This window comes from Schistocerca serialis, unplaced genomic scaffold (genome assembly GCF_023864345.2).
Source record: "Schistocerca serialis cubense isolate TAMUIC-IGC-003099 unplaced genomic scaffold, iqSchSeri2.2 HiC_scaffold_1451, whole genome shotgun sequence".
In the NCBI taxonomy this organism is placed as follows: Eukaryota; Metazoa; Arthropoda; class Insecta; order Orthoptera; family Acrididae; genus Schistocerca; species Schistocerca serialis.
Window position 1 is genome coordinate 1,910,400 of NW_026047682.1, and position 71,542 is coordinate 1,981,941.

At 55.0% G+C, this 71,542-nt stretch overlaps 2 protein-coding genes across 2 annotated transcripts; both read left to right on the plus strand.

Moving 5' to 3' along the window:
• Window positions 1–484: 484 nt before the first annotated feature.
• Window positions 485–11,590, plus strand: LOC126443325 (seminal vesicle major clotting proteins-like). Its single transcript, XM_050090918.1, has 3 exons — window positions 485–837; window positions 8,857–9,091; window positions 11,468–11,590. The coding sequence occupies exons 1-3, from the start codon at window positions 485–487 to the stop codon at window positions 11,588–11,590; spliced, it is 711 nt and encodes a 236-aa protein (XP_049946875.1).
• Window positions 11,591–40,719: 29,129 nt separating this feature from the next.
• Window positions 40,720–49,521, plus strand: LOC126443326 (seminal vesicle major clotting proteins-like). The gene is made up of 3 exons (XM_050090919.1): window positions 40,720–41,072; window positions 45,493–45,727; window positions 49,399–49,521. Exons 1-3 carry the CDS (start codon window positions 40,720–40,722, stop codon window positions 49,519–49,521), a joined length of 711 nt encoding a protein of 236 aa, XP_049946876.1.
• Window positions 49,522–71,542: the final 22,021 nt, after the last annotated feature.

A 71,542-nucleotide genomic window follows, 5' to 3' on the forward strand; every position in this document is an offset into this window, starting at 1 on the left:
GCGAGGACAGCACAGCTTGCGAGGACAGCACCGCTAGCAAGGGCAGCACAGCTTGCGAGGACAGCAATGCTTGCGAGGACAGCACGGCCTGCGAGGACAGCACGGCCTGCGAGGACAGCATGGCTTGCAGGGACAGCACAGCTTGCGAGGACAGCACAGCTTGCGAGGACAGCACAGCTAGCGAGGACAGCACAGCTTGCGAGGACAGCAAGCCTTGCGAGGACAGCACTGCCTGCGAGGACAGCACGGCTTGCAAGGACAGCACAGCTTGCGAGGACAGCACAGCTTGCGAGGACAGCACAGCTTGCGAGGACAGCACAGCTTGCGAGGACAGCACAACTTGCGAGGACAGCACAGCTTGCGAGAACAGCACACCTTGCGAGGACAGCTCAACTTGAGAGGACAGCTCAACTTGAGAGGACAGCTAAACTTGAGAGGACAGCTCAACTTGAGAGTACACCTCAACTTGAGAGGAGAGCTCAACATGAGAGGAGAGCTCAACGTGAGAGGACAGCTCAACTTGAGAGGACAGTTCAACTTGAGAGGACAGCTCAACTTGAGAGGACAGCTCAACTTGACAGAACAGCTCAACTTGAGAGGAGAGCTCAACATGAGAGGAGAGCTCAACTTGAGAGGACAGCTCAACTTGAGAGGACAGCTCAACTTGAGAGGACAGCTAAACTTGAGAGGACAGCTCAACTTGAGAGTACACCTCAACTTGAGAGGAGAGCTCAACATGAGAGGAGAGCTCAACTTGAGAGGACAGCTCAACTTGAGAGGACAGTTCAACTTGAGAGGACAGCTCAACTTGAGAGGACAGCTCAACTTGACAGAACAGCTCAACTTGAGAGGACAGCTCAACTTGAGAGGACATTTCAACTTGAGAGGACAGCTCAACTTGAGAGGACAGCACAACTCGAGATGACAGCACAACTTGAGATGACAGCACAACTTGGGTGGACAGCACAGCTTGCGAGGACAGCACAGCTTGCGAGGACAGCACAGCTTGCGAGGACAGCACAGCTTGCGAGGACAGCACAGCTTGCGAGGACAGCACAGCTTGCGAGGACAGCACAGCTTTTGAGGACAGCACAGCTTGCGAGGACAGCACAGCTTGCGAGGACAGCACAGCTAGCGAGGACAGCACAGCTTGCGAGGACAGCACGGCTTGCGAGCACAGCACAGCTTGCGAGAACAGCTCAACTTGAGAGGACAGCTCAACTTGAGAGGACAGCTCAACTTGAGAGGACAGCTCAAGTTGAGAGGACAACTCAACTTGAGAGGACAGCTCAACTTGAGAGGCCAGCACAACTTGTGAGGACAGCAATGCTTGCGAGGACAGCATGGCTTCCGAGGACAGTATGGCTTGCAAGGACATCATGGCTTGCGAGGACAGCACAGCTAGCGAGGACAGCATGGTTTGCGAGGACAGCACAGCTTGCGAGGACAGCACAGCTTGCGAGGACAGCACAGCTTGCGAGGACAGCACGGCTTGCAAGCACAGCACAGCTTGCGAGAACAGCTCAACTTGAGAGGACAGCTCAACTTGAGAGGACAGCTCAACTTGAGAGGACAGCTCAACTTGAGAGGACAACTCAACTTGAGAGGACAGCTCAACTTGAGAGGCCAGCACAACTTGTGAGGACAGCAAAGCTTGCGAGGACAGCATGGCTTCCGAGGACAGTATGGCTTGCAAGGACATCATGGCTTGCGAGGACAGCACAGCTAGCGAGGACAGCATGGTTTGCGAGGACAGCACGGCTTGCGAGGACAGCACAGCTTGCGAGGACAGCACAGCTTGCGAGGACAGCACAGCTTGCGAGGACAGCACAGCTTGCGAGGACAGCAAAGCTTGCGAGGACAGCACAGCTTGTGAGGACAGCTCAACTTGAGAGGACAGCTCAACTTGAGAGGGCAGCTGAACTTGAGAGGACAGCTCAACTTGAGAGGGCAGCTCAACTTGAGAGGACAGCTCAACTTGAGAGGACAGCTCAGCTTGAGAGGACAGCTCAAATTGAGAGGACAGCTCAACTTGAGACGACAGCTCAACTTGAGAGGACAGCTCAACTTGAGAGGACAGCTCAACTTGAGAGGACTGCTCAACTTGAGAGGACAGCTCAACTTGAGAGGACAGCTCAACTTGAGAGGACAGCTGAACTAGAGAGTACAGCTCAACTTGAGAGGGCAGCTCAACTTGAGATTACAGCTCAACTTGAGAGGACAGCTCAACTTGAGGGACAGCTCAAATTGAGAGGACAGTTCAACTTGAGAGGACAGCACAACTTGAGTGGACAGCACAGCTTGCGAGGACAGCACAGCTTGCGAGGACAGCACAGCTTGCGAGGACAGCACGGCTTGCGAGGACAGATCCGCTTGCGAGGACAGCACAGCTTGCGAGGACAGCACAGCTTGCGAGGACAGCACAGCTTGCGAGGACAGCACAGCTTGCGAGGACAGCACAGCTTGTGAGGACAGCACAGCTTGCGAGGACGGCACGGCTTGCGAGGACAGATCCGCTTGCGAGGACAGCACAGCTTGCGAGGACAGCACAGCTTGCGAGGACAGCACAGCTTGCGAGCACAGCACAGCTTGCGAGAACAGCTCAACTTGAGAGGACAGCTCAACTTGAGAGGACAGCTCAACTTGAGAGGACAGCTCAACTTGAGAGGACAGCTCAACTTGAGAGGACAACTCAACTTGAGAGGACAGCTCAACTTGAGAGGCCAGCACAACTTGTGAGGACAGCAAAGCTTGCGAGGACAGCATGGCTTCCGAGGACAGTATGGCTTGCAAGGACATCATGGCTTGCGAGGACAGCACAGCTAGCGAGGACAGCATGGTTTGCGAGGACAGCACGGCTTGCGAGGACAGCACAGCTTGCGAGGACAGCACAGCTTGCGAGGACAGCACAGCTTGCGAGGACAGCACAGCTTGCGAGGACAGCAAAGCTTGCGAGGACAGCACAGCTTGTGAGGACAGCTCAACTTGAGAGGACAGCTCAACTTGAGAGGGCAGCTGAACTTGAGAGGACAGCTCAACTTGAGAGGGCAGCTCAACTTGAGAGGACAGCTCAACTTGAGAGGACAGCTCAGCTTGAGAGGACAGCTCAAATTGAGAGGACAGCTCAACTTGAGACGACAGCTCAACTTGAGAGGACAGCTCAACTTGAGAGGACAGCTCAACTTGAGAGGACAGCTCAACTTGAGAGGACTGCTCAACTTGAGAGGACAGCTCAACTTGAGAGGACAGCTCAACTTGAGAGGACAGCTGAACTAGAGAGTACAGCTCAACTTGAGAGGGCAGCTCAACTTGAGATTACAGCTCAACTTGAGAGGACAGCTCAACTTGAGGGACAGCTCAAATTGAGAGGACAGTTCAACTTGAGAGGACAGCACAACTTGAGTGGACAGCACAGCTTGCGAGGACAGCACAGCTTGCGAGGACAGCACAGCTTGCGAGGACAGCACGGCTTGCGAGGACAGATCCGCTTGCGAGGACAGCACAGCTTGCGAGGACAGCACAGCTTGCGAGGACAGCACAGCTTGCGAGGACAGCACAGCTTGCGAGGACAGCACAGCTTGTGAGGACAGCACAGCTTGCGAGGACGGCACAATTTGCAAGGACAACACAGCTTGCGAGGACAGCACAGCTTGCAAGGACAACACAGCTTGTGAGGAGAGCACACCTTGCGAGGACAGCAAAGCTTGCGAAGACAGCACAGCTTGCGGAGACAGCACAGTTTGTGGAGACAGCACAGCTTGTGGGGACAGCACAGCTTGGGACGACAGCACAGCTTGGGAGGACAGCAAAGCTTGCGAGGACAGCACAGCTTGCGGAGACAGCACAGTTTGTGGAGACAGCACAGCTTGTGGGGACAGCACAGCTTGGGACGACAGCACAGCTTGGGAGGACAGCAAAGCTTGCGAGGACAGCACAGCTTGCGAGGACAGCACAGCTTGCGAGGACAGCACAACTTGCGAGGACAGCACAGCTTGCGAGGACAGCACAGCTTGCCAGGACAGCACAGCTTGTGAGGACGGCTCAACTTGAGAGGACAGCTCACCTTGAGATGACCGCTAAACTTGTGAGGAGAGCTCAACTTGAGAGGAGAGCTCAACTTGAGAGGAGAGCTCAATTTGAGTTGAAAGCTGAACTTGAGAAGACAGCTCAACGAGAGAGGACAGCTCAACTAGAGATGACAGCTCAACTAGAGAGGACAGCTCAACTAAAGAGGACAGTTCAACTAGAGAGGACAGATCAACTAGAGAGGACAGCTCAACTTGAGAGGACAGCTCAACTTAAGAGGACAGCTCAACTTGAGAGGACAGCTCAACTAGAGACGACAGCACAACTTTCGCGGACAGCACAGCTTGGGAGGACAGCACAGCTTGCGAGGACCGCTAAAATTACGAGGACAGCACGGCTTGCGAGGACAGCACGGCTTGCAAAAACAGCACAGCTTGCGAGGACAGCACGGCTTGCGAGGACAGCACGGTTTGCGAGGACAGCACAGCTTGCCAGGACAGCACGGCTTGCGAGGACAGCACGCCTTGCGAGGACAGCACGGGTTGCGAGGACAGCATGGCTTGCGAGGACAGCACAGGTTGCGAGGACAGCACGGGTTGCGAGGACAGCACAGCTTCCATGGAAAGGACAGCTTCCGAGGACAGCACAGCTTCCGAGGACAACACAGCTTCCGAGGACAGCACAGCTTGCGAGGACAGCACAGCTTGCGAGGACAGTACAGCTTGCGAGGACAGCACAGCTTGCGAGGACAGCACCGCTAGCAAGGGCAGCACAGCTTGCGAGGACAGCAATGCTTGCGAGGACAGCACGGCCTGCGAGGACAGCACGGCCTGCGAGGACAGCATGGCTTGCAGGGACAGCACAGCTTGCGAGGACAGCACAGCTTGCGAGGACAGCACAGCTAGCGAGGACAGCACAGCTTGCGAGGACAGCAAGCCTTGCGAGGACAGCACTGCCTGCGAGGACAGCACGGCTTGCAAGGACAGCACAGCTTGCGAGCACAGCACAGCTTGCGAGGACAGCACAGCTTGCGAGGACAGCACAGCTTGCGAGGACAGCACAACTTGCGAGGACAGCACAGCTTGCGAGAACAGCACACCTTGCGAGGACAGCTCAACTTGAGAGGACAGCTCAACTTGAGAGGACAGCTAAACTTGAGAGGACAGCTCAACTTGAGAGTACACCTCAACTTGAGAGGAGAGCTCAACATGAGAGGAGAGCTCAACGTGAGAGGACAGCTCAACTTGAGAGGACAGTTCAACTTGAGAGGACAGCTCAACTTGAGAGGACAGCTCAACTTGACAGAACAGCTCAACTTGAGAGGAGAGCTCAACATGAGAGGAGAGCTCAACTTGAGAGGACAGCTCAACTTGAGAGGACAGCTCAACTTGAGAGGACAGCTAAACTTGAGAGGACAGCTCAACTTGAGAGTACACCTCAACTTGAGAGGAGAGCTCAACATGAGAGGAGAGCTCAACTTGAGAGGACAGCTCAACTTGAGAGGACAGTTCAACTTGAGAGGACAGCTCAACTTGAGAGGACAGCTCAACTTGACAGAACAGCTCAACTTGAGAGGACAGCTCAACTTGAGAGGACATTTCAACTTGAGAGGACAGCTCAACTTTAGAGGACAGCACAACTCGAGATGACAGCACAACTTGAGATGACAGCACAACTTGGGTGGACAGCACAGCTTGCGAGGACAGCACAGCTTGCGAGGACAGCACAGCTTGCGAGGACAGCACAGCTTGCGAGGACAGCACAGCTTGCGAGGACAGCACAGCTTGCGAGGACAGCACAGCTTTTGAGGACAGCACAGCTTGCGAGGACAGCACAGCTTGCGAGGACAGCACAGCTAGCGAGGACAGCACAGCTTGCGAGGACAGCACGGCTTGCGAGCACAGCACAGCTTGCGAGAACAGCTCAACTTGAGAGGACAGCTCAACTTGAGAGGACAGCTAAACTTGAGAGGACAGCTCAAGTTGAGAGGACAACTCAACTTGAGAGGACAGCTCAACTTGAGAGGCCAGCACAACTTGTGAGGACAGCAAAGCTTGCGAGGACAGCATGGCTTCCGAGGACAGTATGGCTTGCAAGGACATCATGGCTTGCGAGGACAGCACAGCTAGCGAGGACAGCATGGTTTGCGAGGACAGCACAGCTTGCGAGGACAGCACAGCTTGCGAGGACAGCACAGCTTGCGAGGACAGCACGGCTTGCGAGCACAGCACAGCTTGCGAGAACAGCTCAACTTGAGAGGACAGCTCAACTTGAGAGGACAGCTCAACTTGAGAGGACAGCTCAACTTGAGAGGACAACTCAACTTGAGAGGACAGCTCAACTTGAGAGGCCAGCACAACTTGTGAGGACAGCAAAGCTTGCGAGGACAGCATGGCTTCCGAGGACAGTATGGCTTGCAAGGACATCATGGCTTGCGAGGACAGCACAGCTAGCGAGGACAGCATGGTTTGCGAGGACAGCACGGCTTGCGAGGACAGCACAGCTTGCGAGGACAGCACAGCTTGCGAGGACAGCACAGCTTGCGAGGACAGCACAGCTTGCGAGGACAGCAAAGCTTGCGAGGACAGCACAGCTTGTGAGGACAGCTCAACTTGAGAGGACAGCTCAACTTGAGAGGGCAGCTGAACTTGAGAGGACAGCTCAACTTGAGAGGGCAGCTCAACTTGAGAGGACAGCTCAACTTGAGAGGACAGCTCAGCTTGAGAGGACAGCTCAAATTGAGAGGACAGCTCAACTTGAGACGACAGCTCAACTTGAGAGGACAGCTCAACTTGAGAGGACAGCTCAACTTGAGAGGACAGCTCAACTTGAGAGGACTGCTCAACTTGAGAGGACAGCTCAACTTGAGAGGACAGCTCAACTTGAGAGGACAGCTGAACTAGAGAGTACAGCTCAACTTGGGAGGGCAGCTCAACTTGAGATTACAGCTCAACTTGAGAGGACAGCTCAACTTGAGGGACAGCTCAAATTGAGAGGACAGTTCAACTTGAGAGGACAGCACAACTTGAGTGGACAGCACAGCTTGCGAGGACAGCACAGCTTGCGAGGACAGCACAGCTTGCGAGGACAGCACGGCTTGCGAGGACAGATCCGCTTGCGAGGACAGCACAGCTTGCGAGGACAGCACAGCTTGCGAGGACAGCACAGCTTGCGAGGACAGCACAGCTTGCGAGGACAGCACAGCTTGTGAGGACAGCACAGCTTGCGAGGACGGCACAATTTGCAAGGACAACACAGCTTGCGAGGACAGCACAGCTTGCAAGGACAACACAGCTTGTGAGGAGAGCACACCTTGCGAGGACAGCAAAGCTTGCGAAGACAGCACAGCTTGCGGAGACAGCACAGTTTGTGGAGACAGCACAGCTTGTGGGGACAGCACAGCTTGGGACGACAGCACAGCTTGGGAGGACAGCAAAGCTTGCGAGGACAGCACAGCTTGCGGAGACAGCACAGTTTGTGGAGACAGCACAGCTTGTGGGGACAGCACAGCTTGGGACGACAGCACAGCTTGGGAGGACAGCAAAGCTTGCGAGGACAGCACAGCTTGCGAGGACAGCACAGCTTGCGAGGACAGCACAACTTGCGAGGACAGCACAGCTTGCGAGGACAGCACAGCTTGCCAGGACAGCACAGCTTGTGAGGACGGCTCAACTTGAGAGGACAGCTCACCTTGAGATGACCGCTAAACTTGTGAGGAGAGCTCAACTTGAGAGGAGAGCTCAACTTGAGAGGAGAGCTCAATTTGAGTTGAAAGCTGAACTTGAGAGGACAGCTCAACTAGAGAGGACAGCTCAACTAGAGATGACAGCTCAACTAGAGAGGACAGCTCAACTAAAGAGGACAGTTCAACTAGAGAGGACAGATCAACTAGAGAGGACAGCTCAACTTGAGAGGACAGCTCAACTTAAGAGGACAGCTCAACTTGAGAGGACAGCTCAACTAGAGACGACAGCACAACTTTCGCGGACAGCACAGCTTGGGAGGACAGCACAGCTTGCGAGGACCGCTAAAATTACGAGGACAGCACGGCTTGCGAGGACAGCACGGCTTGCAAAAACAGCACAGCTTGCGAGGACAGCACGGCTTGCGAGGACAGCACGGTTTGCGAGGACAGCACAGCTTGCCAGGACAGCACGGCTTGCGAGGACAGCACGCCTTGCGAGGACAGCACGGGTTGCGAGGACAGCATGGCTTGCGAGGACAGCACAGGTTGCGAGGACAGCACGGGTTGCGAGGACAGCACAGCTTCCGTGGAAAGGACAGCTTCCGAGGACAGCACAGCTTCCGAGGACAACACAGCTTCCGAGGACAGCACAGCTTGCGAGGACAGCACAGCTTGCGAGGACAGCACAGCTTGCGAGGACAGCACCGCTAGCAAGGGCAGCACAGCTTGCGAGGACAGCAATGCTTGCGAGGACAGCACGGCCTGCGAGGACAGCACGGCCTGCGAGGACAGCATGGCTTGCAGGGACAGCACAGCTTGCGAGGACAGCACAGCTTGCGAGGACAGCACAGCTAGCGAGGACAGCACAGCTTGCGAGGACAGCAAGCCTTGCGAGGACAGCACTGCCTGCGAGGACAGCACGGCTTGCAAGGACAGCACAGCTTGCGAGGACAGCACAGCTTGCGAGGACAGCACAGCTTGCGAGGACAGCACAGCTTGCGAGGACAGCACAACTTGCGAGGACAGCACAGCTTGCGAGAACAGCACACCTTGCGAGGACAGCTCAACTTGAGAGGACAGCTCAACTTGAGAGGACAGCTAAACTTGAGAGGACAGCTCAACTTGAGAGTACACCTCAACTTGAGAGGAGAGCTCAACATGAGAGGAGAGCTCAACGTGAGAGGACAGCTCAACTTGAGAGGACAGTTCAACTTGAGAGGACAGCTCAACTTGAGAGGACAGCTCAACTTGACAGAACAGCTCAACTTGAGAGGAGAGCTCAACATGAGAGGAGAGCTCAACTTGAGAGGACAGCTCAACTTGAGAGGACAGCTCAACTTGAGAGGACAGCTAAACTTGAGAGGACAGCTCAACTTGAGAGTACACCTCAACTTGAGAGGAGAGCTCAACATGAGAGGAGAGCTCAACTTGAGAGGACAGCTCAACTTGAGAGGACAGTTCAACTTGAGAGGACAGCTCAACTTGAGAGGACAGCTCAACTTGACAGAACAGCTCAACTTGAGAGGACAGCTCAACTTGAGAGGACATTTCAACTTGAGAGGACAGCTCAACTTTAGAGGACAGCACAACTCGAGATGACAGCACAACTTGAGATGACAGCACAACTTGGGTGGACAGCACAGCTTGCGAGGACAGCACAGCTTGCGAGGACAGCACAGCTTGCGAGGACAGCACAGCTTGCGAGGACAGCACAGCTTGCGAGGACAGCACAGCTTTTGAGGACAGCACAGCTTGCGAGGACAGCACAGCTTGCGAGGACAGCACAGCTAGCGAGGACAGCACAGCTTGCGAGGACAGCACGGCTTGCGAGCACAGCACAGCTTGCGAGAACAGCACAGCTTGCGAGAACAGCTCAACTTGAGAGGACAGCTCAACTTGAGAGGACAGCTCAACTTGAGAGGACAGCTCAAGTTGAGAGGACAACTCAACTTGAGAGGACAGCTCAACTTGAGAGGCCAGCACAACTTGTGAGGACAGCAAAGCTTGCGAGGACAGCATGGCTTCCGAGGACAGTATGGCTTGCAAGGACATCATGGCTTGCGAGGACAGCACAGCTAGCGAGGACAGCATGGTTTGCGAGGACAGCACAGCTTGCGAGGACAGCACAGCTTGCGAGGACAGCACAGCTTGCGAGGACAGCACGGCTTGCGAGCACAGCACAGCTTGCGAGAACAGCTCAACTTGAGAGGACAGCTCAACTTGAGAGGACAGCTCAACTTGAGAGGACAGCTCAACTTGAGAGGACAACTCAACTTGAGAGGACAGCTCAACTTGAGAGGCCAGCACAACTTGTGAGGACAGCAAAGCTTGCGAGGACAGCATGGCTTCCGAGGACAGTATGGCTTGCAAGGACATCATGGCTTGCGAGGACAGCACAGCTAGCGAGGACAGCATGGTTTGCGAGGACAGCACGGCTTGCGAGGACAGCACAGCTTGCGAGGACAGCACAGCTTGCGAGGACAGCACAGCTTGCGAGGACAGCACAGCTTGCGAGGACAGCAAAGCTTGCGAGGACAGCACAGCTTGTGAGGACAGCTCAACTTGAGAGGACAGCTCAACTTGAGAGGGCAGCTGAACTTGAGAGGACAGCTCAACTTGAGAGGGCAGCTCAACTTGAGAGGACAGCTCAACTTGAGAGGACAGCTCAGCTTGAGAGGACAGCTCAAATTGAGAGGACAGCTCAACTTGAGACGACAGCTCAACTTGAGAGGACAGCTCAACTTGAGAGGACAGCTCAACTTGAGAGGACAGCTCAACTTGAGAGGACTGCTCAACTTGAGAGGACAGCTCAACTTGAGAGGACAGCTCAACTTGAGAGGACAGCTGAACTAGAGAGTACAGCTCAACTTGAGAGGGCAGCTCAACTTGAGATTACAGCTCAACTTGAGAGGACAGCTCAACTTGAGGGACAGCTCAAATTGAGAGGACAGTTCAACTTGAGAGGACAGCACAACTTGAGTGGACAGCACAGCTTGCGAGGACAGCACAGCTTGCGAGGACAGCACAGCTTGCGAGGACAGCACGGCTTGCGAGGACAGATCCGCTTGCGAGGACAGCACAGCTTGCGAGGACAGCACAGCTTGCGAGGACAGCACAGCTTGCGAGGACAGCACAGCTTGCGAGGACAGCACAGCTTGCGAGGACAGCACAGCTTGTGAGGACAGCACAGCTTGCGAGGACGGCACAATTTGCAAGGACAACACAGCTTGCGAGGACAGCACAGCTTGCAAGGACAACACAGCTTGTGAGGAGAGCACACCTTGCGAGGACAGCAAAGCTTGCGAAGACAGCACAGCTTGCGGAGACAGCACAGTTTGTGGAGACAGCACAGCTTGTGGGGACAGCACAGCTTGGGACGACAGCACAGCTTGGGAGGACAGCAAAGCTTGCGAGGACAGCACAGCTTGCGGAGACAGCACAGTTTGTGGAGACAGCACAGCTTGTGGGGACAGCACAGCTTGGGACGACAGCACAGCTTGGGAGGACAGCAAAGCTTGCGAGGACAGCACAGCTTGCGAGGACAGCACAGCTTGCGAGGACAGCACAACTTGCGAGGACAGCACAGCTTGCGAGGACAGCACAGCTTGCCAGGACAGCACAGCTTGTGAGGACGGCTCAACTTGAGAGGACAGCTCACCTTGAGATGACCGCTAAACTTGTGAGGAGAGCTCAACTTGAGAGGAGAGCTCAACTTGAGAGGAGAGCTCAATTTGAGTTGAAAGCTGAACTTGAGAGGACAGCTCAACTAGAGAGGACAGCTCAACTAGAGATGACAGCTCAACTAGAGAGGACAGCTCAACTAAAGAGGACAGTTCAACTAGAGAGGACAGATCAACTAGAGAGGACAGCTCAACTTGAGAGGACAGCTCAACTTAAGAGGACAGCTCAACTTGAGAGGACAGCTCAACTAGAGACGACAGCACAACTTTCGCGGACAGCACAGCTTGGGAGGACAGCACAGCTTGCGAGGACCGCTAAAATTACGAGGACAGCACGGCTTGCGAGGACAGCACGGCTTGCAAAAACAGCACAGCTTGCGAGGACAGCACGGCTTGCGAGGACAGCACGGTTTGCGAGGACAGCACAGCTTGCCAGGACAGCACGGCTTGCGAGGACAGCACGCCTTGCGAGGACAGCACGGGTTGCGAGGACAGCATGGCTTGCGAGGACAGCACAGGTTGCGAGGACAGCACGGGTTGCGAGGACAGCACAGCTTCCGTGGAAAGGACAGCTTCCGAGGACAGCACAGCTTCCGAGGACAACACAGCTTCCGAGGACAGCACAGCTTGCGAGGACAGCACAGCTTGCGAGGACAGCACAGCTTGCGAGGACAGCACAGCTTGCGAGGACAGCACCGCTAGCAAGGGCAGCACAGCTTGCGAGGACAGCAATGCTTGCGAGGACAGCACGGCCTGCGAGGACAGCACGGCCTGCGAGGACAGCATGGCTTGCAGGGACAGCACAGCTTGCGAGGACAGCACAGCTTGCGAGGACAGCACAGCTAGCGAGGACAGCACAGCTTGCGAGGACAGCAAGCCTTGCGAGGACAGCACTGCCTGCGAGGACAGCACGGCTTGCAAGGACAGCACAGCTTGCGAGGACAGCACAGCTTGCGAGGACAGCACAGCTTGCGAGGACAGCACAGCTTGCGAGGACAGCACAACTTGCGAGGACAGCACAGCTTGCGAGAACAGCACACCTTGCGAGGACAGCTCAACTTGAGAGGACAGCTCAACTTGAGAGGACAGCTAAACTTGAGAGGACAGCTCAACTTGAGAGTACACCTCAACTTGAGAGGAGAGCTCAACATGAGAGGAGAGCTCAACATGAGAGGAGAGCTCAACGTGAGAGGACAGCTCAACTTGAGAGGACAGTTCAACTTGAGAGGACAGCTCAACTTGAGAGGACAGCTCAACTTGACAGAACAGCTCAACTTGAGAGGAGAGCTCAACATGAGAGGAGAGCTCAACTTGAGAGGACAGCTCAACTTGAGAGGACAGCTCAACTTGAGAGGACAGCTAAACTTGAGAGGACAGCTCAACTTGAGAGTACACCTCAACTTGAGAGGAGAGCTCAACATGAGAGGAGAGCTCAACTTGAGAGGACAGCTCAACTTGAGAGGACAGTTCAACTTGAGAGGACAGCTCAACTTGAGAGGACAGCTCAACTTGACAGAACAGCTCAACTTGAGAGGACAGCTCAACTTGAGAGGACATTTCAACTTGAGAGGACAGCTCAACTTTAGAGGACAGCACAACTCGAGATGACAGCACAACTTGAGATGACAGCACAACTTGGGTGGACAGCACAGCTTGCGAGGACAGCACAGCTTGCGAGGACAGCACAGCTTGCGAGGACAGCACAGCTTGCGAGGACAGCACAGCTTGCGAGGACAGCACAGCTTGCGAGGACAGCACAGCTTTTGAGGACAGCACAGCTTGCGAGGACAGCACAGCTTGCGAGGACAGCACAGCTAGCGAGGACAGCACAGCTTGCGAGGACAGCACGGCTTGCGAGCACAGCACAGCTTGCGAGAACAGCTCAACTTGAGAGGACAGCTCAACTTGAGAGGACAGCTCAACTTGAGAGGACAGCTCAAGTTGAGAGGACAACTCAACTTGAGAGGACAGCTCAACTTGAGAGGCCAGCACAACTTGTGAGGACAGCAAAGCTTGCGTGGACAGCATGGCTTCCGAGGACAGTATGGCTTGCAAGGACATCATGGCTTGCGAGGACAGCACAGCTAGCGAGGACAGCATGGTTTGCGAGGACAGCACAGCTTGCGAGGACAGCACAGCTTGCGAGGACAGCACAGCTTGCGAGGACAGCACGGCTTGCGAGCACAGCACAGCTTGCGAGAACAGCTCAACTTGAGAGGACAGCTCAACTTGAGAGGACAGCTCAACTTGAGAGGACAGCTCAACTTGAGAGGACAACTCAACTTGAGAGGACAGCTCAACTTGAGAGGCCAGCACAACTTGTGAGGACAGCAAAGCTTGCGAGGACAGCATGGCTTCCGAGGACAGTATGGCTTGCAAGGACATCATGGCTTGCGAGGACAGCACAGCTAGCGAGGACAGCATGGTTTGCGAGGACAGCACGGCTTGCGAGGACAGCACAGCTTGCGAGGACAGCACAGCTTGCGAGGACAGCACAGCTTGCGAGGACAGCACAGCTTGCGAGGACAGCAAAGCTTGCGAGGACAGCACAGCTTGTGAGGACAGCTCAACTTGAGAGGACAGCTCACCTTGAGAGGGCAGCTGAACTTGAGAGGACAGCTCAACTTGAGAGGGCAGCTCAACTTGAGAGGACAGCTCAACTTGAGAGGACAGCTCAGCTTGAGAGGACAGCTCAAATTGAGAGGACAGCTCAACTTGAGACGACAGCTCAACTTGAGAGGACAGCTCAACTTGAGAGGACAGCTCAACTTGAGAGGACAGCTCAACTTGAGAGGACTGCTCAACTTGAGAGGACAGCTCAACTTGAGAGGACAGCTCAACTTGAGAGGACAGCTGAACTAGAGAGTACAGCTCAACTTGAGAGGGCAGCTCAACTTGAGATTACAGCTCAACTTGAGAGGACAGCTCAACTTGAGGGACAGCTCAAATTGAGAGGACAGTTCAACTTGAGAGGACAGCACAACTTGAGTGGACAGCACAGCTTGCGAGGACAGCACAGCTTGCGAGGACAGCACAGCTTGCGAGGACAGCACGGCTTGCGAGGACAGATCCGCTTGCGAGGACAGCACAGCTTGCGAGGACAGCACAGCTTGCGAGGACAGCACAGCTTGCGAGGACAGCACAGCTTGCGAGGACAGCACAGCTTGTGAGGACAGCACAGCTTGCGAGGACGGCACAATTTGCAAGGACAACACAGCTTGCGAGGACAGCACAGCTTGCAAGGACAACACAGCTTGTGAGGAGAGCACACCTTGCGAGGACAGCAAAACTTGCGAAGACAGCACAGCTTGCGGAGACAGCACAGTTTGTGGAGACAGCACAGCTTGTGGGGACAGCACAGCTTGGGACGACAGCACAGCTTGGGAGGACAGCAAAGCTTGCGAGGACAGCACAGCTTGCGGAGACAGCACAGTTTGTGGAGACAGCACAGCTTGTGGGGACAGCACAGCTTGGGACGACAGCACAGCTTGGGAGGACAGCAAAGCTTGCGAGGACAGCACAGCTTGCGAGGACAGCACAGCTTGCGAGGACAGCACAACTTGCGAGGACAGCACAGCTTGCGAGGACAGCACAGCTTGCCAGGACAGCACAGCTTGTGAGGACGGCTCAACTTGAGAGGACAGCTCACCTTGAGATGACCGCTAAACTTGTGAGGAGAGCTCAACTTGAGAGGAGAGCTCAACTTGAGAGGAGAGCTCAATTTGAGTTGAAAGCTGAACTTGAGAGGACAGCTCAACTAGAGAGGACAGCTCAACTAGAGATGACAGCTCAACTAGAGAGGACAGCTCAACTAAAGAGGACAGTTCAACTAGAGAGGACAGATCAACTAGAGAGGACAGCTCAACTTGAGAGGACAGCTCAACTTAAGAGGACAGCTCAACTTGAGAGGACAGCTCAACTAGAGACGACAGCACAACTTTCGCGGACAGCACAGCTTGGGAGGACAGCACAGCTTGCGAGGACCGCTAAAATTACGAGGACAGCACGGCTTGCGAGGACAGCACGGCTTGCAAAAACAGCACAGCTTGCGAGGACAGCACGGCTTGCGAGGACAGCACGGTTTGCGAGGACAGCACAGCTTGCCAGGACAGCACGGCTTGCGAGGACAGCACGCCTTGCGAGGACAGCACGGGTTGCGTGGACAGCATGGCTTGCGAGGACAGCACAGGTTGCGAGGACAGCACGGGTTGCGAGGACAGCACAGCTTCCGTGGAAAGGACAGCTTCCGAGGACAGCACAGCTTCCGAGGACAACACAGCTTCCGAGGACAGCACAGCTTGCGAGGACAGCACAGCTTGCGAGGACAGCACAGCTTGCGAGGACAGCACAGCTTGCGAGGACAGCACCGCTAGCAAGGGCAGCACAGCTTGCGAGGACAGCAATGCTTGCGAGGACAGCACGGCCTGCGAGGACAGCACGGCCTGCGAGGACAGCATGGCTTGCAGGGACAGCACAGCTTGCGAGGACAGCACAGCTTGCGAGGACAGCACAGCTAGCGAGGACAGCACAGCTTGCGAGGACAGCAAGCCTTGCGAGGACAGCACTGCCTGCGAGGACAGCACGGGTTGCAAGGACAGCACAGCTTGCGAGGACAGCACAGCTTGCGAGGACAGCACAGCTTGCGAGGACAGCACAGCTTGCGAGGACAGCACAGCTTGCGAGAACAGCACACCTTGCGAGGACAGCTCAACTTGAGAGGACAGCTCAACTTGAGAGGACAGCTAAACTTGAGAGGACAGCTCAACTTGAGAGTACACCTCAACTTGAGAGGAGAGCTCAACATGAGAGGAGAGCTCAACGTGAGAGGACAGCTCAACTTGAGAGGACAGTTCAACTTGAGAGGACAGCTCAACTTGAGAGGACAGCTCAACTTGACAGAACAGCTCAACTTGAGAGGAGAGCTCAACATGAGAGGAGAGCTCAACTTGAGAGGACAGCTCAACTTGAGAGGACAGCTCAACTTGAGAGGACAGCTAAACTTGAGAGGACAGCTCAACTTGAGAGTACACCTCAACTTGAGAGGAGAGCTCAACATGAGAGGAGAGCTCAACTTGAGAGGACAGCTCAACTTGAGAGGACAGTTCAACTTGAGAGGACAGCTCAACTTGAGAGGACACCTCAACTTGACAGAACAGCTCAACTTGAGAGGACAGCTCAACTTGAGAGGACATTTCAACTTGAGAGGACAGCTCAACTTTAGAGGACAGCACAACTCGAGATGACAGCACAACTTGAGATGACAGCACAACTTGGGTGGACAGCACAGCTTGCGAGGACAGCACAGCTTGCGAGGACAGCACAGCTTGCGAGGACAGCACAGCTTGCGAGGACAGCACAGCTTGCGAGGACAGCACAGCTTGCGAGGACAGCACAGCTTTTGAGGACAGCACAGCTTGCGAGGACAGCACAGCTTGCGAGGACAGCACAGCTAGCGAGGACAGCACAGCTTGCGAGGACAGCACGGCTTGCGAGCACAGCACAGCTTGCGAGAACAGCTCAACTTGAGAGGACAGCTCAACTTGAGAGGACAGCTCAACTTGAGAGGACAGCTCAAGTTGAGAGGACAACTCAACTTGAGAGGACAGCTCAACTTGAGAGGCCAGCACAACTTGTGAGGACAGCAAAGCTTGCGAGGACAGCATGGCTTCCGAGGACAGTATGGCTTGCAAGGACATCATGGCTTGCGAGGACAGCACAGCTAGCGAGGACAGCATGGTTTGCGAGGACAGCACAGCTTGCGAGGACAGCACAGCTTGCGAGGACAGCACAGCTTGCGAGGACAGCACAGCTTGCGAGGACAGCACGGCTTGCGAGCACAGCACAGCTTGCGAGAACAGCTCAACTTGAGAGGACAGCTCAACTTGAGAGGACAGCTCAACTTGAGAGGACAGCTCAACTTGAGAGGACAACTCAACTTGAGAGGACAGCTCAACTTGAGAGGCCAGCACAACTTGTGAGGACAGCAAAGCTTGCGAGGACAGCATGGCTTCCGAGGACAGTATGGCTTGCAAGGACATCATGGCTTGCGAGGACAGCACAGCTAGCGAGGACAGCATGGTTTGCGAGGACAGCACGGCTTGCGAGGACAGCACAGCTTGCGAGGACAGCACAGCTTGCGAGGACAGCACAGCTTGCGAGGACAGCACAGCTTGCGAGGACAGCAAAGCTTGCGAGGACAGCACAGCTTGTGAGGACAGCTCAACTTGAGAGGACAGCTCAACTTGAGAGGGCAGCTGATCTTGAGAGGACAGCTCAACTTGAGAGGGCAGCTCAACTTGAGAGGACAGCTCAACTTGAGAGGACAGCTCAGCTTGAGAGGACAGCTCAAATTGAGAGGACAGCTCAACTTGAGACGACAGCTCAACTTGAGAGGACAGCTCAACTTGAGAGGACAGCTCAACTTGAGAGGACAGCTCAACTTGAGAGGACTGCTCAACTTGAGAGGACAGCTCAACTTGAGAGGACAGCTCAACTTGAGAGGACAGCTGAACTAGAGAGTACAGCTCAACTTGAGAGGGCAGCTCAACTTGAGATTACAGCTCAACTTGAGAGGACAGCTCAACTTGAGGGACAGCTCAAATTGAGAGGACAGTTCAACTTGAGAGGACAGCACAACTTGAGTGGACAGCACAGCTTGCGAGGACAGCACAGCTTGCGAGGACAGCACAGCTTGCGAGGACAGCGCAGCTTGCGAGGACAGCACAGCTTGCGAGGACAGCACAGCTTGGGAGGACAGCACGGCTTGCAAGGAGAGCTCAACTTGAGAGGGCAGCTCAACTTGAGATGGCAGCTCAACATGAGAGGATAGCTCAACTAGAGAGGACAGCTCAACTTAAGAGGACAGCTCAACTTGAGAGGACAGCTCAACTTGAGAGGACAGCTCAAGTTGAGAGGACAACTCAACTTGAGAGGACAGCTCAACTTGAGAGGCCAGCACAACTTGTGAGGACAGCAAAGCTTGCGAGGACAGCATGGCTTCCGAGGACAGTATGGCTTGCAAGGACATCATGGCTTGCGAGGACAGCACAGCTAGCGAGGACAGCATGGTTTGCGAGGACAGCACAGCTTGCGAGGACAGCACAGCTTGCGAGGACAGCACAGCTTGCGAGGACAGCACGGCTTGCGAGCACAGCACAGCTTGCGAGGACAGCACGGCTTGCGAGCACAGCACAGCTTGCGAGAACAGCTCAACTTGAGAGGACAGCTCAACTTGAGAGGACAGCTCAACTTGAGAGGACAGCTCAACTTGAGAGGACAACTCAACTTGAGAGGACAGCTCAACTTGAGAGGCCAGCACAACTTGTGAGGACAGCAAAGCTTGCGAGGACAGCATGGCTTCCGAGGACAGTATGGCTTGCAAGGACATCATGGCTTGCGAGGACAGCACAGCTAGCGAGGACAGCATGGTTTGCGAGGACAGCACGGCTTGCGAGGACAGCACAGCTTGCGAGGACAGCACAGCTTGCGAGGACTGCACAGCTTGCGAGGACAGCACAGCTTGCGAGGACAGCAAAGCTTGCGAGGACAGCACAGCTTGTGAGGACAGCTCAACTTGAGAGGACAGCTCAACTTGAGAGGGCAGCTGAACTTGAGAGGACAGCTCAACTTGAGAGGGCAGCTCAACTTGAGAGGGCAGCTCAACTTGAGAGGACAGCTCAACTTGAGAGGACAGCTCAGCTTGAGAGGACAGCTCAAATTGAGAGGACAGCTCAACTTGAGACGACAGCTCAACTTGAGAGGACAGCTCAACTTGAGAGGACAGCTCAACTTGAGAGGACAGCTCAATTTGAGAGGACTGCTCAACTTGAGAGGACAGCTCAACTTGAGAGGACAGCTCAACTTGAGAGGACAGCTGAACTAGAGAGTACAGCTCAACTTGAGAGGGCAGCTCAACTTGAGATTACAGCTCAACTTGAGAGGACAGCTCAACTTGAGGGACAGCTCAAATTGAGAGGACAGTTCAACTTGAGAGGACAGCACAACTTGAGTGGACAGCACAGCTTGCGAGGACAGCACAGCTTGCGAGGACAGCACAGCTTGCGAGGACAGCACGGCTTGCGAGGACAGATCCGCTTGCGAGGACAGCACAGCTTGCGAGGACAGCACAGCTTGCGAGGACAGCACAGCTTGCGAGGACAGCACAGCTTGCGAGGACAGCACAGCTTGTGAGGACAGCACAGCTTGCGAGGACGGCACAATTTGCAAGGACAACACAGCTTGCGAGGACAGCACAGCTTGCAAGGACAACACAGCTTGTGAGGAGAGCACACCTTGCGAGGACAGCAAAGCTTGCGAAGACAGCACAGCTTGCGGAGACAGCACAGTTTGTGGAGACAGCACAGCTTGTGGGGACAGCACAGCTTGGGACGACAGCACAGCTTGGGAGGACAGCAAAGCTTGCGAGGACAGCACAGCTTGCGGAGACAGCACAGTTTGTGGAGACAGCACAGCCTGTGGGGACAGCACAGCTTGGGACGACAGCACAGCTTGGGAGGACAGCAAAGCTTGCGAGGACAGCATAGCTTGCGAGGACAGCACAGCTTGCGAGGACAGCACAACTTGCGAGGACAGCACAGCTTGCGAGGACAGCACAGCTTGCCAGGACAGCACAGCTTGTGAGGACGGCTCAACTTGAGAGGACAGCTCACCTTGAGATGACCGCTAAACTTGTGAGGAGAGCTCAACTTGAGAGGAGAGCTCAACTTGAGAGGAGAGCTCAATTTGAGTTGAAAGCTGAACTTGAGAGGACAGCTCAACTAGAGAGGACAGCTCAACTAGAGATGACAGCTCAACTAGAGAGGACAGCTCAACTAAAGAGGACAGTTCAACTAGAGAGGACAGATCAACTAGAGAGGACAGCTCAACTTGAGAGGACAGCTCAACTTAAGAGGACAGCTCAACTTGAGAGGACAGCTCAACTAGAGACGACAGCACAACTTTCGCGGACAGCACAGCTTGGGAGGACAGCACAGCTTGCGAGGACCGCTAAAATTACGAGGACAGCACGGCTTGCGAGGACAGCACGGCTTGCAAAAACAGCACAGCTTGCGAGGACAGCACGGCTTGCGAGGACAGCACGGTTTGCGAGGACAGCACAGCTTGCCAGGACAGCACGGCTTGCGAGGACAGCACGCCTTGCGAGGACAGCACGGGTTGCGAGGACAGCATGGCTTGCGAGGACAGCACAGGTTGCGAGGACAGCACGGGTTGCGAGGACAGCACAGCTTCCGTGGAAAGGACAGCTTCCGAGGACAGCACAGCTTCCGAGGACAACACAGCTTCCGAGGACAGCACAGCTTGCGAGGACAGCACAGCTTGCGAGGACAGCACAGCTTGCGAGGACAGCACAGCTTGCGAGGACAGCACCGCTAGCAAGGGCAGCACAGCTTGCGAGGACAGCAATGCTTGCGAGGACAGCACGGCCTGCGAGGACAGCACGGCCTGCGAGGACAGCATGGCTTGCAGGGACAGCACAGCTTGCGAGGACAGCACAGCTTGCGAGGACAGCACAGCTAGCGAGGACAGCACAGCTTGCGAGGACAGCAAGCCTTGCGAGGACAGCACTGCCTGCGAGGACAGCACGGCTTGCAAGGACAGCACAGCTTGCGAGCACAGCACAGCTTGCGAGGACAGCACAGCTTGCGAGGACAGCACAGCTTGCGAGGACAGCACAACTTGCGAGGACAGCACAGCTTGCGAGAACAGCACACCTTGCGAGGACAGCTCAACTTGAGAGGACAGCTCAACTTGAGAGGACAGCTAAACTTGAGAGGACAGCTCAACTTGAGAGTACACCTCAACTTGAGAGGAGAGCTCAACATGAGAGGAGAGCTCAACGTGAGAGGACAGCTCAACTTGAGAGGACAGTTCAACTTGAGAGGACAGCTCAACTTGAGAGGACAGCTCAACTTGACAGAACAGCTCAACTTGAGAGGAGAGCTCAACATGAGAGGAGAGCTCAACTTGAGAGGACAGCTCAACTTGAGAGGACAGCTCAACTTGAGAGGACAGCTAAACTTGAGAGGACAGCTCAACTTGAGAGTACACCTCAACTTGAGAGGAGAGCTCAACATGAGAGGAGAGCTCAACTTGAGAGGACAGCTCAACTTGAGAGGACAGTTCAACTTGAGAGGACAGCTCAACTTGAGAGGACAGCTCAACTTGACAGAACAGCTCAACTTGAGAGGACAGCTCAACTTGAGAGGACATTTCAACTTGAGAGGACAGCTCAACTTTAGAGGACAGCACAACTCGAGATGACAGCACAACTTGAGATGACAGCACAACTTGGGTGGACAGCACAGCTTGCGAGGACAGCACAGCTTGCGAGGACAGCACAGCTTGCGAGGACAGCACAGCTTGCGAGGACAGCACAGCTTGCGAGGACAGCACAGCTTGCGAGGACAGCACAGCTTTTGAGGACAGCACAGCTTGCGAGGACAGCACAGCTTGCGAGGACAGCACAGCTGGCGAGGACAGCACAGCTTGCGAGGACAGCACGGCTTGCGAGCACAGCACAGCTTGCGAGAACAGCTCAACTTGAGAGGACAGCTCAACTTGAGAGGACAGCTCAACTTGAGAGGACAGCTCAAGTTGAGAGGACAACTCAACTTGAGAGGACAGCTCAACTTGAGAGGCCAGCACAACTTGTGAGGACAGCAAAGCTTGCGAGGACAGCATGGCTTCCGAGGACAGTATGGCTTGCAAGGACATCATGGCTTGCGAGGACAGCACAGCTAGCGAGGACAGCATGGTTTGCGAGGACAGCACAGCTTGCGAGGACAGCACAGCTTGCGAGGACAGCACAGCTTGCGAGGACAGCACGGCTTGCGAGCACAGCACAGCTTGTGAGAACAGCTCAACTTGAGAGGACAGCTCAACTTGAGAGGACAGCTCAACTTGAGAGGACAGCTCAACTTGAGAGGACAACTCAACTTGAGAGGACAGCTCAACTTGAGAGGCCAGCACAACTTGTGAGGACAGCAAAGCTTGCGAGGACAGCATGGCTTCCGAGGACAGTATGGCTTGCAAGGACATCATGGCTTGCGAGGACAGCACAGCTAGCGAGGACAGCATGGTTTGCGAGGACAGCACGGCTTGCGAGGACAGCACAGCTTGCGAGGACAGCACAGCTTGCGAGGACAGCACAGCTTGCGAGGACAGCACAGCTTGCGAGGACAGCAAAGCTTGCGAGGACAGCACAGCTTGTGAGGACAGCTCAACTTGAGAGGACAGCTCAACTTGAGAGGGCAGCTGAACTTGAGAGGACAGCTCAACTTGAGAGGGCAGCTCAACTTGAGAGGACAGCTCAACTTGAGAGGACAGCTCAGCTTGAGAGGACAGCTCAAATTGAGAGGACAGCTCAACTTGAGACGACAGCTCAATTTGAGAGGACAGCTCAACTTGAGAGGACAGCTCAACTTGAGAGGACAGCTCAACTTGAGAGGACTGCTCAACTTGAGAGGACAGCTCAACTTGAGAGGACAGCTCAACTTGAGAGGACAGCTGAACTAGAGAGTACAGCTCAACTTGAGAGGGCAGCTCAACTTGAGATTACAGCTCAACTTGAGAGGACAGCTCAACTTGAGGGACAGCTCAAATTGAGAGGACAGTTCAACTTGAGAGGACAGCACAACTTGAGTGGACAGCACAGCTTGCGAGGACAGCACAGCTTGCGAGGGCAGCACAGCTTGCGAGGACAGCACGGCTTGCGAGGACAGATCCGCTTGCGAGGACAGCACAGCTTGCGAGGACAGCACAGCTTGCGAGGACAGCACAGCTTGCGAGGACAGCACAGCTTGCGAGGACAGCACAGCTTGTGAGGACAGCACAGCTTGCGAGGACGGCACAATTTGCAAGGACAACACAGCTTGCGAGGACAGCACAGCTTGCAAGGACAACACAGCTTGTGAGGAGAGCACACCTTGCGAGGACAGCAAAGCTTGCGAAGACAGCACAGCTTGCGGAGACAGCACAGTTTGTGGAGACAGCACAGCTTGTGGGGACAGCACAGCTTGGGACGACAGCACAGCTTGGGAGGACAGCAAAGCTTGCGAGGACAGCACAGCTTGCGGAGACAGCACAGTTTGTGGAGACAGCACAGCTTGTGGGGACAGCACAGCTTGGGACGACAGCACAGCTTGGGAGGACAGCAAAGCTTGCGAGGACAGCACAGCTTGCGAGGACAGCACAGCTTGCGAGGACAGCACAACTTGCGAGGACAGCACAGCTTGCGAGGACAGCACAGCTTGCCAGGACAGCACAGCTTGTGAGGACGGCTCAACTTGAGAGGACAGCTCACCTTGAGATGACCGCTAAACTTGTGAGGAGAGCTCAACTTGAGAGGAGAGCTCAACTTGAGAGGAGAGCTCAATTTGAGTTGAAAGCTGAACTTGAGAGGACAGCTCAACTAGAGAGGACAGCTCAACTAGAGATGACAGCTCAACTAGAGAGGACAGCTCAACTAAAGAGGACAGTTCAACTAGAGAGGACAGATCAACTAGAGAGGACAGCTCAACTTGAGAGGACAGCTCAACTTAAGAGGACAGCTCAACTTGAGAGGACAGCTCAACTAGAGACGACAGCACAACTTTCGCGGACAGCACAGCTTGGGAGGACAGCACAGCTTGCGAGGACCGCTAAAATTACGAGGACAGCACGGCTTGCGAGGACAGCACGGCTTGCAAAAACAGCACAGCTTGCGAGGACAGCACGGCTTGCGAGGACAGCACGGTTTGCGAGGACAGCACAGCTTGCCAGGACAGCACGGCTTGCGAGGACAGCACGCCTTGCGAGGACAGCACGGGTTGCGAGGACAGCATGGCTTGCGAGGACAGCACAGGTTGCGAGGACAGCACGGGTTGCGAGGACAGCACAGCTTCCGTGGAAAGGACAGCTTCCGAGGACAGCACAGCTTCCGAGGACAACACAGCTTCCGAGGACAGCACAGCTTGCGAGGACAGCACAGCTTGCGAGGACAGCACAGCTTGCGAGGACAGCACAGCTTGCGAGGACAGCACCGCTAGCAAGGGCAGCACAGCTTGCGAGGACAGCAATGCTTGCGAGGACAGCACGGCCTGCGAGGACAGCACGGCCTGCGAGGACAGCATGGCTTGCAGGGACAGCACAGCTTGCGAGGACAGCACAGCTTGCGAGGACAGCACAGCTAGCGAGGACAGCACAGCTTGCGAGGACAGCAAGCCTTGCGAGGACAGCACTGCCTGCGAGGACAGCACGGCTTGCAAGGACAGCACAGCTTGCGAGGACAGCACAGCTTGCGAGGACAGCACAGCTTGCGAGGACAGCACAGCTTGCGAGGACAGCACAACTTGCGAGGACAGCACAGCTTGCGAGAACAGCACACCTTGCGAGGACAGCTCAACTTGAGAGGACAGCTCAACTTGAGAGGACAGCTAAACTTGAGAGGACAGCTCAACTTGAGAGTACACCTCAACTTGAGAGGAGAGCTCAACATGAGAGGAGAGCTCAACGTGAGAGGACAGCTCAACTTGAGAGGACAGTTCAACTTGAGAGGACAGCTCAACTTGAGAGGACAGCTCAACTTGACAGAACAGCTCAACTTGAGAGGAGAGCTCAACATGAGAGGAGAGCTCAACTTGAGAGGACAGCTCAACTTGAGAGGACAGCTCAACTTGAGAGGACAGCTAAACTTGAGAGGACAGCTCAACTTGAGAGTACACCTCAACTTGAGAGGAGAGCTCAACATGAGAGGAGAGCTCAACTTGAGAGGACAGCTCAACTTGAGAGGACAGTTCAACTTGAGAGGACAGCTCAACTTGAGAGGACAGCTCAACTTGACAGAACAGCTCAACTTGAGAGGACAGCTCAACTTGAGAGGACATTTCAACTTGAGAGGACAGCTCAACTTTAGAGGACAGCACAACTCGAGATGACAGCACAACTTGAGATGACAGCACAACTTGGGTGGACAGCACAGCTTGCGAGGACAGCACAGCTTGCGAGGACAGCACAGCTTGCGAGGACAGCACAGCTTGCGAGGACAGCACAGCTTGCGAGGACAGCACAGCTTGCGAGGACAGCACAGCTTTTGAGGACAGCACAGCTTGCGAGGACAGCACAGCTTGCGAGGACAGCACAGCTAGCGAGGACAGCACAGCTTGCGAGGACAGCACGGCTTGCGAGCACAGCACAGCTTGCGAGAACAGCTCAACTTGAGAGGACAGCTCAACTTGAGAGGACAGCTCAACTTGAGAGGACAGCTCAAGTTGAGAGGACAACTCAACTTGAGAGGACAGCTCAACTTGAGAGGCCAGCACAACTTGTGAGGACAGCAAAGCTTGCGAGGACAGCATGGCTTCCGAGGACAGTATGGCTTGCAAGGACATCATGGCTTGCGAGGACAGCACAGCTAGCGAGGACAGCATGGTTTGCGAGGACAGCACAGCTTGCGAGGACAGCACAGCTTGCGAGGACAGTACAGCTTGCGAGGACAGCACGGCTTGCGAGCACAGCACAGCTTGCGAGAACAGCTCAACTTGAGAGGACAGCTCAACTTGAGAGGACAGCTCAACTTGAGAGGACAGCTCAACTTGAGAGGACAACTCAACTTGAGAGGACAGCTCAACTTGAGAGGCCAGCACAACTTGTGAGGACAGCAAAGCTTGCGAGGACAGCATGGCTTCCGAGGACAGTATGGCTTGCAAGGACATCATGGCTTGCGAGGACAGCACAGCTAGCGAGGACAGCATGGTTTGCGAGGACAGCACGGCTTGCGAGGACAGCACAGCTTGCGAGGACAGCACAGCTTGCGAGGACAGCACAGCTTGCGAGGACAGCAAAGCTTGCGAGGACAACACAGCTTGTGAGGACAGCTCAACTTGAGAGGACAGCTCAACTTGAGAGGGCAGCTGAACTTGAGAGGACAGCTCAACTTGAGAGGGCAGCTCAACTTGAGAGGACAGCTCAACTTGAGAGGACAGCTCAGCTTGAGAGGACAGCTCAAATTGAGAGGACAGCTCAACTTGAGACGACAGCTCAACTTGAGAGGACAGCTCAACTTGAGAGGACAGCTCAACTTGAGAGGACAGCTCAACTTGAGAGGACTGCTCAACTTGAGAGGACAGCTCAACTTGAGAGGACAGCTCAACTTGAGAGGACAGCTGAACTAGAGAGTACAGCTCAACTTGAGAGGGCAGCTCAACTTGAGATTACAGCTCAACTTGAGAGGACAGCTCAACTTGAGGGACAGCTCAAATTGAGAGGACAGTTCAACTTGAGAGGACAGCACAACTTGAGTGGACAGCACAGCTTGCGAGGACAGCACAGCTTGCGAGGACAGCACAGCTTGCGAGGACAGCACGGCTTGCGAGGACAGATCCGCTTGCGAGGACAGCACAGCTTGCGAGGACAGCACAGCTTGCGAGGACAGCACAGCTTGCGAGGACAGCACAGCTTGCGAGGACAGCACAGCTTGTGAGGACAGCACAGCTTGCGAGGACGGCACAATTTGCAAGGACAACACAGCTTGCGAGGACAGCACAGCTTGCAAGGACAACACAGCTTGTGAGGAGAGCACACCTTGCGAGGACAGCAAAGCTTGCGAAGACAGCACAGCTTGCGGAGACAGCACAGTTTGTGGAGACAGCACAGCTTGTGGGGACAGCACAGCTTGGGACGACAGCACAGCTTGGGAGGACAGCAAAGCTTGCGAGGACAGCACAGCTTGCGGAGACAGCACAGTTTGTGGAGACAGCACAGCTTGTGGGGACAGCACAGCTTGGGACGACAGCACAGCTTGGGAGGACAGCAAAGCTTGCGAGGACAGCACAGCTTGCGAGGACAGCACAGCTTGCGAGGACAGCACAACTTGCGAGGACAGCACAGCTTGCGAGGACAGCACAGCTTGCCAGGACAGCACAGCTTGTGAGGACGGCTCAACTTGAGAGGACAGCTCACCTTGAGATGACCGCTAAACTTGTGAGGAGAGCTCAACTTGAGAGGAGAGCTCAACTTGAGAGGAGAGCTCAATTTGAGTTGAAAGCTGAACTTGAGAGGACAGCTCAACTAGAGAGGACAGCTCAACTAGAGATGACAGCTCAACTAGAGAGGACAGCTCAACTAAAGAGGACAGTTCAACTAGAGAGGACAGATCAACTAGAGAGGACAGCTCAACTTGAGAGGACAGCTCAACTTAAGAGGACAGCTCAACTTGAGAGGACAGCTCAACTAGAGACGACAGCACAACTTTCGCGGACAGCACAGCTTGGGAGGACAGCACAGCTTGCGAGGACCGCTAAAATTACGAGGACAGCACGGCTTGCGAGGACAGCACGGCTTGCAAAAACAGCACAGCTTGCGAGGACAGCACGGCTTGCGAGGACAGCACGGTTTGCGAGGACAGCACAGCTTGCCAGGACAGCACGGCTTGCGAGGACAGCACGCCTTGCGAGGACAGCACGGGTTGCGAGGACAGCATGGCTTGCGAGGACAGCACAGGTTGCGAGGACAGCACGGGTTGCGAGGACAGCACAGCTTCCGTGGAAAGGACAGCTTCCGAGGACAGCACAGCTTCCGAGGACAACATAGCTTCCGAGGACAGCACAGCTTGCGAGGACAGCACAGCTTGCGAGGACAGCACAGCTTGCGAGGACAGCACAGCTTGCGAGGACAGCACCGCTAGCAAGGGCAGCACAGCTTGCGAGGACAGCAATGCTTGCGAGGACAGCACGGCCTGCGAGGACAGCACGGCCTGCGAGGACAGCATGGCTTGCAGGGACAGCACAGCTTGCGAGGACAGCACAGCTTGCGAGGACAGCACAGCTAGCGAGGACAGCACAGCTTGCGAGGACAGCAAGCCTTGCGAGGACAGCACTGCCTGCGAGGACAGCACGGCTTGCAAGGACAGCACAGCTTGCGAGGACAGCACAGCTTGCGAGGACAGCACAGCTTGCGAGGACAGCACAGCTTGCGAGGACAGCACAACTTGCGAGGACAGCACAGCTTGCGAGAACAGCACACCTTGCGAGGACAGCTCAACTTGAGAGGACAGCTCAACTTGAGAGGACAGCTAAACTTGAGAGGACAGCTCAACTTGAGAGTACACCTCAACTTGAGAGGAGAGCTCAACATGAGAGGAGAGCTCAACGTGAGAGGACAGCTCAACTTGAGAGGACAGTTCAACTTGAGAGGACAGCTCAACTTGAGAGGACAGCTCAACTTGACAGAACAGCTCAACTTGAGAGGAGAGCTCAACATGAGAGGAGAGCTCAACTTGAGAGGACAGCTCAACTTGAGAGGACAGCTCAACTTGAGAGGACAGCTAAACTTGAGAGGACAGCTCAACTTGAGAGTACACCTCAACTTGAGAGGAGAGCTCAACATGAGAGGAGAGCTCAACTTGAGAGGACAGCTCAACTTGAGAGGACAGTTCAACTTGAGAGGACAGCTCAACTTGAGAGGACAGCTCAACTTGACAGAACAGCTCAACTTGAGAGGACAGCTCAACTTGAGAGGACATTTCAACTTGAGAGGACAGCTCAACTTTAGAGGACAGCACAACTCGAGATGACAGCACAACTTGAGATGACAGCACAACTTGGGTGGACAGCACAGCTTGCGAGGACAGCACAGCTTGCGAGGACAGCACAGCTTGCGAGGACAGCACAGCTTGCGAGGACAGCACAGCTTGCGAGGACAGCACAGCTTGCGAGGACAGCACAGCTTTTGAGGACAGCACAGCTTGCGAGGACAGCACAGCTTGCGAGGACAGCACAGCTAGCGAGGACAGCACAGCTTGCGAGGACAGCACGGCTTGCGAGCACAGCACAGCTTGCGAGAACAGCTCAACTTGAGAGGACAGCTCAACTTGAGAGGACAGCTCAACTTGAGAGGACAGCTCAAGTTGAGAGGACAACTCAACTTGAGAGGACAGCTCAACTTGAGAGGCCAGCACAACTTGTGAGGACAGCAAAGCTTGCGAGGACAGCATGGCTTCCGAGGACAGTATGGCTTGCAAGGACATCATGGCTTGCGAGGACAGCACAGCTAGCGAGGACAGCATGGTTTGCGAGGACAGCACAGCTTGCGAGGACAGCACAGCTTGCGAGGACAGCACAGCTTGCGAGGACAGCACGGCTTGCGAGCACAGCACAGCTTGCGAGAACAGCTCAACTTGAGAGGACAGCTCAACTTGAGAGGACAGCTCAACTTGAGAGGACAGCTCAACTTGAGAGGACAACTCAACTTGAGAGGACAGCTCAACTTGAGAGGCCAGCACAACTTGTGAGGACAGCAAAGCTTGCGAGGACAGCATGGCTTCCGAGGACAGTATGGCTTGCAAGGACATCATGGCTTGCGAGGACAGCACAGCTAGCGAGGACAGCATGGTTTGCGAGGACAGCACGGCTTGCGAGGACAGCACAGCTTGCGAGGACAGCACAGCTTGCGAGGACAGCACAGCTTGCGAGGACAGCACAGCTTGCGAGGACAGCAAAGCTTGCGAGGGCAGCACAGCTTGTGAGGACAGCTCAACTTGAGAGGACAGCTCAACTTGAGAGGGCAGCTGAACTTGAGAGGACAGCTCAACTTGAGAGGGCAGCTCAACTTGAGAGGACAGCTCAACTTGAGAGGACAGCTCAACTTGAGAGGACAGCTCAACTTGAGAGGACAGCTCAACTTGAGAGGACTGCTCAACTTGAGAGGACAGCTCAACTTGAGAGGACAGCTCAACTTGAGAGGACAGCTGAACTAGAGAGTACAGCTCAACTTGAGAGGGCAGCTCAACTTGAGATTACAGCTCAACTTGAGAGGACAGCTCAACTTGAGGGACAGCTCAAATTGAGAGGACAGTTCAACTTGAGAGGACAGCACAACTTGAGTGGACAGCACAGCTTGCGAGGACAGCACAGCTTGCGAGGACAGCACAGCTTGCGAGGACAGCGCAGCTTGCGAGGACAGCACAGCTTGCGAGGACAGCACAGCTTGGGAGGACAGCACGGCTTGCAAGGAGAGCTCAACTTGAGAGGGCAGCTCAACTTGAGATGGCAGCTCAACATGAGAGGATAGCTCAACTAGAGAGGACAGCTCAACTTAAGAGGACAGCTCAACTTGAGAGGACAGCTCAACTTGAGAGGACAGCTCAAGTTGAGAGGACAACTCAACTTGAGAGGACAGCTCAACTTGAGAGGCCAGCACAACTTGTGAGGACAGCAAAGCTTGCGAGGACAGCATGGCTTCCGAGGACAGTATGGCTTGCAAGGACATCATGGCTTGCGAGGACAGCACAGCTAGCGAGGACAGCATGGTTTGCGAGGACAGCACAGCTTGCGAGGACAGCACAGCTTGCGAGGACAGCACAGCTTGCGAGGACAGCACGGCTTGCGAGCACAGCACAGCTTGCGAGAACAGCACAACTTGAGAGGACAGCTCAACTTGAGAGGACAGCTCAACTTGAGAGGACAGCTCAACTTGAGAGGACAACTCAACTTGAGAGGACAGCTCAACTTGAGAGGCCAGCACAACTTGTGAGGACAGCAAAGCTTGCGAGGACAGCATGGCTTCCGAGGACAGTATGGCTTGCAAGGACATCATGGCTTGCGAGGACAGCACAGCTAGCGAGGACAGCATGGTTTGCGAGGACAGCACGGCTTGCGAGGACAGCACAGCTTGCGAGGACAGCACAGCTTGCGAGGACAGCACAGCTTGCGAGGACAGCACAGCTTGCGAGGACAGCAAAGCTTGCGAGGACAGCACAGCTTGTGAGGACAGCTCAACTTGAGAGGACAGCTCAACTTGAGAGGGCAGCTGAACTTGAGAGGACAGCTCAACTTGAGAGGGCAGCTCAACTTGAGAGGACAGCTCAACTTGAGAGGACAGCTCAGCTTGAGAGGACAGCTCAAATTGAGAGGACAGCTCAACTTGAGACGACAGCTCAACTTGAGAGGACAGCTCAACTTGAGAGGACAGCTCAACTTGAGAGGACAGCTCAACTTGAGAGGACTGCTCAACTTGAGAGGACAGCTCAACTTGAGAGGACAGCTCAACTTGAGAGGACAGCTGAACTAGAGAGTACAGCTCAACTTGAGAGGGCAGCTCAACTTGAGATTACAGCTCAACTTGAGAGGACAGCTCAACTTGAGGGACAGCTCAAATTGAGAGGACAGTTCAACTTGAGAGGACAGCACAACTTGAGTGGACAGCACAGCTTGCGAGGACAGCACAGCTTGCGAGGACAGCACAGCTTGCGAGGACAGCACGGCTTGCGAGGACAGATCCGCTTGCGAGGACAGCACAGCTTGCGAGGACAGCACAGCTTGCGAGGACAGCACAGCTTGCGAGGACAGCACAGCTTGCGAGGACAGCACAGCTTGTGAGGACAGCACAGCTTGCGAGGACGGCACAATTTGCAAGGACAACACAGCTTGCGAGGACAGCACAGCTTGCAAGGACAACACAGCTTGTGAGGAGAGCACACCTTGCGAGGACAGCAAAGCTTGCGAAGACAGCACAGCTTGCGGAGACAGCACAGTTTGTGGAGACAGCACAGCTTGTGGGGACAGCACAGCTTGGGACGACAGCACAGCTTGGGAGGACAGCAAAGCTTGCGAGGACAGCACAGCTTGCGGAGACAGCACAGTTTGTGGAGACAGCACAGCTTGTGGGGACAGCACAGCTTGGGACGACAGCACAGCTTGGGAGGACAGCAAAGCTTGCGAGGACAGCACAGCTTGCGAGGACAGCACAGCTTGCGAGGACAGCACAACTTGCGAGGACAGCACAGCTTGCGAGGACAGCACAGCTTGCCAGGACAGCACAGCTTGTGAGGACGGCTCAACTTGAGAGGACAGCTCACCTTGAGATGACCGCTAAACTTGTGAGGAGAGCTCAACTTGAGAGGAGAGCTCAACTTGAGAGGAGAGCTCAATTTGAGTTGAAAGCTGAACTTGAGAGGACAGCTCAACTAGAGAGGACAGCTCAACTAGAGATGACAGCTCAACTAGAGAGGACAGCTCAACTAAAGAGGACAGTTCAACTAGAGAGGACAGATCAACTAGAGAGGACAGCTCAACTTGAGAGGACAGCTCAACTTAAGAGGACAGCTCAACTTGAGAGGACAGCTCAACTAGAGACGACAGCACAACTTTCGCGGACAGCACAGCTTGGGAGGACAGCACAGCTTGCGAGGACCGCTAAAATTACGAGGACAGCACGGCTTGCGAGGACAGCACGGCTTGCAAAAACAGCACAGCTTGCGAGGACAGCACGGCTTGCGAGGACAGCACGGTTTGCGAGGACAGCACAGCTTGCCAGGACAGCACGGCTTGCGAGGACAGCACGCCTTGCGAGGACAGCATGGGTTGCGAGGACAGCATGGCTTGCGAGGACAGCACAGGTTGCGAGGACAGCACGGGTTGCGAGGACAGCACAGCTTCCGTGGAAAGGACAGCTTCCGAGGACAGCACAGCTTCCGAGGACAACACAGCTTCCGAGGACAGCACAGCTTGCGAGGACAGCACAGCTTGCGAGGACAGCACAGCTTGCGAGGACAGCACAGCTTGCGAGGACAGCACCGCTAGCAAGGGCAGCACAGCTTGCGAGGACAGCAATGCTTGCGAGGACAGCACGGCCTGCGAGGACAGCACGGCCTGCGAGGACAGCATGGCTTGCAGGGACAGCACAGCTTGCGAGGACAGCACAGCTTGCGAGGACAGCACAGCTAGCGAGGACAGCACAGCTTGCGAGGACAGCAAGCCTTGCGAGGACAGCACTGCCTGCGAGGACAGCACGGCTTGCAAGGACAGCACAGCTTGCGAGGACAGCACAGCTTGCGAGGACAGCACAGCTTGCGAGGACAGCACAGCTTGCGAGGACAGCACAACTTGCGAGGACAGCACAGCTTGCGAGAACAGCACACCTTGCGAGGACAGCTCAACTTGAGAGGACAGCTCAACTTGAGAGGACAGCTAAACTTGAGAGGACAGCTCAACTTGAGAGTACACCTCAACTTGAGAGGAGAGCTCAACATGAGAGGAGAGCTCAACGTGAGAGGACAGCTCAACTTGAGAGGACAGTTCAACTTGAGAGGACAGCTCAACTTGAGAGGACAGCTCAACTTGACAGAACAGCTCAACTTGAGAGGAGAGCTCAACATGAGAGGAGAGCTCAACTTGAGAGGACAGCTCAACTTGAGAGGACAGCTCAACTTGAGAGGACAGCTAAACTTGAGAGGACAGCTCAACTTGAGAGTACACCTCAACTTGAGAGGAGAGCTCAACATGAGAGGAGAGCTCAACTTGAGAGGACAGCTCAACTTGAGAGGACAGTTCAACTTGAGAGGACAGCTCAACTTGAGAGGACAGCTCAACTTGACAGAACAGCTCAACTTGAGAGGACAGCTCAACTTGAGAGGACATTTCAACTTGAGAGGACAGCTCAACTTTAGAGGACAGCACAACTCGAGATGACAGCACAACTTGAGATGACAGCACAACTTGGGTGGACAGCACAGCTTGCGAGGACAGCACAGCTTGCGAGGACAGCACAGCTTGCGAGGACAGCACAGCTTGCGAGGACAGCACAGCTTGCGAGGACAGCACAGCTTGCGAGGACAGCACAGCTTTTGAGGACAGCACAGCTTGCGAGGACAGCACAGCTTGCGAGGACAGCACAGCTAGCGAGGACAGCACAGCTTGCGAGGACAGCACGGCTTGCGAGCACAGCACAGCTTGCGAGAACAGCTCAACTTGAGAGGACAGCTCAACTTGAGAGGACAGCTCAACTTGAGAGGACAGCTCAAGTTGAGAGGACAACTCAACTTGAGAGGACAGCTCAACTTGAGAGGCCAGCACAACTTGTGAGGACAGCAAAGCTTGCGAGGACAGCATGGCTTCCGAGGACAGTATGGCTTGCAAGGACATCATGGCTTGCGAGGACAGCACAGCTAGCGAGGACAGCATGGTTTGCGAGGACAGCACAGCTTGCGAGGACAGCACAGCTTGCGAGGACAGCACAGCTTGCGAGGACAGCACGGCTTGCGAGCACAGCACAGCTTGCGAGAACAGCTCAACTTGAGAGGACAGCTCAACTTGAGAGGACAGCTCAACTTGAGAGGACAGCTCAACTTGAGAGGACAACTCAACTTGAGAGGACAGCTCAACTTGAGAGGCCAGCACAACTTGTGAGGACAGCAAAGCTTGCGAGGACAGCATGGCTTCCGAGGACAGTATGGCTTGCAAGGACATCATGGCTTGCGAGGACAGCACAGCTAGCGAGGACAGCATGGTTTGCGAGGACAGCACGGCTTGCGAGGACAGCACAGCTTGCGAGGACAGCACAGCTTGCGAGGACAGCACAGCTTGCGAGGACAGCACAGCTTGCGAGGACAGCAAAGCTTGCGAGGACAGCACAGCTTGTGAGGACAGCTCAACTTGAGAGGACAGCTCAACTTGAGAGGGCAGCTGAACTTGAGAGGACAGCTCAACTTGAGAGGGCAGCTCAACTTGAGAGGACAGCTCAACTTGAGAGGACAGCTCAGCTTGAGAGGACAGCTCAAATTGAGAGGACAGCTCAACTTGAGACGACAGCTCAACTTGAGAGGACAGCTCAACTTGAGAGGACAGCTCAACTTGAGAGGACAGCTCAACTTGAGAGGACTGCTCAACTTGAGAGGACAGCTCAACTTGAGAGGACAGCTCAACTTGAGAGGACAGCTGAACTAGAGAGTACAGCTCAACTTGAGAGGGCAGCTCAACTTGAGATTACAGCTCAACTTGAGAGGACAGCTCAACTTGAGGGACAGCTCAAATTGAGAGGACAGTTCAACTTGAGAGGACAGCACAACTTGAGTGGACAGCACAGCTTGCGAGGACAGCACAGCTTGCGAGGACAGCACAGCTTGCGAGGACAGCACGGCTTGCGAGGACAGATCCGCTTGCGAGGACAGCACAGCTTGCGAGGACAGCACAGCTTGCGAGGACAGCACAGCTTGCGAGGACAGCACAGCTTGCGAGGACAGCACAGCTTGTGAGGACAGCACAGCTTGCGAGGACGGCACAATTTGCAAGGACAACACAGCTTGCGAGGACAGCACAGCTTGCAAGGACAACACAGCTTGTGAGGAGAGCACACCTTGCGAGGACAGCAAAGCTTGCGAAGACAGCACAGCTTGCGGAGACAGCACAGTTTGTGGAGACAGCACAGCTTGTGGGGACAGCACAGCTTGGGACGACAGCACAGCTTGGGAGAACAGCAAAGCTTGCGAGGACAGCACAGCTTGCGGAGACAGCACAGTTTGTGGAGACAGCACAGCTTGTGGGGACAGCACAGCTTGGGACGACAGCACAGCTTGGGAGGACAGCAAAGCTTGCGAGGACAGCACAGCTTGCGAGGACAGCACAGCTTGCGAGGACAGCACAACTTGCGAGGACAGCACAGCTTGCGAGGACAGCACAGCTTGCCAGGACAGCACAGCTTGTGAGGACGGCTCAACTTGAGAGGACAGCTCACCTTGAGATGACCGCTAAACTTGTGAGGAGAGCTCAACTTGAGAGGAGAGCTCAACTTGAGAGGAGAGCTCAATTTGAGTTGAAAGCTGAACTTGAGAGGACAGCTCAACTAGAGAGGACAGCTCAACTAGAGATGACAGCTCAACTAGAGAGGACAGCTCAACTAAAGAGGACAGTTCAACTAGAGAGGACAGATCAACTAGAGAGGACAGCTCAACTTGAGAGGACAGCTCAACTTAAGAGGACAGCTCAACTTGAGAGGACAGCTCAACTAGAGACGACAGCACAACTTTCGCGGACAGCACAGCTTGGGAGGACAGCACAGCTTGCGAGGACCGCTAAAATTACGAGGACAGCACGGCTTGCGAGGACAGCACGGCTTGCAAAAACAGCACAGCTTGCGAGGACAGCACGGCTTGCGAGGACAGCACGGTTTGCGAGGACAGCACAGCTTGCCAGGACAGCACGGCTTGCGAGGACAGCACGCCTTGCGAGGACAGCACGGGTTGCGAGGACAGCATGGCTTGCGAGGACAGCACAGGTTGCGAGGACAGCACGGGTTGCGAGGACAGCACAGCTTCCGTGGAAAGGACAGCTTCCGAGGACAGCACAGCTTCCGAGGACAACACAGCTTCCGAGGACAGCACAGCTTGCGAGGACAGCACAGCTTGCGAGGACAGCACAGCTTGCGAGGACAGCACAGCTTGCGAGGACAGCACCGCTAGCAAGGGCAGCACAGCTTGCGAGGACAGCAATGCTTGCGAGGACAGCACGGCCTGCGAGGACAGCACGGCCTGCGAGGACAGCATGGCTTGCAGGGACAGCACAGCTTGCGAGGACAGCACAGCTTGCGAGGACAGCACAGCTAGCGAGGACAGCACAGCTTGCGAGGACAGCAAGCCTTGCGAGGACAGCACTGCCTGCGAGGACAGCACGGCTTGCAAGGACAGCACAGCTTGCGAGGACAGCACAGCTTGCGAGGACAGCACAGCTTGCGAGGACAGCACAGCTTGCGAGGACAGCACAACTTGCGAGGACAGCACAGCTTGCGAGAACAGCACACCTTGCGAGGACAGCTCAACTTGAGAGGACAGCTCAACTTGAGAGGACAGCTAAACTTGAGAGGACAGCTCAACTTGAGAGTACACCTCAACTTGAGAGGAGAGCTCAACATGAGAGGAGAGCTCAACGTGAGAGGACAGCTCAACTTGAGAGGACAGTTCAACTTGAGAGGACAGCTCAACTTGAGAGGACAGCTCAACTTGACAGAACAGCTCAACTTGAGAGGAGAGCTCAACATGAGAGGAGAGCTCAACTTGAGAGGACAGCTCAACTTGAGAGGACAGCTCAACTTGAGAGGACAGCTAAACTTGAGAGGACAGCTCAACTTGAGAGTACACCTCAACTTGAGAGGAGAGCTCAACATGAGAGGAGAGCTCAACTTGAGAGGACAGCTCAACTTGAGAGGACAGTTCAACTTGAGAGGACAGCTCAACTTGAGAGGACAGCTCAACTTGACAGAACAGCTCAACTTGAGAGGACAGCTCAACTTGAGAGGACATTTCAACTTGAGAGGACAGCTCAACTTTAGAGGACAGCACAACTCGAGATGACAGCACAACTTGAGATGACAGCACAACTTGGGTGGACAGCACAGCTTGCGAGGACAGCACAGCTTGCGAGGACAGCACAGCTTGCGAGGACAGCACAGCTTGCGAGGACAGCACAGCTTGCGAGGACAGCACAGCTTGCGAGGACAGCACAGCTTTTGAGGACAGCACAGCTTGCGAGGACAGCACAGCTTGCGAGGACAGCACAGCTAGCGAGGACAGCACAGCTTGCGAGGACAGCACGGCTTGCGAGCACAGCACAGCTTGCGAGAACAGCTCAACTTGAGAGGACAGCTCAACTTGAGAGGACAGCTCAACTTGAGAGGACAGCTCAAGTTGAGAGGACAACTCAACTTGAGAGGACAGCTCAACTTGAGAGGCCAGCACAACTTGTGAGGACAGCAAAGCTTGCGAGGACAGCATGGCTTCCGAGGACAGTATGGCTTGCAAGGACATCATGGCTTGCGAGGACAGCACAGCTAGCGAGGACAGCATGGTTTGCGAGGACAGCACAGCTTGCGAGGACAGCACAGCTTGCGAGGACAGCACAGCTTGCGAGGACAGCACGGCTTGCGAGCACAGCACAGCTTGCGAGAACAGCTCAACTTGAGAGGACAGCTCAACTTGAGAGGACAGCTCAACTTGAGAGGACAGCTCAACTTGAGAGGACAACTCAACTTGAGAGGACAGCTCAACTTGAGAGGCCAGCACAACTTGTGAGGACAGCAAAGCTTGCGAGGACAGCATGGCTTCCGAGGACAGTATGGCTTGCAAGGACATCATGGCTTGCGAGGACAGCACAGCTAGCGAGGACAGCATGGTTTGCGAGGACAGCACGGCTTGCGAGGACAGCACAGCTTGCGACGACAGCACAGCTTGCGAGGACAGCACAGCTTGCGAGGACAGCACAGCTTGCGAGGACAGCAAAGCTTGCGAGGACAGCACAGCTTGTGAGGACAGCTCAACTTGAGAGGACAGCTCAACTTGAGAGGGCAGCTGAACTTGAGAGGACAGCTCAACTTGAGAGGGCAGCTCAACTTGAGAGGACAGCTCAACTTGAGAGGACAGCTCAGCTTGAGAGGACAGCTCAAATTGAGAGGACAGCTCAACTTGAGACGACAGCTCAACTTGAGAGGACAGCTCAACTTGAGAGGACAGCTCAACTTGAGAGGACAGCTCAACTTGAGAGGACTGCTCAACTTGAGAGGACAGCTCAACTTGAGAGGACAGCTCAACTTGAGAGGACAGCTGAACTAGAGAGTACAGCTCAACTTGAGAGGGCAGCTCAACTTGAGATTACAGCTCAACTTGAGAGGACAGCTCAACTTGAGGGACAGCTCAAATTGAGAGGACAGTTCAACTTGAGAGGACAGCACAACTTGAGTGGACAGCACAGCTTGCGAGGACAGCACAGCTTGCGAGGACAGCACAGCTTGCGAGGACAGCACGGCTTGCGAGGACAGATCCGCTTGCGAGGACAGCACAGCTTGCGAGGACAGCACAGCTTGCGAGGACAGCACAGCTTGCGAGGACAGCACAGCTTGCGAGGACAGCACAGCTTGTGAGGACAGCACAGCTTGCGAGGACGGCACAATTTGCAAGGACAACACAGCTTGCGAGGACAGCACAGCTTGCAAGGACAACACAGCTTGTGAGGAGAGCACACCTTGCGAGGACAGCAAAGCTTGCGAAGACAGCACAGCTTGCGGAGACAGCACAGTTTGTGGAGACAGCACAGCTTGTGGGGACAGCACAGCTTGGGACGACAGCACAGCTTGGGAGGACAGCAAAGCTTGCGAGGACAGCACAGCTTGCGGAGACAGCACAGTTTGTGGAGACAGCACAGCTTGTGGGGACAGCACAGCTTGGGACGACAGCACAGCTTGGGAGGACAGCAAAGCTTGCGAGGACAGCACAGCTTGCGAGGACAGCACAGCTTGCGAGGACAGCACAACTTGCGAGGACAGCACAGCTTGCGAGGACAGCACAGCTTGCCAGGACAGCACAGCTTGTGAGGACGGCTCAACTTGAGAGGACAGCTCACCTTGAGATGACCGCTAAACTTGTGAGGAGAGCTCAACTTGAGAGGAGAGCTCAACTTGAGAGGAGAGCTCAATTTGAGTTGAAAGCTGAACTTGAGAGGACAGCTCAACTAGAGAGGACAGCTCAACTAGAGATGACAGCTCAACTAGAGAGGACAGCTCAACTAAAGAGGACAGTTCAACTAGAGAGGACAGATCAACTAGAGAGGACAGCTCAACTTGAGAGGACAGCTCAACTTAAGAGGACAGCTCAACTTGAGAGGACAGCTCAACTAGAGACGACAGCACAACTTTCGCGGACAGCACAGCTTGGGAGGACAGCACAGCTTGCGAGGACCGCTAAAATTACGAGGACAGCACGGCTTGCGAGGACAGCACGGCTTGCAAAAACAGCACAGCTTGCGAGGACAGCACGGCTTGCGAGGACAGCACGGTTTGCGAGGACAGCACAGCTTGCCAGGACAGCACGGCTTGCGAGGACAGCACGCCTTGCGAGGACAGCACGGGTTGCGAGGACAGCATGGCTTGCGAGGACAGCACAGGTTGCGAGGACAGCACGGGTTGCGAGGACAGCACAGCTTCCGTGGAAAGGACAGCTTCCGAGGACAGCACAGCTTCCGAGGACAACACAGCTTCCGAGGACAGCACAGCTTGCGAGGACAGCACAGCTTGCGAGGACAGCACAGCTTGCGAGGACAGCACAGCTTGCGAGGACAGCACCGCTAGCAAGGGCAGCACAGCTTGCGAGGACAGCAATGCTTGCGAGGACAGCACGGCCTGCGAGGACAGCACGGCCTGCGAGGACAGCATGGCTTGCAGGGACAGCACAGCTTGCGAGGACAGCACAGCTTGCGAGGACAGCACAGCTAGCGAGGACAGCACAGCTTGCGAGGACAGCAAGCCTTGCGAGGACAGCACTGCCTGCGAGGACAGCACGGCTTGCAAGGACAGCACAGCTTGCGAGGACAGCACAGCTTGCGAGGACAGCACAGCTTGCGAGGACAGCACAGCTTGCGAGGACAGCACAACTTGCGAGGACAGCACAGCTTGCGAGAACAGCACACCTTGCGAGGACAGCTCAACTTGAGAGGACAGCTCAACTTGAGAGGACAGCTAAACTTGAGAGGACAGCTCAACTTGAGAGTACACCTCAACTTGAGAGGAGAGCTCAACATGAGAGGAGAGCTCAACGTGAGAGGACAGCTCAACTTGAGAGGACAGTTCAACTTGAGAGGACAGCTCAACTTGAGAGGACAGCTCAACTTGACAGAACAGCTCAACTTGAGAGGAGAGCTCAACATGAGAGGAGAGCTCAACTTGAGAGGACAGCTCAACTTGAGAGGACAGCTCAACTTGAGAGGACAGCTAAACTTGAGAGGACAGCTCAACTTGAGAGTACACCTCAACTTGAGAGGAGAGCTCAACATGAGAGGAGAGCTCAACTTGAGAGGACAGCTCAACTTGAGAGGACAGTTCAACTTGAGAGGACAGCTCAACTTGAGAGGACAGCTCAACTTGACAGAACAGCTCAACTTGAGAGGACAGCTCAACTTGAGAGGACATTTCAACTTGAGAGGACAGCTCAACTTGAGAGGACAGCACAACTCGAGATGACAGCACAACTTGAGATGACAGCACAACTTGGGTGGACAGCACAGCTTGCGAGGACAGCACAGCTTGCGAGGACAGCACAGCTTGCGAGGACAGCACAGCTTGCGAGGACAGCACAGCTTGCGAGGACAGCACAGCTTGCGAGGACAGCACAGCTTTTGAGGACAGCACAGCTTGCGAGGACAGCACAGCTTGCGAGGACAGCACAGCTAGCGAGGACAGCACAGCTTGCGAGGACAGCACGGCTTGCGAGCACAGCACAGCTTGCGAGAACAGCTCAACTTGAGAGGACAGCTCAACTTGAGAGGACAGCTCAACTTGAGAGGACAGCTCAAGTTGAGAGGACAACTCAACTTGAGAGGACAGCTCAACTTGAGAGGCCAGCACAACTTGTGAGGACAGCAATGCTTGCGAGGACAGCATGGCTTCCGAGGACAGTATGGCTTGCAAGGACATCATGGCTTGCGAGGACAGCACAGCTAGCGAGGACAGCATGGTTTGCGAGGACAGCACAGCTTGCGAGGACAGCACAGCTTGCGAGGACAGCACAGCTTGCGAGGACAGCACGGCTTGCGAGCACAGCACAGCTTGCGAGAACAGCTCAACTTGAGAGGACAGCTCAACTTGAGAGGACAGCTCAACTTGAGAGGACAGCTCAACTTGAGAGGACAACTCAACTTGAGAGGACAGCTCAACTTGAGAGGCCAGCACAACTTGTGAGGACAGCAAAGCTTGCGAGGACAGCATGGCTTCCGAGGACAGTATGGCTTGCAAGGACATCATGGCTTGCGAGGACAGCACAGCTAGCGAGGACAGCATGGTTTGCGAGGACAGCACGGCTTGCGAGGACAGCACAGCTTGCGAGGACAGCACAGCTTGCGAGGACAGCACAGCTTGCGAGGACAGCACAGCTTGCGAGGACAGCAAAGCTTGCGAGGACAGCACAGCTTGTGAGGACAGCTCAACTTGAGAGGACAGCTCAACTTGAGAGGGCAGCTGAACTTGAGAGGACAGCTCAACTTGAGAGGGCAGCTCAACTTGAGAGGACAGCTCAACTTGAGAGGACAGCTCAGCTTGAGAGGACAGCTCAAATTGAGAGGACAGCTCAACTTGAGACGACAGCTCAACTTGAGAGGACAGCTCAACTTGAGAGGACAGCTCAACTTGAGAGGACAGCTCAACTTGAGAGGACTGCTCAACTTGAGAGGACAGCTCAACTTGAGAGGACAGCTCAACTTGAGAGGACAGCTGAACTAGAGAGTACAGCTCAACTTGAGAGGGCAGCTCAACTTGAGATTACAGCTCAACTTGAGAGGACAGCTCAACTTGAGGGACAGCTCAAATTGAGAGGACAGTTCAACTTGAGAGGACAGCACAACTTGAGTGGACAGCACAGCTTGCGAGGACAGCACAGCTTGCGAGGACAGCACAGCTTGCGAGGACAGCACGGCTTGCGAGGACAGATCCGCTTGCGAGGACAGCACAGCTTGCGAGGACAGCACAGCTTGCGAGGACAGCACAGCTTGCGAGGACAGCACAGCTTGCGAGGACAGCACAGCTTGTGAGGACAGCACAGCTTGCGAGGACGGCACGGCTTGCGAGGACAGATCCGCTTGCGAGGACAGCACAGCTTGCGAGGACAGCACAGCTTGCGAGGACAGCACAGCTTGCGAGGACAGCACGGCTTGCGAGCACAGCACAGCTTGCGAGAACAGCTCAACTTGAGAGGACAGCTCAACTTGAGAGGACAGCTCAACTTGAGAGGACAGCTCAACTTGAGAGGACAACTCAACTTGAGAGGACAGCTCAACTTGAGAGGCCAGCACAACTTGTGAGGACAGCAAAGCTTGCGAGGACAGCATGGCTTCCGAGGACAGTATGGCTTGCAAGGACATCATGGCTTGCGAGGACAGCACAGCTAGCGAGGACAGCATGGTTTGCGAGGACAGCACGGCTTGCGAGGACAGCACAGCTTGCGAGGACAGCACAGCTTGCGAGGACAGCACAGCTTGCGAGGACAGCACAGCTTGCGAGGACAGCAAAGCTTGCGAGGACAGCACAGCTTGTGAGGACAGCTCAACTTGAGAGGACAGCTCAACTTGAGAGGGCAGCTGAACTTGAGAGGACAGCTCAACTTGAGAGGGCAGCTCAACTTGAGAGGACAGCTCAACTTGAGAGGACAGCTCAGCTTGAGAGGACAGCTCAAATTGAGAGGACAGCTCAACTTGAGACGACAGCTCAACTTGAGAGGACAGCTCAACTTGAGAGGACAGCTCAACTTGAGAGGACAGCTCAACTTGAGAGGACAGCTCAACTTGAGAGGACTGCTCAACTTGAGAGGACAGCTCAACTTGAGAGGACAGCTCAACTTGAGAGGACAGCTGAACTAGAGAGTACAGCTCAACTTGAGAGGGCAGCTCAACTTGAGATTACAGCTCAACTTGAGAGGACAGCTCAACTTGAGGGACAGCTCAAATTGAGAGGACAGTTCAACTTGAGAGGACAGCACAACTTGAGTGGACAGCACAGCTTGCGAGGACAGCACAGCTTGCGAGGACAGCACAGCTTGCGAGGACAGCACGGCTTGCGAGGACAGATCCGCTTGCGAGGACAGCACAGCTTGCGAGGACAGCACAGCTTGCGAGGACAGCACAGCTTGCGAGGACAGCACAGCTTGCGAGGACAGCACAGCTTGTGAGGACAGCACAGCTTGCGAGGACGGCACAATTTGCAAGGACAACACAGCTTGCGAGGACAGCACAGCTTGCAAGGACAACACAGCTTGTGAGGAGAGCACACCTTGCGAGGACAGCAAAGCTTGCGAAGACAGCACAGCTTGCGGAGACAGCACAGTTTGTGGAGACAGCACAGCTTGTGGGGACAGCACAGCTTGGGACGACAGCACAGCTTGGGAGGACAGCAAAGCTTGCGAGGACAGCACAGCTTGCGGAGACAGCACAGTTTGTGGAGACAGCACAGCTTGTGGGGACAGCACAGCTTGGGACGACAGCACAGCTTGGGAGGACAGCAAAGCTTGCGAGGACAGCACAGCTTGCGAGGACAGCACAGCTTGCGAGGACAGCACAACTTGCGAGGACAGCACAGCTTGCGAGGACAGCACAGCTTGCCAGGACAGCACAGCTTGTGAGGACGGCTCAACTTGAGAGGACAGCTCACCTTGAGATGACCGCTAAACTTGTGAGGAGAGCTCAACTTGAGAGGAGAGCTCAACTTGAGAGGAGAGCTCAATTTGAGTTGAAAGCTGAACTTGAGAGGACAGCTCAACGAGAGAGGACAGCTCAACTAGAGATGACAGCTCAACTAGAGAGGACAGCTCAACTAAAGAGGACAGTTCAACTAGAGAGGACAGATCAACTAGAGAGGACAGCTCAACTTGAGAGGACAGCTCAACTTAAGAGGACAGCTCAACTTGAGAGGACAGCTCAACTAGAGACGACAGCACAACTTTCGCGGACAGCACAGCTTGGGAGGACAGCACAGCTTGCGAGGACCGCTAAAATTACGAGGACAGCGCGGCTTGCGAGGACAGCACGGCTTGCAAAAACAGCACAGCTTGCGAGGACAGCACGGCTTGCGAGGACAGCACGGTTTGCGAGGACAGCACAGCTTGCCAGGACAGCACGGCTTGCGAGGACAGCACGCCTTGCGAGGACAGCACGGGTTGCGAGGACAGCATGGCTTGCGAGGACAGCACAGGTTGCGAGGACAGCACGGGTTGCGAGGACAGCACAGCTTCCATGGAAAGGACAGCTTCCGAGGACAGCACAGCTTCCGAGGACAACACAGCTTCCGAGGACAGCACAGCTTGCGAGGACAGCACAGCTTGCGAGGACAGTACAGCTTGCGAGGACAGCACAGCTTGCGAGGACAGCACCGCTAGCAAGGGCAGCACAGCTTGCGAGGACAGCAATGCTTGCGAGGACAGCACGGCCTGCGAGGACAGCACGGCCTGCGAGGACAGCATGGCTTGCAGGGACAGCACAGCTTGCGAGGACAGCACAGCTTGCGAGGACAGCACAGCTAGCGAGGACAGCACAGCTTGCGAGGACAGCAAGCCTTGCGAGGACAGCACTGCCTGCGAGGACAGCACGGCTTGCAAGGACAGCACAGCTTGCGAGGACAGCACAGCTTGCGAGGACAGCACAGCTTGCGAGGACAGCACAGCTTGCGAGGACAGCACAACTTGCGAGGACAGCACAGCTTGCGAGAACAGCACACCTTGCGAGGACAGCTCAACTTGAGAGGACAGCTCAACTTGAGAGGACAGCTAAACTTGAGAGGACAGCTCAACTTGAGAGTACACCTCAACTTGAGAGGAGAGCTCAACATGAGAGGAGAGCTCAACGTGAGAGGACAGCTCAACTTGAGAGGACAGTTCAACTTGAGAGGACAGCTCAACTTGAGAGGACAGCTCAACTTGACAGAACAGCTCAACTTGAGAGGAGAGCTCAACATGAGAGGAGAGCTCAACTTGAGAGGACAGCTCAACTTGAGAGGACAGCTCAACTTGAGAGGACAGCTAAACTTGAGAGGACAGCTCAACTTGAGAGTACACCTCAACTTGAGAGGAGAGCTCAACATGAGAGGAGAGCTCAACTTGAGAGGACAGCTCAACTTGAGAGGACAGTTCAACTTGAGAGGACAGCTCAACTTGAGAGGACAGCTCAACTTGACAGAACAGCTCAACTTGAGAGGACAGCTCAACTTGAGAGGACATTTCAACTTGAGAGGACAGCTCAACTTTAGAGGACAGCACAACTCGAGATGACAGCACAACTTGAGATGACAGCACAACTTGGGTGGACAGCACAGCTTGCGAGGACAGCACAGCTTGCGAGGACAGCACAGCTTGCGAGGACAGCACAGCTTGCGAGGACAGCACAGCTTGCGAGGACAGCACAGCTTGCGAGGACAGCACAGCTTTTGAGGACAGCACAGCTTGCGAGGACAGCACAGCTTGCGAGGACAGCACAGCTAGCGAGGACAGCACAGCTTGCGAGGACAGCACGGCTTGCGAGCACAGCACAGCTTGCGAGAACAGCTCAACTTGAGAGGACAGCTCAACTTGAGAGGACAGCTCAACTTGAGAGGACAGCTCAAGTTGAGAGGACAACTCAACTTGAGAGGACAGCTCAACTTGAGAGGCCAGCACAACTTGTGAGGACAGCAAAGCTTGCGAGGACAGCATGGCTTCCGAGGACAGTATGGCTTGCAAGGACATCATGGCTTGCGAGGACAGCACAGCTAGCGAGGACAGCATGGTTTGCGAGGACAGCACAGCTTGCGAGGACAGCACAGCTTGCGAGGACAGCACAGCTTGCGAGGACAGCACGGCTTGCGAGCACAGCACAGCTTGCGAGAACAGCTCAACTTGAGAGGACAGCTCAACTTGAGAGGACAGCTCAACTTGAGAGGACAGCTCAACTTGAGAGGACAACTCAACTTGAGAGGACAGCTCAACTTGAGAGGCCAGCACAACTTGTGAGGACAGCAAAGCTTGCGAGGACAGCATGGCTTCCGAGGACAGTATGGCTTGCAAGGACATCATGGCTTGCGAGGACAGCACAGCTAGCGAGGACAGCATGGTTTGCGAGGACAGCACGGCTTGCGAGGACAGCACAGCTTGCGAGGACAGCACAGCTTGCGAGGACAGCACAGCTTGCGAGGACAGCACAGCTTGCGAGGACAGCAAAGCTTGCGAGGACAGCACAGCTTGTGAGGACAGCTCAACTTGAGAGGACAGCTCAACTTGAGAGGGCAGCTGAACTTGAGAGGACAGCTCAACTTGAGAGGGCAGCTCAACTTGAGAGGACAGCTCAACTTGAGAGGACAGCTCAGCTTGAGAGGACAGCTCAAATTGAGAGGACAGCTCAACTTGAGACGACAGCTCAACTTGAGAGGACAGCTCAACTTGAGAGGACAGCTCAACTTGAGAGGACAGCTCAACTTGAGAGGACTGCTCAACTTGAGAGGACAGCTCAACTTGAGAGGACAGCTCAACTTGAGAGGACAGCTGAACTAGAGAGTACAGCTCAACTTGAGAGGGCAGCTCAACTTGAGATTACAGCTCAACTTGAGAGGACAGCTCAACTTGAGGGACAGCTCAAATTGAGAGGACAGTTCAACTTGAGAGGACAGCACAACTTGAGTGGACAGCACAGCTTGCGAGGACAGCACAGCTTGCGAGGACAGCACAGCTTGCGAGGACAGCGCAGCTTGCGAGGACAGCACAGCTTGCGAGGACAGCACAGCTTGGGAGGACAGCACGGCTTGCAAGGAGAGCTCAACTTGAGAGGGCAGCTCAACTTGAGATGGCAGCTCAACATGAGAGGATAGCTCAACTAGAGAGGACAGCTCAACTTAAGAGGACAGCTCAACTTGAGAGGACAGCTCAACTTGAGAGGACAGCTCAAGTTGAGAGGACAACTCAACTTGAGAGGACAGCTCAACTTGAGAGGCCAGCACAACTTGTGAGGACAGCAAAGCTTGCGAGGACAGCATGGCTTCCGAGGACAGTATGGCTTGCAAGGACATCATGGCTTGCGAGGACAGCACAGCTAGCGAGGACAGCATGGTTTGCGAGGACAGCACAGCTTGCGAGGACAGCACAGCTTGCGAGGACAGCACAGCTTGCGAGGACAGCACGGCTTGCGAGCACAGCACAGCTTGCGAGAACAGCTCAACTTGAGAGGACAGCTCAACTTGAGAGGACAGCTCAACTTGAGAGGACAGCTCAACTTGAGAGGACAACTCAACTTGAGAGGACAGCTCAACTTGAGAGGCCAGCACAACTTGTGAGGACAGCAAAGCTTGCGAGGACAGCATGGCTTCCGAGGACAGTATGGCTTGCAAGGACATCATGGCTTGCGAGGACAGCACAGCTAGCGAGGACAGCATGGTTTGCGAGGACAGCACGGCTTGCGAGGACAGCACAGCTTGCGAGGACAGCACAGCTTGCGAGGACAGCACAGCTTGCGAGGACAGCACAGCTTGCGAGGACAGCAAAGCTTGCGAGGACAGCACAGCTTGTGAGGACAGCTCAACTTGAGAGGACAGCTCAACTTGAGAGGGCAGCTGAACTTGAGAGGACAGCTCAACTTGAGAGGGCAGCTCAACTTGAGAGGACAGCTCAACTTGAGAGGACAGCTCAGCTTGAGAGGACAGCTCAAATTGAGAGGACAGCTCAACTTGAGACGACAGCTCAACTTGAGAGGACAGCTCAACTTGAGAGGACAGCTCAACTTGAGAGGACAGCTCAACTTGAGAGGACTGCTCAACTTGAGAGGACAGCTCAACTTGAGAGGACAGCTCAACTTGAGAGGACAGCTGAACTAGAGAGTACAGCTCAACTTGGGAGGGCAGCTCAACTTGAGATTACAGCTCAACTTGAGAGGACAGCTCAACTTGAGGGACAGCTCAAATTGAGAGGACAGTTCAACTTGAGAGGACAGCACAACTTGAGTGGACAGCACAGCTTGCGAGGACAGCACAGCTTGCGAGGACAGCACAGCTTGCGAGGACAGCACGGCTTGCGAGGACAGATCCGCTTGCGAGGACAGCACAGCTTGCGAGGACAGCACAGCTTGCGAGGACAGCACAGCTTGCGAGGACAGCACAGCTTGCGAGGACAGCACAGCTTGTGAGGACAGCACAGCTTGCGAGGACGGCACAATTTGCAAGGACAACACAGCTTGCGAGGACAGCACAGCTTGCAAGGACAACACAGCTTGTGAGGAGAGCACACCTTGCGAGGACAGCAAAGCTTGCGAAGACAGCACAGCTTGCGGAGACAGCACAGTTTGTGGAGACAGCACAGCTTGTGGGGACAGCACAGCTTGGGACGACAGCACAGCTTGGGAGGACAGCAAAGCTTGCGAGGACAGCACAGCTTGCGGAGACAGCAAAGTTTGTGGAGACAGCACAGCTTGTGGGGACAGCACAGCTTGGGAAGACAGCACAGCTTGGGAGGACAGCAAAGCTTGCGAGGACAGCACAGCTTGCGAGGACAGCACAGCTTGCGAGGACAGCACAACTTGCGAGGACAGCACAGCTTGCGAGGACAGCACAGCTTGCCAGGACAGCACAGCTTGTGAGGACGGCTCAACTTGAGAGGACAGCTCACCTTGAGATGACCGCTAAACTTGTGAGGAGAGCTCAACTTGAGAGGAGAGCTCAACTTGAGAGGAGAGCTCTATTTGAGTTGAAAGCTGAACTTGAGAGGACAGCTCAACTAGAGAGGACAGCTCAACTAGAGATGACAGCTCAACTAGAGAGGACAGCTCAACTAAAGAGGACAGTTCAACTAGAGAGGACAGATCAACTAGAGAGGACAGCTCAACTTGAGAGGACAGCTCAACTTAAGAGGACAGCTCAACTTGAGAGGACAGCTCAACTAGAGACGACAGCACAACTTTCGCGGACAGCACAGCTTGGGAGGACAGCACAGCTTGCGAGGACCGCTAAAATTACGAGGACAGCACGGCTTGCGAGGACAGCACGGCTTGCAAAAACAGCACAGCTTGCGAGGACAGCACGGCTTGCGAGGACAGCACGGTTTGCGAGGACAGCACAGCTTGCCAGGACAGCACGGCTTGCGAGGACAGCACGCCTTGCGAGGACAGCACGGGTTGCGAGGACAGCATGGCTTGCGAGGACAGCACAGGTTGCGAGGACAGCACGGGTTGCGAGGACAGCACAGCTTCCGTGGAAAGGACAGCTTCCGAGGACAGCACAGCTTCCGAGGACAACACAGCTTCCGAGGACAGCACAGCTTGCGAGGACAGCACAGCTTGCGAGGACAGCACAGCTTGCGAGGACAGCACAGCTTGCGAGGACAGCACCGCTAGCAAGGGCAGCACAGCTTGCGAGGACAGCAATGCTTGCGAGGACAGCACGGCCTGCGAGGACAGCACGGCCTGCGAGGACAGCATGGCTTGCAGGGACAGCACAGCTTGCGAGGACAGCACAGCTTGCGAGGACAGCACAGCTAGCGAGGACAGCACAGCTTGCGAGGACAGCAAGCCTTGCGAGGACAGCACTGCCTGCGAGGACAGCACGGCTTGCAAGGACAGCACAGCTTGCGAGGACAGCACAGCTTGCGAGGACAGCACAGCTTGCGAGGACAGCACAGCTTGCGAGGACAGCACAACTTGCGAGGACAGCACAGCTTGCGAGAACAGCACACCTTGCGAGGACAGCTCAACTTGAGAGGACAGCTCAACTTGAGAGGACAGCTAAACTTGAGAGGACAGCTCAACTTGAGAGTACACCTCAACTTGAGAGGAGAGCTCAACATGAGAGGAGAGCTCAACGTGAGAGGACAGCTCAACTTGAGAGGACAGTTCAACTTGAGAGGACAGCTCAACTTGAGAGGACAGCTCAACTTGACAGAACAGCTCAACTTGAGAGGAGAGCTCAACATGAGAGGAGAGCTCAACTTGAGAGGACAGCTCAACTTGAGAGGACAGCTCAACTTGAGAGGACAGCTAAACTTGAGAGGACAGCTCAACTTGAGAGTACACCTCAACTTGAGAGGAGAGCTCAACATGAGAGGAGAGCTCAACTTGAGAGGACAGCTCAACTTGAGAGGACAGTTCAACTTGAGAGGACAGCTCAACTTGAGAGGACAGCTCAACTTGACAGAACAGCTCAACTTGAGAGGACAGCTCAACTTGAGAGGACATTTCAACTTGAGAGGACAGCTCAACTTTAGAGGACAGCACAACTCGAGATGACAGCACAACTTGAGATGACAGCACAACTTGGGTGGACAGCACAGCTTGCGAGGACAGCACAGCTTGCGAAGACAGCACAGCTTGCGAGGACAGCACAGCTTGCGAGGACAGCACAGCTTGCGAGGACAGCACAGCTTTTGAGGACAGCACAGCTTGCGAGGACAGCACAGCTTGCGAGGACAGCACAGCTAGCGAGGACAGCACAGCTTGCGAGGACAGCACGGCTTGCGAGCACAGCACAGCTTGCGAGAACAGCTCAACTTGAGAGGACAGCTCAACTTGAGAGGACAGCTCAACTTGAGAGGACAGCTCAAGTTGAGAGGACAACTCAACTTGAGAGGACAGCTCAACTTGAGAGGCCAGCACAACTTGTGAGGACAGCAAAGCTTGCGAGGACAGCATGGCTTCCGAGGACAGTATGGCTTGCAAGGACATCATGGCTTGCGAGGACAGCACAGCTAGCGAGGACAGCATGGTTTGCGAGGACAGCACAGCTTGCGAGGACAGCACAGCTTGCGAGGACAGCACAGCTTGCGAGGACAGCACGGCTTGCGAGCACAGCACAGCTTGCGAGAACAGCTCAACTTGAGAGGACAGCTCAACTTGAGAGGACAGCTCAACTTGAGAGGACAGCTCAACTTGAGAGGACAACTCAACTTGAGAGGACAGCTCAACTTGAGAGGCCAGCACAACTTGTGAGGACAGCAAAGCTTGCGAGGACAGCATGGCTTCCGAGGACAGTATGGCTTGCAAGGACATCATGGCTTGCGAGGACAGCACAGCTAGCGAGGACAGCATGGTTTGCGAGGACAGCACGGCTTGCGAGGACAGCACAGCTTGCGAGGACAGCACAGCTTGCGAGGACAGCACAGCTTGCGAGGACAGCACAGCTTGCGAGGACAGCAAAGCTTGCGAGGACAGCACAGCTTGTGAGGACAGCTCAACTTGAGAGGACAGCTCAACTTGAGAGGGCAGCTGAACTTGAGAGGACAGCTCAACTTGAGAGGGCAGCTCAACTTGAGAGGACAGCTCAACTTGAGAGGACAGCTCAGCTTGAGAGGACAGCTCAAATTGAGAGGACAGCTCAACTTGAGACGACAGCTCAACTTGAGAGGACAGCTCAACTTGAGAGGACAGCTCAACTTGAGAGGACAGCTCAACTTGAGAGGACTGCTCAACTTGAGAGGACAGCTCAACTTGAGAGGACAGCTCAACTTGAGAGGACAGCTGAACTAGAGAGTACAGCTCAACTTGAGAGGGCAGCTCAACTTGAGATTACAGCTCAACTTGAGAGGACAGCTCAACTTGAGGGACAGCTCAAATTGAGAGGACAGTTCAACTTGAGAGGACAGCACAACTTGAGTGGACAGCACAGCTTGCGAGGACAGCACAGCTTGCGAGGACAGCACAGCTTGCGAGGACAGCACGGCTTGCGAGGACAGATCCGCTTGCGAGGACAGCACAGCTTGCGAGGACAGCACAGCTTGCGAGGACAGCACAGCTTGCGAGGACAGCACAGCTTGCGAGGACAGCACAGCTTGCGAGGACAGCACAGCTTGTGAGGACAGCACAGCTTGCGAGGACGGCACAATTTGCAAGGACAACACAGCTTGCGAGGACAGCACAGCTTGCAAGGACAACACAGCTTGTGAGGAGAGCACACCTTGCGAGGACAGCAAAGCTTGCGAAGACAGCACAGCTTGCGGAGACAGCACAGTTTGTGGAGACAGCACAGCTTGTGGGGACAGCACAGCTTGGGACGACAGCACAGCTTGGGAGGACAGCAAAGCTTGCGAGGACAGCACAGCTTGCGGAGACAGCACAGTTTGTGGAGACAGCACAGCTTGTGGGGACAGCACAGCTTGGGACGACAGCACAGCTTGGGAGGACAGCAAAGCTTGCGAGGACAGCACAGCTTGCGAGGACAGCACAGCTTGCGAGGACAGCACAACTTGCGAGGACAGCACAGCTTGCGAGGACAGCACAGCTTGCCAGGACAGCACAGCTTGTGAGGACGGCTCAACTTGAGAGGACAGCTCACCTTGAGATGACCGCTAAACTTGTGAGGAGAGCTCAACTTGAGAGGAGAGCTCAACTTGAGAGGAGAGCTCAATTTGAGTTGAAAGCTGAACTTGAGAGGACAGCTCAACTAGAGAGGACAGCTCAACTAGAGATGACAGCTCAACTAGAGAGGACAGCTCAACTAAAGAGGACAGTTCAACTAGAGAGGACAGATCAACTAGAGAGGACAGCTCAACTTGAGAGGACAGCTCAACTTAAGAGGACAGCTCAACTTGAGAGGACAGCTCAACTAGAGACGACAGCACAACTTTCGCGGACAGCACAGCTTGGGAGGACAGCACAGCTTGCGAGGACCGCTAAAATTACGAGGACAGCACGGCTTGCGAGGACAGCACGGTTTGCAAAAACAGCACAGCTTGCGAGGACAGCACGGCTTGCGAGGACAGCACGGTTTGCGAGGACAGCACAGCTTGCCAGGACAGCACGGCTTGCGAGGACAGCACGCCTTGCGAGGACAGCACGGGTTGCGAGGACAGCATGGCTTGCGAGGACAGCACAGGTTGCGAGGACAGCACGGGTTGCGAGGACAGCACAGCTTCCGTGGAAAGGACAGCTTCCGAGGACAGCACAGCTTCCGAGGACAACACAGCTTCCGAGGACAGCACAGCTTGCGAGGACAGCACAGCTTGCGAGGACAGCACAGCTTGCGAGGACAGCACAGCTTGCGAGGACAGCACCGCTAGCAAGGGCAGCACAGCTTGCGAGGACAGCAATGCTTGCGAGGACAGCACGGCCTGCGAGGACAGCACGGCCTGCGAGGACAGCATGGCTTGCAGGGACAGCACAGCTTGCGAGGACAGCACAGCTTGCGAGGACAGCACAGCTAGCGAGGACAGCACAGCTTGCGAGGACAGCAAGCCTTGCGAGGACAGCACTGCCTGCGAGGACAGCACGGCTTGCAAGGACAGCACAGCTTGCGAGGACAGCACAGCTTGCGAGGACAGCACAGCTTGCGAGGACAGCACAGCTTGCGAGGACAGCACAACTTGCGAGGACAGCACAGCTTGCGAGAACAGCACACCTTGCGAGGACAGCTCAACTTGAGAGGACAGCTCAACTTGAGAGGACAGCTAAACTTGAGAGGACAGCTCAACTTGAGAGTACACCTCAACTTGAGAGGAGAGCTCAACATGAGAGGAGAGCTCAACATGAGAGGAGAGCTCAACGTGAGAGGACAGCTCAACTTGAGAGGACAGTTCAACTTGAGAGGACAGCTCAACTTGAGAGGACAGCTCAACTTGACAGAACAGCTCAACTTGAGAGGAGAGCTCAACATGAGAGGAGAGCTCAACTTGAGAGGACAGCTCAACTTGAGAGGACAGCTCAACTTGAGAGGACAGCTAAACTTGAGAGGACAGCTCAACTTGAGAGTACACCTCAACTTGAGAGGAGAGCTCAACATGAGAGGAGAGCTCAACTTGAGAGGACAGCTCAACTTGAGAGGACAGTTCAACTTGAGAGGACAGCTCAACTTGAGAGGACAGCTCAACTTGACAGAACAGCTCAACTTGAGAGGACAGCTCAACTTGAGAGGACATTTCAACTTGAGAGGACAGCTCAACTTTAGAGGACAGCACAACTCGAGATGACAGCACAACTTGAGATGACAGCACAACTTGGGTGGACAGCACAGCTTGCGAGGACAGCACAGCTTGCGAGGACAGCACAGCTTGCGAGGACAGCACAGCTTGCGAGGACAGCACAGCTTGCGAGGACAGCACAGCTTGCGAGGACAGCACAGCTTTTGAGGACAGCACAGCTTGCGAGGACAGCACAGCTTGCGAGGACAGCACAGCTAGCGAGGACAGCACAGCTTGCGAGGACAGCACAGCTTGCGAGCACAGCACAGCTTGCGAGAACAGCTCAACTTGAGAGGACAGCTCAACTTGAGAGGACAGCTCAACTTGAGAGGACAGCTCAAGTTGAGAGGACAACTCAACTTGAGAGGACAGCTCAACTTGAGAGGCCAGCACAACTTGTGAGGACAGCAAAGCTTGCGTGGACAGCATGGCTTCCGAGGACAGTATGGCTTGCAAGGACATCATGGCTTGCGAGGACAGCACAGCTAGCGAGGACAGCATGGTTTGCGAGGACAGCACAGCTTGCGAGGACAGCACAGCTTGCGAGGACAGCACAGCTTGCGAGGACAGCACGGCTTGCGAGCACAGCACAGCTTGCGAGAACAGCTCAACTTGAGAGGACAGCTCAACTTGAGAGGACAGCTCAACTTGAGAGGACAGCTCAACTTGAGAGGACAACTCAACTTGAGAGGACAGCTCAACTTGAGAGGCCAGCACAACTTGTGAGGACAGCAAAGCTTGCGAGGACAGCATGGCTTCCGAGGACAGTATGGCTTGCAAGGACATCATGGCTTGCGAGGACAGCACAGCTAGCGAGGACAGCATGGTTTGCGAGGACAGCACGGCTTGCGAGGACAGCACAGCTTGCGAGGACAGCACAGCTTGCGAGGACAGCACAGCTTGCGAGGACAGCACAGCTTGCGAGGACAGCAAAGCTTGCGAGGACAGCACAGCTTGTGAGGACAGCTCAACTTGAGAGGACAGCTCAACTTGAGAGGGCAGCTGAACTTGAGAGGACAGCTCAACTTGAGAGGGCAGCTCAACTTGAGAGGACAGCTCAACTTGAGAGGACAGCTCAGCTTGAGAGGACAGCTCAAATTGAGAGGACAGCTCAACTTGAGACGACAGCTCAACTTGAGAGGACAGCTCAACTTGAGAGGACAGCTCAACTTGAGAGGACAGCTCAACTTGAGAGGACTGCTCAACTTGAGAGGACAGCTCAACTTGAGAGGACAGCTCAACTTGAGAGGACAGCTGAACTAGAGAGTACAGCTCAACTTGAGAGGGCAGCTCAACTTGAGATTACAGCTCAACTTGAGAGGACAGCTCAACTTGAGGGACAGCTCAAATTGAGAGGACAGTTCAACTTGAGAGGACAGCACAACTTGAGTGGACAGCACAGCTTGCGAGGACAGCACAGCTTGCGAGGACAGCACAGCTTGCGAGGACAGCACGGCTTGCGAGGACAGATCCGCTTGCGAGGACAGCACAGCTTGCGAGGACAGCACAGCTTGCGAGGACAGCACAGCTTGCGAGGACAGCACAGCTTGCGAGGACAGCACAGCTTGTGAGGACAGCACAGCTTGCGAGGACGGCACAATTTGCAAGGACAACACAGCTTGCGAGGACAGCACAGCTTGCAAGGACAACACAGCTTGTGAGGAGAGCACACCTTGCGAGGACAGCAAAGCTTGCGAAGACAGCACAGCTTGCGGAGACAGCACAGTTTGTGGAGACAGCACAGCTTGTGGGGACAGCACAGCTTGGGACGACAGCACAGCTTGGGAGGACAGCAAAGCTTGCGAGGACAGCACAGCTTGCGGAGACAGCACAGTTTGTGGAGACAGCACAGCTTGTGGGGACAGCACAGCTTGGGACGACAGCACAGCTTGGGAGGACAGCAAAGCTTGCGAGGACAGCACAGCTTGCGAGGACAGCACAGCTTGCGAGGACAGCACAACTTGCGAGGACAGCACAGCTTGCGAGGACAGCACAGCTTGCCAGGACAGCACAGCTTGTGAGGACGGCTCAACTTGAGAGGACAGCTCACCTTGAGATGACCGCTAAACTTGTGAGGAGAGCTCAACTTGAGAGGAGAGCTCAACTTGAGAGGAGAGCTCAATTTGAGTTGAAAGCTGAACTTGAGAGGACAGCTCAACTAGAGAGGACAGCTCAACTAGAGATGACAGCTCAACTAGAGAGGACAGCTCAACTAAAGAGGACAGTTCAACTAGAGAGGACAGATCAACTAGAGAGGACAGCTCAACTTGAGAGGACAGCTCAACTTAAGAGGACAGCTCAACTTGAGAGGACAGCTCAACTAGAGACGACAGCACAACTTTCGCGGACAGCACAGCTTGGGAGGACAGCACAGCTTGCGAGGACCGCTAAAATTACGAGGACAGCACGGCTTGCGAGGACAGCACGGCTTGCAAAAACAGCACAGCTTGCGAGGACAGCACGGCTTGCGAGGACAGCACGGTTTGCGAGGACAGCACAGCTTGCCAGGACAGCACGGCTTGCGAGGACAGCACGCCTTGCGAGGACAGCACGGGTTGCGAGGACAGCATGGCTTGCGAGGACAGCACAGGTTGCGAGGACAGCACGGGTTACGAGGACAGCACAGCTTCCGTGGAAAGGACAGCTTCCGAGGACAGCACAGCTTCCGAGGACAACACAGCTTCCGAGGACAGCACAGCTTGCGAGGACAGCACAGCTTGCGAGGACAGCACAGCTTGCGAGGACAGCACAGCTTGCGAGGACAGCACCGCTAGCAAGGGCAGCACAGCTTGCGAGGACAGCAATGCTTGCGAGGACAGCACGGCCTGCGAGGACAGCACGGCCTGCGAGGACAGCATGGCTTGCAGGGACAGCACAGCTTGCGAGGACAGCACAGCTTGCGAGGACAGCACAGCTAGCGAGGACAGCACAGCTTGCGAGGACAGCAAGCCTTGCGAGGACAGCACTGCCTGCGAGGACAGCACGGGTTGCAAGGACAGCACAGCTTGCGAGGACAGCACAGCTTGCGAGGACAGCACAGCTTGCGAGGACAGCACAGCTTGCGAGGACAGCACAACTTGCGAGGACAGCACAGCTTGCGAGAACAGCACACCTTGCGAGGACAGCTCAACTTGAGAGGACAGCTCAACTTGAGAGGACAGCTAAACTTGAGAGGACAGCTCAACTTGAGAGTACACCTCAACTTGAGAGGAGAGCTCAACATGAGAGGAGAGCTCAACGTGAGAGGACAGCTCAACTTGAGAGGACAGTTCAACTTGAGAGGACAGCTCAACTTGAGAGGACAGCTCAACTTGACAGAACAGCTCAACTTGAGAGGAGAGCTCAACATGAGAGGAGAGCTCAACTTGAGAGGACAGCTCAACTTGAGAGGACAGCTCAACTTGAGAGGACAGCTAAACTTGAGAGGACAGCTCAACTTGAGAGTACACCTCAACTTGAGAGGAGAGCTCAACATGAGAGGAGAGCTCAACTTGAGAGGACAGCTCAACTTGAGAGGACAGTTCAACTTGAGAGGACAGCTCAACTTGAGAGGACACCTCAACTTGACAGAACAGCTCAACTTGAGAGGACAGCTCAACTTGAGAGGACATTTCAACTTGAGAGGACAGCTCAACTTTAGAGGACAGCACAACTCGAGATGACAGCACAACTTGAGATGACAGCACAACTTGGGTGGACAGCACAGCTTGCGAGGACAGCACAGCTTGCGAGGACAGCACAGCTTGCGAGGACAGCACAGCTTGCGAGGACAGCACAGCTTGCGAGGACAGCACAGCTTGCGAGGACAGCACAGCTTTTGAGGACAGCACAGCTTGCGAGGACAGCACAGCTTGCGAGGACAGCACAGCTAGCGAGGACAGCACAGCTTGCGAGGACAGCACGGCTTGCGAGCACAGCACAGCTTGCGAGAACAGCTCAACTTGAGAGGACAGCTCAACTTGAGAGGACAGCTCAACTTGAGAGGACAGCTCAAGTTGAGAGGACAACTCAACTTGAGAGGACAGCTCAACTTGAGAGGCCAGCACAACTTGTGAGGACAGCAAAGCTTGCGAGGACAGCATGGCTTCCGAGGACAGTATGGCTTGCAAGGACATCATGGCTTGCGAGGACAGCACAGCTAGCGAGGACAGCATGGTTTGCGAGGACAGCACAGCTTGCGAGGACAGCACAGCTTGCGAGGACAGCACAGCTTGCGAGGACAGCACAGCTTGCGAGGACAGCACGGCTTGCGAGCACAGCACAGCTTGCGAGAACAGCTCAACTTGAGAGGACAGCTCAACTTGAGAGGACAGCTCAACTTGAGAGGACAGCTCAACTTGAGAGGACAACTCAACTTGAGAGGACAGCTCAACTTGAGAGGCCAGCACAACTTGTGAGGACAGCAAAGCTTGCGAGGACAGCATGGCTTCCGAGGACAGTATGGCTTGCAAGGACATCATGGCTTGCGAGGACAGCACAGCTAGCGAGGACAGCATGGTTTGCGAGGACAGCACGGCTTGCGAGGACAGCACAGCTTGCGAGGACAGCACAGCTTGCGAGGACAGCACAGCTTGCGAGGACAGCACAGCTTGCGAGGACAGCAAAGCTTGCGAGGACAGCACAGCTTGTGAGGACAGCTCAACTTGAGAGGACAGCTCAACTTGAGAGGGCAGCTGATCTTGAGAGGACAGCTCAACTTGAGAGGGCAGCTCAACTTGAGAGGACAGCTCAACTTGAGAGGACAGCTCAGCTTGAGAGGACAGCTCAAATTGAGAGGACAGCTCAACTTGAGACGACAGCTCAACTTGAGAGGACAGCTCAACTTGAGAGGACAGCTCAACTTGAGAGGACAGCTCAACTTGAGAGGACTGCTCAACTTGAGAGGACAGCTCAACTTGAGAGGACAGCTCAACTTGAGAGGACAGCTGAACTAGAGAGTACAGCTCAACTTGAGAGGGCAGCTCAACTTGAGATTACAGCTCAACTTGAGAGGACAGCTCAACTTGAGGGACAGCTCAAATTGAGAGGACAGTTCAACTTGAGAGGACAGCACAACTTGAGTGGACAGCACAGCTTGCGAGGACAGCACAGCTTGCGAGGACAGCACAGCTTGCGAGGACAGCGCAGCTTGCGAGGACAGCACAGCTTGCGAGGACAGCACAGCTTGGGAGGACAGCACGGCTTGCAAGGAGAGCTCAACTTGAGAGGGCAGCTCAACTTGAGATGGCAGCTCAACATGAGAGGATAGCTCAACTAGAGAGGACAGCTCAACTTAAGAGGACAGCTCAACTTGAGAGGACAGCTCAACTTGAGAGGACAGCTCAAGTTGAGAGGACAACTCAACTTGAGAGGACAGCTCAACTTGAGAGGCCAGCACAACTTGTGAGGACAGCAAAGCTTGCGAGGACAGCATGGCTTCCGAGGACAGTATGGCTTGCAAGGACATCATGGCTTGCGAGGACAGCACAGCTAGCGAGGACAGCATGGTTTGCGAGGACAGCACAGCTTGCGAGGACAGCACAGCTTGCGAGGACAGCACAGCTTGCGAGGACAGCACGGCTTGCGAGCACAGCACAGCTTGCGAGGACAGCACGGCTTGCGAGCACAGCACAGCTTGCGAGAACAGCTCAACTTGAGAGGACAGCTCAACTTGAGAGGACAGCTCAACTTGAGAGGACAGCTCAACTTGAGAGGACAACTCAACTTGAGAGGACAGCTCAACTTGAGAGGCCAGCACAACTTGTGAGGACAGCAAAGCTTGCGAGGACAGCATGGCTTCCGAGGACAGTATGGCTTGCAAGGACATCATGGCTTGCGAGGACAGCACAGCTAGCGAGGACAGCATGGTTTGCGAGGACAGCACGGCTTGCGAGGACAGCACAGCTTGCGAGGACAGCACAGCTTGCGAGGACTGCACAGCTTGCGAGGACAGCACAGCTTGCGAGGACAGCAAAGCTTGCGAGGACAGCACAGCTTGTGAGGACAGCTCAACTTGAGAGGACAGCTCAACTTGAGAGGGCAGCTGAACTTGAGAGGACAGCTCAACTTGAGAGGGCAGCTCAACTTGAGAGGGCAGCTCAACTTGAGAGGACAGCTCAACTTGAGAGGACAGCTCAGCTTGAGAGGACAGCTCAAATTGAGAGGACAGCTCAACTTGAGACGACAGCTCAACTTGAGAGGACAGCTCAACTTGAGAGGACAGCTCAACTTGAGAGGACAGCTCAATTTGAGAGGACTGCTCAACTTGAGAGGACAGCTCAACTTGAGAGGACAGCTCAACTTGAGAGGACAGCTGAACTAGAGAGTACAGCTCAACTTGAGAGGGCAGCTCAACTTGAGATTACAGCTCAACTTGAGAGGACAGCTCAACTTGAGGGACAGCTCAAATTGAGAGGACAGTTCAACTTGAGAGGACAGCACAACTTGAGTGGACAGCACAGCTTGCGAGGACAGCACAGCTTGCGAGGACAGCACAGCTTGCGAGGACAGCACGGCTTGCGAGGACAGATCCGCTTGCGAGGACAGCACAGCTTGCGAGGACAGCACAGCTTGCGAGGACAGCACAGCTTGCGAGGACAGCACAGCTTGCGAGGACAGCACAGCTTGTGAGGACAGCACAGCTTGCGAGGACGGCACAATTTGCAAGGACAACACAGCTTGCGAGGACAGCACAGCTTGCAAGGACAACACAGCTTGTGAGGAGAGCACACCTTGCGAGGACAGCAAAGCTTGCGAAGACAGCACAGCTTGCGGAGACAGCACAGTTTGTGGAGACAGCACAGCTTGTGGGGACAGCACAGCTTGGGACGACAGCACAGCTTGGGAGGACAGCAAAGCTTGCGAGGACAGCACAGCTTGCGGAGACAGCACAGTTTGTGGAGACAGCACAGCTTGTGGGGACAGCACAGCTTGGGACGACAGCACAGCTTGGGAGGACAGCAAAGCTTGCGAGGACAGCATAGCTTGCGAGGACAGCACAGCTTGCGAGGACAGCACAACTTGCGAGGACAGCACAGCTTGCGAGGACAGCACAGCTTGCCAGGACAGCACAGCTTGTGAGGACGGCTCAACTTGAGAGGACAGCTCACCTTGAGATGACCGCTAAACTTGTGAGGAGAGCTCAACTTGAGAGGAGAGCTCAACTTGAGAGGAGAGCTCAATTTGAGTTGAAAGCTGAACTTGAGAGGACAGCTCAACTAGAGAGGACAGCTCAACTAGAGATGACAGCTCAACTAGAGAGGACAGCTCAACTAAAGAGGACAGTTCAACTAGAGAGGACAGATCAACTAGAGAGGACAGCTCAACTTGAGAGGACAGCTCAACTTAAGAGGACAGCTCAACTTGAGAGGACAGCTCAACTAGAGACGACAGCACAACTTTCGCGGACAGCACAGCTTGGGAGGACAGCACAGCTTGCGAGGACCGATAAAATTACGAGGACAGCACGGCTTGCGAGGACAGCACGGCTTGCAAAAACAGCACAGCTTGCGAGAACAGCACGGCTTGCGAGGACAGCACGGTTTGCGAGGACAGCACAGCTTGCCAGGACAGCACGGCTTGCGAGGACAGCACGCCTTGCGAGGACAGCACGGGTTGCGAGGACAGCATGGCTTGCGAGGACAGCACAGGTTGCGAGGACAGCACGGGTTGCGAGGACAGCACAGCTTCCGTGGAAAGGACAGCTTCCGAGGACAGCACAGCTTCCGAGGACAACACAGCTTCCGAGGACAGCACAGCTTGCGAGGACAGCACAGCTTGCGAGGACAGCACAGCTTGCGAGGACAGCACAGCTTGCGAGGACAGCACCGCTAGCAAGGGCAGCACAGCTTGCGAGGACAGCAATGCTTGCGAGGACAGCACGGCCTGCGAGGACAGCACGGCCTGCGAGGACAGCATGGCTTGCAGGGACAGCACAGCTTGCGAGGACAGCACAGCTTGCGAGGACAGCACAGCTAGCGAGGACAGCACAGCTTGCGAGGACAGCAAGCCTTGCGAGGACAGCACTGCCTGCGAGGACAGCACGGCTTGCAAGGACAGCACAGCTTGCGAGGACAGCACAGCTTGCGAGGACAGCACAGCTTGCGAGGACAGCACAGCTTGCGAGGACAGCACAACTTGCGAGGACAGCACAGCTTGCGAGAACAGCACACCTTGCGAGGACAGCTCAACTTGAGAGGACAGCTCAACTTGAGAGGACAGCTAAACTTGAGAGGACAGCTCAACTTGAGAGTACACCTCAACTTGAGAGGAGAGCTCAACATGAGAGGAGAGCTCAACGTGAGAGGACAGCTCAACTTGAGAGGACAGTTCAACTTGAGAGGACAGCTCAACTTGAGAGGACAGCTCAACTTGACAGAACAGCTCAACTTGAGAGGAGAGCTCAACATGAGAGGAGAGCTCAACTTGAGAGGACAGCTCAACTTGAGAGGACAGCTCAACTTGAGAGGACAGCTAAACTTGAGAGGACAGCTCAACTTGAGAGTACACCTCAACTTGAGAGGAGAGCTCAACATGAGAGGAGAGCTCAACTTGAGAGGACAGCTCAACTTGAGAGGACAGTTCAACTTGAGAGGACAGCTCAACTTGAGAGGACAGCTCAACTTGACAGAACAGCTCAACTTGAGAGGACAGCTCAACTTGAGAGGACATTTCAACTTGAGAGGACAGCTCAACTTTAGAGGACAGCACAACTCGAGATGACAGCACAACTTGAGATGACAGCACAACTTGGGTGGACAGCACAGCTTGCGAGGACAGCACAGCTTGCGAGGACAGCACAGCTTGCGAGGACAGCACAGCTTGCGAGGACAGCACAGCTTGCGAGGACAGCACAGCTTGCGAGGACAGCACAGCTTTTGAGGACAGCACAGCTTGCGAGGACAGCACAGCTTGCGAGGACAGCACAGCTGGCGAGGACAGCACAGCTTGCGAGGACAGCACGGCTTGCGAGCACAGCACAGCTTGCGAGAACAGCTCAACTTGAGAGGACAGCTCAACTTGAGAGGACAGCTCAACTTGAGAGGACAGCTCAAGTTGAGAGGACAACTCAACTTGAGAGGACAGCTCAACTTGAGAGGCCAGCACAACTTGTGAGGACAGCAAAGCTTGCGAGGACAGCATGGCTTCCGAGGACAGTATGGCTTGCAAGGACATCATGGCTTGCGAGGACAGCACAGCTAGCGAGGACAGCATGGTTTGCGAGGACAGCACAGCTTGCGAGGACAGCACAGCTTGCGAGGACAGCACAGCTTGCGAGGACAGCACGGCTTGCGAGCACAGCACAGCTTGCGAGAACAGCTCAACTTGAGAGGACAGCTCAACTTGAGAGGACAGCTCAACTTGAGAGGACAGCTCAACTTGAGAGGACAACTCAACTTGAGAGGACAGCTCAACTTGAGAGGCCAGCACAACTTGTGAGGACAGCAAAGCTTGCGAGGACAGCATGGCTTCCGAGGACAGTATGGCTTGCAAGGACATCATGGCTTGCGAGGACAGCACAGCTAGCGAGGACAGCATGGTTTGCGAGGACAGCACGGCTTGCGAGGACAGCACAGCTTGCGAGGACAGCACAGCTTGCGAGGACAGCACAGCTTGCGAGGACAGCACAGCTTGCGAGGACAGCAAAGCTTGCGAGGACAGCACAGCTTGTGAGGACAGCTCAACTTGAGAGGACAGCTCAACTTGAGAGGGCAGCTGAACTTGAGAGGACAGCTCAACTTGAGAGGACAGTTCAACTTGAGAGGACAGCTCAACTTGAGAGGACAGCTCAACTTGACAGAACAGCTCAACTTGAGAGGAGAGCTCAACATGAGAGGAGAGCTCAACTTGAGAGGACAGCTCAACTTGAGAGGACAGCTCAACTTGAGAGGACAGCTAAACTTGAGAGGACAGCTCAACTTGAGAGTACACCTCAACTTGAGAGGAGAGCTCAACATGAGAGGAGAGCTCAACTTGAGAGGACAGCTCAACTTGAGAGGACAGTTCAACTTGAGAGGACAGCTCAACTTGAGAGGACAGCTCAACTTGACAGAACAGCTCAACTTGAGAGGACAGCTCAACTTGAGAGGACATTTCAACTTGAGAGGACAGCTCAACTTTAGAGGACAGCACAACTCGAGATGACAGCACAACTTGAGATGACAGCACAACTTGGGTGGACAGCACAGCTTGCGAGGACAGCACAGCTTGCGAGGACAGCACAGCTTGCGAGGACAGCACAGCTTGCGAGGACAGCACAGCTTGCGAGGACAGCACAGCTTGCGAGGACAGCACAGCTTTTGAGGACAGCACAGCTTGCGAGGACAGCACAGCTTGCGAGGACAGCACAGCTAGCGAGGACAGCACAGCTTGCGAGGACAGCACGGCTTGCGAGCACAGCACAGCTTGCGAGAACAGCTCAACTTGAGAGGACAGCTCAACTTGAGAGGACAGCTCAACTTGAGAGGACAGCTCAAGTTGAGAGGACAACTCAACTTGAGAGGACAGCTCAACTTGAGAGGCCAGCACAACTTGTGAGGACAGCAAAGCTTGCGAGGACAGCATGGCTTCCGAGGACAGTATGGCTTGCAAGGACATCATGGCTTGCGAGGACAGCACAGCTAGCGAGGACAGCATGGTTTGCGAGGACAGCACAGCTTGCGAGGACAGCACAGCTTGCGAGGACAGCACAGCTTGCGAGGACAGCACGGCTTGCGAGCACAGCACAGCTTGCGAGAACAGCTCAACTTGAGAGGACAGCTCAACTTGAGAGGACAGCTCAACTTGAGAGGACAGCTCAACTTGAGAGGACAACTCAACTTGAGAGGACAGCTCAACTTGAGAGGCCAGCACAACTTGTGAGGACAGCAAAGCTTGCGAGGACAGCATGGCTTCCGAGGACAGTATGGCTTGCAAGGACATCATGGCTTGCGAGGACAGCACAGCTAGCGAGGACAGCATGGTTTGCGAGGACAGCACGGCTTGCGAGGACAGCACAGCTTGCGAGGACAGCACAGCTTGCGAGGACAGCACAGCTTGCGAGGACAGCACAGCTTGCGAGGACAGCAAAGCTTGCGAGGACAGCACAGCTTGTGAGGACAGCTCAACTTGAGAGGACAGCTGAACTTGAGAGGACAGCTCAACTTGAGAGGGCAGCTCAACTTGAGAGGACAGCTCAACTTGAGAGGACAGCTCAGCTTGAGAGGACAGCTCAAATTGAGAGGACAGCTCAACTTGAGACGACAGCTCAACTTGAGAGGACAGCTCAACTTGAGAGGACAGCTCAACTTGAGAGGACAGCTCAACTTGAGAGGACTGCTCAACTTGAGAGGACAGCTCAACTTGAGAGGACAGCTCAACTTGAGAGGACAGCTGAACTAGAGAGTACAGCTCAACTTGAGAGGGCAGCTCAACTTGAGATTACAGCTCAACTTGAGAGGACAGCTCAACTTGAGGGACAGCTCAAATTGAGAGGACAGTTCAACTTGAGAGGACAGCACAACTTGAGTGGACAGCACAGCTTGCGAGGACAGCACAGCTTGCGAGGACAGCACAGCTTGCGAGGACAGCACGGCTTGCGAGGACAGATCCGCTTGCGAGGACAGCACAGCTTGCGAGGACAGCACAGCTTGCGAGGACAGCACAGCTTGCGAGGACAGCACAGCTTGCGAGGACAGCACAGCTTGTGAGGACAGCACAGCTTGCGAGGACGGCACAATTTGCAAGGACAACACAGCTTGCGAGGACAGCACAGCTTGCAAGGACAACACAGCTTGTGAGGAGAGCACACCTTGCGAGGACAGCAAAGCTTGCGAAGACAGCACAGCTTGCGGAGACAGCACAGTTTGTGGAGACAGCACAGCTTGTGGGGACAGCACAGCTTGGGACGACAGCACAGCTTGGGAGGACAGCAAAGCTTGCGAGGACAGCACAGCTTGCGGAGACAGCACAGTTTGTGGAGACAGCACAGCTTGTGGGGACAGCACAGCTTGGGACGACAGCACAGCTTGGGAGGACAGCAAAGCTTGCGAGGACAGCACAGCTTGCGAGGACAGCACAGCTTGCGAGGACAGCACAACTTGCGAGGACAGCACAGCTTGCGAGGACAGCACAGCTTGCCAGGACAGCACAGCTTGTGAGGACGGCTCAACTTGAGAGGACAGCTCCCCTTGAGATGACCGCTAAACTTGTGAGGAGAGCTCAACTTGAGAGGAGAGCTCACCTTGAGAGGAGAGCTCAATTTGAGTTGAAAGCTGAACTTGAGAGGACAGCTCAACTAGAGAGGACAGCTCAACTAGAGATGACAGCTCAACTAGAGAGGACAGCTCAACTAAAGAGGACAGTTCAACTAGAGAGGACAGATCAACTAGAGAGGACAGCTCAACTTGAGAGGACAGCTCAACTTAAGAGGACAGCTCAACTTGAGAGGACAGCTCAACTAGAGACGACAGCACAACTTTCGCGGACAGCACAGCTTGGGAGGACAGCACAGCTTGCGAGGACCGCTAAAATTACGAGGACAGCACGGCTTGCGAGGACAGCACGGCTTGCAAAAACAGCACAGCTTGCGAGGACAGCACGGCTTGCGAGGACAGCACGGTTTGCGAGGACAGCACAGCTTGCCAGGACAGCACGGCTTGCGAGGACAGCACGCCTTGCGAGGACAGCACGGGTTGCGAGGACAGCATGGCTTGCGAGGACAGCACAGGTTGCGAGGACAGCACGGGTTGCGAGGACAGCACAGCTTCCGTGGAAAGGACAGCTTCCGAGGACAGCACAGCTTCCGAGGACAACACAGCTTCCGAGGACAGCACAGCTTGCGAGGACAGCACAGCTTGCGAGGACAGCACAGCTTGCGAGGACAGCACAGCTTGCGAGGACAGCACAGCTTGCGAGGACAGCACCGCTAGCAAGGGCAGCACAGCTTGCGAGGACAGCAATGCTTGCGAGGACAGCACGGCCTGCGAGGACAGCACGGCCTGCGAGGACAGCATGGCTTGCAGGGACAGCACAGCTTGCGAGGACAGCACAGCTTGCGAGGACAGCACAGCTAGCGAGGACAGCACAGCTTGCGAGGACAGCAAGCCTTGCGAGGACAGCACTGCCTGCGAGGACAGCACGGCTTGCAAGGACAGCACAGCTTGCGAGGACAGCACAGCTTGCGAGGACAGCACAGCTTGCGAGGACAGCACAGCTTGCGAGGACAGCACAACTTGCGAGGACAGCACAGCTTGCGAGAACAGCACACCTTGCGAGGACAGCTCAACTTGAGAGGACAGCTCAACTTGAGAGGACAGCTAAACTTGAGAGGACAGCTCAACTTGAGAGTACACCTCAACTTGAGAGGAGAGCTCAACATGAGAGGAGAGCTCAACGTGAGAGGACAGCTCAACTTGAGAGGACAGTTCAACTTGAGAGGACAGCTCAACTTGAGAGGACAGCTCAACTTGACAGAACAGCTCAACTTGAGAGGAGAGCTCAACATGAGAGGAGAGCTCAACTTGAGAGGACAGCTCAACTTGAGAGGACAGCTCAACTTGAGAGGACAGCTAAACTTGAGAGGACAGCTCAACTTGAGAGTACACCTCAACTTGAGAGGAGAGCTCAACATGAGAGGAGAGCTCAACTTGAGAGGACAGCTCAACTTGAGAGGACAGTTCAACTTGAGAGGACAGCTCAACTTGAGAGGACAGCTCAACTTGACAGAACAGCTCAACTTGAGAGGACAGCTCAACTTGAGAGGACATTTCAACTTGAGAGGACAGCTCAACTTTAGAGGACAGCACAACTCGAGATGACAGCACAACTTGAGATGACAGCACAACTTGGGTGGACAGCACAGCTTGCGAGGACAGCACAGCTTGCGAGGACAGCACAGCTTGCGAGGACAGCACAGCTTGCGAGGACAGCACAGCTTGCGAGGACAGCACAGCTTGCGAGGACAGCACAGCTTTTGAGGACAGCACAGCTTGCGAGGACAGCACAGCTTGCGAGGACAGCACAGCTAGCGAGGACAGCACAGCTTGCGAGGACAGCACGGCTTGCGAGCACAGCACAGCTTGCGAGAACAGCTCAACTTGAGAGGACAGCTCAACTTGAGAGGACAGCTCAACTTGAGAGGACAGCTCAAGTTGAGAGGACAACTCAACTTGAGAGGACAGCTCAACTTGAGAGGCCAGCACAACTTGTGAGGACAGCAAAGCTTGCGAGGACAGCATGGCTTCCGAGGACAGTATGGCTTGCAAGGACATCATGGCTTGCGAGGACAGCACAGCTAGCGAGGACAGCATGGTTTGCGAGGACAGCACAGCTTGCGAGGACAGCACAGCTTGCGAGGACAGCACAGCTTGCGAGGACAGCACGGCTTGCGAGCACAGCACAGCTTGCGAGAACAGCTCAACTTGAGAGGACAGCTCAACTTGAGAGGACAGCTCAACTTGAGAGGACAGCTCAACTTGAGAGGACAACTCAACTTGAGAGGACAGCTCAACTTGAGAGGCCAGCACAACTTGTGAGGACAGCAAAGCTTGCGAGGACAGCATGGCTTCCGAGGACAGTATGGCTTGCAAGGACATCATGGCTTGCGAGGACAGCACAGCTAGCGAGGACAGCATGGTTTGCGAGGACAGCACGGCTTGCGAGGACAGCACAGCTTGCGACGACAGCACAGCTTGCGAGGACAGCACAGCTTGCGAGGACAGCACAGCTTGCGAGGACAGCAAAGCTTGCGAGGACAGCACAGCTTGTGAGGACAGCTCAACTTGAGAGGACAGCTCAACTTGAGAGGGCAGCTGAACTTGAGAGGACAGCTCAACTTGAGAGGGCAGCTCAACTTGAGAGGACAGCTCAACTTGAGAGGACAGCTCAGCTTGAGAGGACAGCTCAAATTGAGAGGACAGCTCAACTTGAGACGACAGCTCAACTTGAGAGGACAGCTCAACTTGAGAGGACAGCTCAACTTGAGAGGACAGCTCAACTTGAGAGGACTGCTCAACTTGAGAGGACAGCTCAACTTGAGAGGACAGCTCAACTTGAGAGGACAGCTGAACTAGAGAGTACAGCTCAACTTGAGAGGGCAGCTCAACTTGAGATTACAGCTCAACTTGAGAGGACAGCTCAACTTGAGGGACAGCTCAAATTGAGAGGACAGTTCAACTTGAGAGGACAGCACAACTTGAGTGGACAGCACAGCTTGCGAGGACAGCACAGCTTGCGAGGACAGCACAGCTTGCGAGGACAGCACGGCTTGCGAGGACAGATCCGCTTGCGAGGACAGCACAGCTTGCGAGGACAGCACAGCTTGCAAGGACAGCACAGCTTGCGAGGACAGCACAGCTTGCGAGGACAGCACAGCTTGTGAGGACAGCACAGCTTGCGAGGACGGCACAATTTGCAAGGACAACACAGCTTGCGAGGACAGCACAGCTTGCAAGGACAACACAGCTTGTGAGGAGAGCACACCTTGCGAGGACAGCAAAGCTTGCGAAGACAGCACAGCTTGCGGAGACAGCACAGTTTGTGGAGACAGCACAGCTTGTGGGGACAGCACAGCTTGGGACGACAGCACAGCTTGGGAGGACAGCAAAGCTTGCGAGGACAGCACAGCTTGCGGAGACAGCACAGTTTGTGGAGACAGCACAGCTTGTGGGGACAGCACAGCTTGGGACGACAGCACAGCTTGGGAGGACAGCAAAGCTTGCGAGGACAGCACAGCTTGCGAGGACAGCACAGCTTGCGAGGACAGCACAACTTGCGAGGACAGCACAGCTTGCGAGGACAGCACAGCTTGCCAGGACAGCACAGCTTGTGAGGACGGCTCAACTTGAGAGGACAGCTCACCTTGAGATGACCGCTAAACTTGTGAGGAGAGCTCAACTTGAGAGGAGAGCTCAACTTGAGAGGAGAGCTCAATTTGAGTTGAAAGCTGAACTTGAGAGGACAGCTCAACTAGAGAGGACAGCTCAACTAGAGATGACAGCTCAACTAGAGAGGACAGCTCAACTAAAGAGGACAGTTCAACTAGAGAGGACAGATCAACTAGAGAGGACAGCTCAACTTGAGAGGACAGCTCAACTTAAGAGGACAGCTCAACTTGAGAGGACAGCTCAACTAGAGACGACAGCACAACTTTCGCGGACAGCACAGCTTGGGAGGACAGCACAGCTTGCGAGGACCGCTAAAATTACGAGGACAGCACGGCTTGCGAGGACAGCACGGCTTGCAAAAACAGCACAGCTTGCGAGGACAGCACGGCTTGCGAGGACAGCACGGTTTGCGAGGACAGCACAGCTTGCCAGGACAGCACGGCTTGCGAGGACAGCACGCCTTGCGAGGACAGCACGGGTTGCGAGGACAGCATGGCTTGCGAGGACAGCACAGGTTGCGAGGACAGCACGGGTTGCGAGGACAGCACAGCTTCCGTGGAAAGGACAGCTTCCGAGGACAGCACAGCTTCCGAGGACAACACAGCTTCCGAGGACAGCACAGCTTGCGAGGACAGCACAGCTTGCGAGGACAGCACAGCTTGCGAGGACAGCACAGCTTGCGAGGACAGCACCGCTAGCAAGGGCAGCACAGCTTGCGAGGACAGCAATGCTTGCGAGGACAGCACGGCCTGCGAGGACAGCACGGCCTGCGAGGACAGCATGGCTTGCAGGGACAGCACAGCTTGCGAGGACAGCACAGCTTGCGAGGACAGCACAGCTAGCGAGGACAGCACAGCTTGCGAGGACAGCAAGCCTTGCGAGGACAGCACTGCCTGCGAGGACAGCACGGCTTGCAAGGACAGCACAGCTTGCGAGGACAGCACAGCTTGCGAGGACAGCACAGCTTGCGAGGACAGCACAGCTTGCGAGGACAGCACAACTTGCGAGGACAGCACAGCTTGCGAGAACAGCACACCTTGCGAGGACAGCTCAACTTGAGAGGACAGCTCAACTTGAGAGGACAGCTAAACTTGAGAGGACAGCTCAACTTGAGAGTACACCTCAA

Bases quoted from the DNA above. Each gene is read 5' to 3' on its own strand.
- LOC126443325 (XM_050090918.1), top strand. From the start codon at position 485: ATGAGAGGAGAGCTCAACGTGAGAGGACAGCTCAACTTGAGAGGACAG. The intron at 838-8,856 runs GCTCAACTTGAG...CCTCAACTTGAG, and splicing joins CAGCTCAACTTGACAGAACA to AGGAGAGCTCAACATGAGAG. The intron at 9,092-11,467 runs GTACACCTCAAC...TGAACTTGAGAG, and splicing joins GAGGACAGCTCAACTTGAGA to GACAGCTCAACTAGAGAGGA.
- LOC126443326 (XM_050090919.1), top strand. From the start codon at position 40,720: ATGAGAGGAGAGCTCAACGTGAGAGGACAGCTCAACTTGAGAGGACAG. The intron at 41,073-45,492 runs GCTCAACTTGAG...CCTCAACTTGAG, and splicing joins CAGCTCAACTTGACAGAACA to AGGAGAGCTCAACATGAGAG. The intron at 45,728-49,398 runs GTACACCTCAAC...TGAACTTGAGAG, and splicing joins GAGGACAGCTCAACTTGAGA to GACAGCTCAACTAGAGAGGA.